The sequence below is a fragment of the Lycium barbarum genome, chromosome 1, assembly GCF_019175385.1.
Source record: "Lycium barbarum isolate Lr01 chromosome 1, ASM1917538v2, whole genome shotgun sequence".
NCBI lineage: Eukaryota > Viridiplantae > Streptophyta > Magnoliopsida > Solanales > Solanaceae > Lycium > Lycium barbarum.
In genome coordinates this window covers 135,230,444-135,302,532 of record NC_083337.1, presented here as the reverse complement: position 1 = coordinate 135,302,532, position 72,089 = coordinate 135,230,444, and the positions used below count along the sequence as shown (strand labels likewise).

Genomic DNA, 72,089 nt, shown 5'->3' with positions numbered 1-72,089 from the left:
GAATCAGTATGACCCCCTGCTGACTAGAAGCCTGATAATTTGCCCTTGATGGGCCTCAAGTAGACACCTGCATACGGACTGAACCGGACGTCCTGAATATACATGCGAACTCTGACCCCCTCGAGAAGGGGTTGCTGAAATTCCCACCCTTTCGGGCTGTCTTTTGTTGCACCCCATTTTTACCAAAGGCTAAACAAAGCACAACTTATGGAGCTCTGAAATAATTAATTATGTACAGAGTCGCCACCTAGCATTTAAGGTATACTAGGATACCTATAAATTATTAATATATGCAACTTAACATGATCTACGAAAATAAATGAGATTCTAGGTAAGGGTTCAAATTATTCCGAAGGGAAGGTGTTAGGCATCCTTCAGAATCCACAAATGTGGTTCCCGGCTGGACCAATTTAACTATACGAGGGATGTGTAAAAGGCTTGATCATTATTTACAAAAATTAATAGAATTTAGACTAAGAATAACTAACATGAATGTTTATGTAGTAAAAGGTGTAAGTATTTACATATGTATAAAAATACGCATTACGTGATAATTTACAAGTAAATAAAGTGCGCAATTACAGTGACTAAAATTTTTAGCTTTAAATGAATATATTATAAAGGTATTTACTTAACGATGAACGATTTGCTTTTGAATGAAAAAAAAAAGACAGATTTAAACATATGTGATATAAACAATTATTTTAAAAAAAGTTATCTGCAACTTAAAAGCTCGAGTATGTGAAAAGGTATAAGGAATGGACATGAAATGATTATGCACGCAAGGTGAGTTAACTAATTTAACTAGCTAAGTATGTACACCTTATCAATTAATTATGAGAGTACATTTTAAAACCTAAATATTGAGGCAAATCACCCTATTTATTTACTTAAGTGTGCTAAGCTATTGAATTAAACTCTAGCGAAACATGAAAACTATAAGAATATTAGCTACGAAAAATAATAATAACTGCTTAATATTAATTTGTCTAAAACACATAAAATTTAAATCACTTAAGCAGATCATAAATAAATATCACCAACCTGCACCCTAAAAAAAGTAAAGTTTCACTATATTTTATGCTTGTAAGAATGTAAAAAAAATATAAACAGAGGATTTAAGAAGCTATTTGAACTTCTTTTGAGTGTATCTTCAAAAGTAATTCCGGATACCTACATGAGACTTAATAAAAATGTTAGTAAGATAATAAATAATTATCGAATGAATTAAAGAAATAATGAATAAACTTAAAATAAAAACCCGTCTTTGTACATGGAAGGCCTTGGAAATCGACGGAAATTTCTTCATCGACCAAACTGTCATTTTTTTTTCTGAGTATTCAATTACAAGATTCTGTTACATAAAGCCACATAATACAAAACACTTTATCTTACAGATTGAACATTTTTCACCCAACTGAACCCAAAGTGTCACAAATCTAACTCATTGTTCCAGGAAAAAAAAAAGTAAAAAAAAAAAAGATTCAACTGGAATGGCATCTTCAAGAAAATTATCAATTGAAAAAAAAAATCCTAATTTCTGAAACAAGATCTCATAGATCCAGCCAAATGTAGCTCAGTACAAAAAGCAAAATATATAAGACCTTTACTCACATAACAAAACAACACTCAGTGGAACCCCATTCAAGATTTTGAGTGGGCAAAAAAGCAAAAACAAAAAAAAGATTCAGACCCATAACACAATATTTAATGGTAACCCCATTTCAAGAAAATGCAGAACCATAAACACCACAACATTCGCTAGAACCACATTTCAAGATTTTAGCAAAGACCAAAAAAAGATTCACAAAAAAAATGCAACATTGATGCAAACCCCATTTCAAGATTTTATCAAAGACCAAAAAAAGATTCATAAAAAAAATGCAACATTGATGCAAAACCCCATTTCAAGATTTGGAGTGATAAAGAAGGAAAAGACAAAAAAAGAAAAAAAAAAGAACTTGAGGACATGAATGTACTTACATTAAACGCAAAGAAAAGAATAGCAAAGCTGAGAGAAAATCTTCGTTGGAATGGGATGAAACGTTTTCTTGAAAAACCGGATGAAAAAAAGAGTTATCAGAGAGAGTGTAAAGAATCTGAAAAATACAATGTGTGTTGTCTGTGTAAGTGTGTGTTGGTGCGTCAAAGAAGGAGGTGTGGGGGTGATTTTGGTGCGTCGGAGATGAGATAGGCATGGTGGCGGCTGAAAATGGAGAAGGGAAGAGAAATAATTAGGTTTAGGGAAGAGAAATAATTAGGTTTAGAAGAGGAAGGTGAAATCTGTGGTGCGTGTATGCCTCCCTTTTCTTATAATGCAAAATGGCCCCTGTTTTGTCCAAAGAATAGAAGATTGCACCCTTTTGTCTCCTCAATGCTTACCTTAATCCCTTTTTGTTTTTTTAAAATGATGAAACCTCGACTTGATCGGATTTTACTCTGCGATTAAAAATTAATTACTCCGATTTTCTCTGCACTGTCAGACTGTACTAAAATATAGTTAATTAATACATGTATAAATAATAACGCAAGTATAAAATATAAACATTAATGTCTATGATATGAATATGTATTGCTATAAAATTAAGCAACAATTATTAATTGTACAAAAAATGGTAGTATTACGCTGTACATGTGCAAAATAATGATTCTTGAAAAATGACAATAAATTGAGAAAATTCCTAAAATAAGGATAATCATCAATAAATTGTTGAAAAAATGTAAAAATGTGTAAAAAAAATGTATTTCGTGCTCTTTAACGAATCAGGGGCCCCCAAAACGTTAATTTTAAGCACGTTGAGCCAAAAATAGGTGTCAACAACTTGTCCCTCTTCGACCGGAGACGATGAAAGAGTTTTCGGACAAAGACGTTGACATTTAGCCTATTTTGGCTCGACAAAGAATTGTTAAAAGGATATGTACGGAGAAAGAGGCCAGACGTTGGTAGAGACAATACTCTCAGTCTGTAGGTAGGGTTGCAATGAAAAGAAAAAATGATAAAACGGGAAGGATTGTTCAGGGCCGAAAAAAAATGTTTGCATACCCACGTCGTCTCTTCCAAAATTGCCCCAGTATCGAGCTACGAGATACTGGGAAGGTGCAAGATTGTGTACTTGCTGGGGAAAGAATGATTCTCGCCCTGATGTGACCGAACTCTGCATAGAGCTTCCTACATATCTCGTCAATCACGAGAATCAGGTCAATGTAGTTCGAAAGGTGATAACTAATGGATGTTGTGGCAAATTTTGATCGTCCAATCAAAATTTTTCCCCAGTGTTGTTAGAATGGTCCTAGCAAGTGTAGGATGAAGAACGGTCGTGCTATGTAACGCCTTTGCTTCGGCGAAGAATGCAGGTGTAGTGCAATGCGGCTGCGAGCATACGCAGGGGCATTTGAAAATAATTAAGCAATGCAGGTGCGGTGCAATGCGGCTGCGAGCATACGCAGGGGCATTAAGAAAACAATAATAAAACAAGGCAAATGCGATGCGATGTCTTATGCAGAAATTTTCAAAGGGCGGTGCGCGGCCCGTGCAACATATGAAAGGCGGTGCTCAGCCTTATGCATAAATTACAAAAGGGCGATGCGCAGCCCATGCAAAAATTACAAAAGGGCGGTGCACAGCCCATGCAACATATGAAAGGCGGTGCTCAGCCTTATGCAGAAAATTGAAAGGGCGGTGCGCAGCCCAGGCAGCATATGAAAGGCGGTCTCAGCTTTATACAGAGATTACAAAGGGCGGTGCATGGCCCATGTAATATATGAAAGGCGGTGCTCATCATTATGCAGAAACTTAAAAGGGCGGTGCATAGCCCATGCAACATGAAAGGTGGTGCTCAGCCTTATGTAGAAATCACAAAGGGCGGTGCATGGCCCATGTAACATATGAAAGGGATGCAAAGGGCGGTGCGCAGCCTTATGCAGAAATTACAAAGGGCGGTGCATGGCCCATGTAACATATGAAAGTGATGCAAAGGGCGGTGCGCAGCCCGTGCATCATATCAAAGGCGGTGCTCAGCCTTATGCAGAAATTACAAAGGGCGGTGCATGGCCCATGTAACATATGAAAGCGATGCGAAGGGCGGTGCGCAGCCCGTGCATCATATGAAAGGCAGTGCTCAGCCTTATGCATAAATTACAAAGGGCGGTGCATGGCCCATGTAACATATGAAAGCGATGCGAAGGGCGGTGCGCAACCCGTGCATCGTATGAAAGGCGGTGCTCAGCCTTATGCAAAAATTACAAAGGGCGGTGCATGGCCCATGTAACATATGAAAGCGATGCGAAGGGCGGTGCGCAGCCCGTGCATCATATGAAAGGCGGTGCTCAGCCTTATGCAGAAATTACAAAGGGCGGTGCATGGCCCATGTAACATATGAAAGCGATGCAAAGGGCGGTGCGCAGCCCGTGCATCATATGAAAGGCGGTGCTCAGCCTTATGCAGAAATTACAAAGGGCGGTGCATGGCCCATGAAACATATGAAGGCGGTGCTCAGCCTCATGCAGATGCAGTGCAATGCGGTCGCGAGCATACGCAGGGGCATTTGAAAAATAAATAAAGCAATGCAGGTGCAGTGCAATGCGGCTGCGAGCATACGCAGGGGCATTTGGAAACAATAAAGCAATGCAGGTGTGGAGGGTAACGCCTTTGCTTCAGCGCGAATGAAGTGCAGAAGGTAAGGTCCTTGGGCCATGAAATGGTGCCTTTAGGCGATGAGAATGATTCCTTTAGACTATGATGCCCTCGGTGTCCTATTGTGGGGCTGGACGAGCCAATGCAGTGTCCTACTGTGGGGCTGACCGAGCCCGTGCCTTTTCTCTCGAAATGCGCCATTGGTGGAATTTTTGAGGGCCCCCTCAAAAATTCTGTACCAGTTTAGAAAACAAACAAAGATTTGCATACTTCCCGCGAAATGCGATGTGCACTTGTGGTTTTTTTTTTTTTTTTTTTTTAGCTACTCAAAACTGTTCTCCCAATTTCATGCTTCAGCAAAAAAAAATACGAGGATCTTTCATGGTAAGACCAGATGTCGATACCTCGTAGAGTTAGTAACAACACAACAACATTGAACTGTATTTACTGTGCAACGATAAAAAACAAAATTAATCAAAATAGCAAAATCATGAGAGCAAAATCTAGCAAAAATGATTTTTTTTTTTAATAACAATGATTTATATAACATGCCTCAACTTCAATTGGTACGAACAATTAGTATTGTGCATAAGAATTCGCCATTATTTATCGTCCAACAAACCAAGATCGACTTATTGGTAATTTCTACAGCTTCAAGTGGTACCTCAGACATACCTAAGGATCGACAAGATTGGTTCATTTTGCTTCAAACAAGGATTATGAACTATACCTATTCTCATGTTTCAAGTGCTCTCACCAGAAAGAAAGTCACTTTTCACACATATTCAGTATTTTTGAACTTTGGGACATCTAGAGAAGTACACTCAAACTCAGAAAGATGTTCAATGCTTGCAATTGTAATACCATAAGCTTGGCCGTCATGTAAGTATCCACTAATGAGAGAAACCTTAGCATAGAATCACGTAGGGCTTGTTATGGTGTTGTAATGTAGGCTTGGGAAAAGGGTAGGATATTATTTGGGTAAGGAGTGACTAATCCTTCCCTAAGCGTTGCACTATGTCTGTGCTCAGTATTTGTGTGCTCTGACACTTTGTTTTATTGTCCCTTTCTTTTGTACTTGTGCGACCTCTTTTGCAAGTTAAAGCCCCCTTTTTTTTTTTTTTTTTGAGTTTAGGGTTGCATGCTCGAAACACTGTGGGGATTAAGGGAATTGACCTGGGTTGCATGCCCGAGGTCTTGATAGTAATTCCAGGTTGTATGCCTGAGCGTGAAAAAAATAAAAAGAAATAACGGGTTGTATGTCCGAGATTCTGAATGACTAAGTTTTTTTTTTTTTTGTGAGCTCTTTCTTGCTTTGGAGGTCGTTCTTAGCCTTTGTTTTTCTGGGACGGTCGAATTCCCCTTTTTTTTTTTCTTTTTTTTTTTTTGAAGCTTCAGCTCAAATCTCTATCCGCAGTTGCACGTTCTTTAGTACGCTCAAGGAGGTTGGGCCAAGAGAGAGATAGTGCATGTGAGCACTCAGAAATGGTATAGGCTTATGATGTGGAGGTAAAAGAAAAGCCTTCAGGCTCAAAGGGGGAATGCTAGGGATAATGTCATTGGTAGGCTAGAAAGGCTCAAACGGGTCAAAGAAGGCCTACGATCCTTTTCTATGCTGAGTGTTACTCATAATTTCGCCTCAACAGACATTCAGGTCAAGTTCTAGATCACAATGCAATGCAATTGAACGCTATCTAAAGCTCACCACACAATACATATGAAACAATGAGGTTGGTTTTGTTCTTGTCTCACAAGCATGCAAGAGAATTTTTCAAGTCACTTAAAGTGTGAATGAGAGGTACCAAAAGAATCTATAGTTTACCACGAAGTCAGTCCTCTCCATCATATTGATTGTTACTTGTTTCTTTCCTATGCACATTCCTAACTATGTTGGTACCAACCAAGTCAAAGATATGAATCTAAAAATATTTTTGTATTTTTTGAATAAGGGTACCGAACCCAAAAAGGGTTGCCTACGTATCTCATCTTTGATGAGAATCAGGTGCGCGTAGTTCGTTCCATATAGGATAGAAAGAAATAAAATATTTTTGTGATTTTTCAAAGTAAAGGATTTTTTTTTGTGATTTTTTGAATAATGAATAATGAATACCGAACCCAAAAGGGTTACCTACGTATCTCATCAAAGAAGAGAATCAGGTGTGCGTAGTTCTTTCAAATATGATAGAAAGAAATAAAATATTTTTGTGATTTTTTTTTTCAAAATAAAGTTTTTGTTTTTTTTATGAATATTGAATAATGAATACCGAACCCAAAAGGGCTGCCTACGTATCTCATCTTTGATGAGAATCAGGTGTGCGTAGTTCTTGCAAATATGATAGAAAGAAATAAAATATTTTTGTGATTTGTTTTTCAAAATAAAGATTTTTTTTTATGAATAATGAATGATGAATAATGAATACCGAACCCAAAAGGGCTGCCTACGTATCTCATCTTTGATGAGAATCAGGTGTGCGTAGTTCTTGCAAATAGGATGCAAAATGCATGATTGAATTTTTTTTTATTATTTTTTTTTTTTTACAAAATGCAGGGTTCAACACGAGTCAACTAAAAATAATTAGATAAAGTGCTAAGGCAGTGCAAAGCAAATAACACAATATTTATTTAAAAACAAAACATGTAACAAATAAAGAGTATGTGAAAAATGAAAAGAATGTTCGAAATAAAGGATAAAATTCAACCTAGCTAAAAACAACTGCAAAATGGAATGTACAGTAACCTAGGAATTCTAAGAGTTGGTTTTCCTATGACACAAGGCTCCCGAGCGGACTACTCGAGTGAGAAGGCTACGCGGTCCCCGTTACTCGGGCACCCCGCACATACGCCAACTCTCCTAAAATTTGGATTTTACGAAAAAAAAATCGCGGGTGCGCAAAACACACCTCGCGTGTACGTGTGATAGTGTGAGTTTTCCAGAAGTGGAGGAAATATGAACGGAATGTCAATTTATATAAACCGATAACACGTATGAATATTAATATAAAACCACAAAAAGATAGCAATTAAAGAGAAACAGTAAAAGCAATATGCATAATTTACAATAAAATAAAAAATGAGTATGGTAAATAAAACTTGCTAGTAAAAAAGGCAATAATACAGTGTATGAAATTAAACGCAGATATGTACGTAAACAAATAACGGAACAAGGGAAAGTATATACATGACGAATAAATACAAGCAAGTAAAATAAAGGAAAAATTCAAATAAAGATAACATACCTCGAATAACAAATTGAGTCCATATGGTTAGAACCTAAGTGTCCCCAGCAGAGTCGCCATGTTGTTGCACCCCATTTTTACCAAGGGCTAAACAAAGCACAACTTATGGAGCTCTGAAATAATTAACTATGTACAGAGTCGCCACCTAGCATTTAAGGTATACTAGGGTACCTATAAATTATTAATATATGCAGCTTAACATGATCTACGAAAATAAATGAGATTCTAGGTAAGGGTTCAAATTATTTCGAAGGGAAGGTGTTAGGCATCCTTCAGAATACACAAATGTGGTTCCCGGCTGGACCAATTTAACTATACGAGGGATGTGTAAAAGGCTTGATCATTATTTACAAATATTAATAGAATTTAGACTAAGAATAACTAACATGAATGTTTATGTAGTAAAAGGTGTAAGTATTTACATATGTATAAAAATACGCATTATGTGATAATTTACAAGTAAATAAAGTGCGCAATTACAGTGACTAAAATTTTTAGCTTTAAATGAATATATTATAAAGGTATTTACTTAACAATGAACGATTTCCTTTTGAATGAAAAAAAAAAAAGACAGATTTAAACATATATGATATAAACAATTATTTTAAAAAAAGTTATCTGCAACTTAAAAGCTCGAGTATGTGAAAAGGTATAAGGAATGGACATGAAATGATTATGCACGCAAGGTGAGTTAACTAATTTAACTAGCTAAGTATGTACACCTTATCAATTAATTATGAGAGTACATTTTAAAACCTAAATATTGAGGCAAATCACCCTATTTATTTACTTAAGTGTGCTAAGCTATTGAATTAAAACTCTAGCGAAACATGAAAACTATAAGAATATTAGCTACGAAAAATAATAATAACTGCTTAATATTAATTTGTCTAAAACACATAAAATTTAAATCACTTAAGCAGATCATAAATAAATATCACCAACCTGCACCCTAAAAAAAGTAAAGTTTCACTATATTTTATGCTTGTAAGAATGTAAAAAAAATATAAACAGAGGATTTAAGAAGCTATTTGAACTTCTTTTGAGTGTATCTTCAAAAGTAATTCCGGATACCTACATGAGACTTAATAAAAATGTTAGTAAGATAATAAATAACTATCGGATGAATTAAAGAAATAATGAATAAACTTAAAATAAAAACCCGTCTTTGTACATGGAAGGCCTTGGAAATCGACGGAAATTTCTTCATCGGCCAAACTGTCATTTTCTTTTCTGAGTATTCAATTACAAGATTCTGTTACATAAAGCCACATAATACAAAACACTTTATCTTACAGATTGAACATTTTTCACCCAACTGAACCCAAAGTGTCACAAATCTAACTCATTGTTCCAGGAAAAAAAAAAGTAAAAAAAAAAAAAGATTCAACTGGAATGGCATCTTCAAGAAAATTATCAATTGAAAAAAAAATCCTAATTTTTGAAACAAGATCTCATAGATCCAGCCAAATGTAGCTCAGTACAAAAAGCAAAATATATAAGACCTTTACTCACATAACAAAACAACACTCAGTGGAACCCCATTCAAGATTTTGAGTGGGCAAAAAAGCAAAAACAAAAAAAAGATTCAGACCCATAACACAATATTTAATGGTAACCCCATTTCAAGAAAATGCAGAACCATAAACACCACCACATTCGCTAGAACCACATTTCAAGATTTTAGCAAAGACCAAAAAAAGATTCACAAAAAAAATGCAACATTGATGCAAACCCCATTTCAAGATTTTATCAAAGACCAAAAAAAGATTCATAAAAAAAATCCAACATTGATACAAAACCCCATTTCAAGATTTGGAGTGATAAAGAAGGAAAAGACAAAAAAAGAAAAAAAAAGAACTTGAGGACATGAATGTACTTACATTAAATGCAAAGAAAAGAATAGCAAAGCTGAGAGAAAATCTTCGTTGGAATGGGATGAAACGTTTTCTTGAAAAACCGGATGAAAAAAAGAGTTATCAGATAGAGTGTAAAGAATCTGAAAAATTCAATGTGTGTTGTCTGTGTAAGTGTGTGTTGGTGCGTCGAAGAAGGAGGTGTGGGGGTGATTTTGGTGCGTCGGAGATGAGATAGGCGTGGTGGCGGCTGAAAATGGAGAAGGGAAGAGAAATAATTAGGTTTAGGGAAGAGAAATAATAAGGTTTAGAAGGGGAAGGTGAAATCTGTGGTGCGTGTATGCCTCCCTTTTCTTATAATGCAAAATGGCCCCTGTTTTGTCCAAAGAATAGAAGATTGCACCCTTTTGTCTCCTCAATGCTTACCTTAATCCTTTTTTTTTTTTAAATGATGAAACCTCGACTTGATCGGATTTTACTCTGCGTTTAAAAATTAATTACTCCGATTTTCTCTGCACTGTCAGACTGTACTAAAATATAGTTAATTAATACATGTATAAATAATAACGCAAGTATAAAATATAAACATTAATGTCTATGATATGAAAATGTATTGCTATAAAATTAAGAAACAATTATTAATTGTACAAAAAATGGTAGTATTACGCTGTACATGTGCAAAATAATGATTCTTGAAAAATGACAATAAATTGAGAAAATTCCTAAAATAAGGATAATCATCAATAAATTGTTGAAAAAATGTTAAAATGTGTAAAAAATGTATTTCGTGCTCTTTAACGAATCAGGGCCCCCCAAAAAGTTAATTTTAAGCACGTTGAGCCAAAATTAGGTGGCAACATCTTTTCTATCTGCTTTGCATGTCTCTCCTGTCTAATCCCTTCAACAACACAGACGTGCTCCACTACCTCCTGACATGAAGCCCAGTGGTTATAAGCTAAAGAGCTGATAGTTGAAGCCCAGTGTTTAGCCCTTTCACGAAACTCCTAATCCTCTTCCCCTCAGTAGGCAGCAATTGAAGAGCATATCACGACAAGGAATGGAAACAGGACTCGTACACAACAACATACGAGTTTCCCTGATCAATATTAGCAAACTCATCCTTCTTTATTTATCAAAAACAAAAGAGAATATGAAATAGAACGAGAACTAATTCAAGAAAACAGAAAGGAACAAATAAAGTTAGCTTACAAAATAAAGCAAGGAAGGCACAACATAAACCAGTCCCTCAAAGTATGCGGGACATACTTATCTAAGAACACTGAATGGAACTGGACCCAAGTCAACGGAGATGAACAAACTGTCCTGCACTCCACATACGCCCTCCACCATTGTAACACCTCAGACCATTAACTTAGGCCTTGACCATGATCCCAGACTTAGAAAACCAAATAAAGAATGTGAGAATTGGAAATTTCTCTTCAGGTATCAGATAGGGATTTACGCACCAGAATACGGATCGTAAACCAGTATAAGGCCCATATTTCAAGTCGTAAAGTGACACCCAAAATCATTGTGCATTCTGGAATTTTTCTGGCGAAATTTCATATTGTTAAATATGGACAGTATTTTGAAATACGGCTCGTAAAGTGTGATCGTCTTTAAGAAGGAAACGGAAACCAGTGATTCTGTTTGAAACGTTTTGAATTACGGTCCAGGTTTACGGACCGTAAATCAATTTCGGACCGTGTTTTGGCCCGTATTTCCCAACCCACACCAGAGCCTATAAATACCAGCCTTCAGTTGTTTTATTTCATGTTTCATAATTCCAAGCCCTAGAAACGAAGTGTTCTTCTCCTAACAAATCAAAACAACAAGGTAAGTCATTCCAAGCTCTTCCAAATCAATTCTATCATATATGCTCTTAACCTAATCATGAAACCATGTTCTTAACATAGGGTTTTCAAGAAAACCCAACTACAGAGCATAAAGAGCAAAACCTTGGAACTCTTTTTCTGAGACCAGATTATTGTTCAAGTTTGGAAGCAATTACAGGTATGTTAAGCATACTATCTACATGAGGAACATTGTTTAATCATCCTTATACCTCAATAATCATAATTCCCAAAAATTCAGCAAGTTCATAATTTTGCCCTAGTTCTTGATTTTCATAACCTAGGGTTAGAGCTCAGTTTTCTGATTATGTTCATACTTGTTATGCATGCTATGGACCCTAGCTTAATATAAAATACTTGTAATTCAATCTACGAGTCTCAAAATGCAGTCTAAGTCATCAGTCATGATAAAGAGCCAGTAGTCAGTTTTACACCTATTGCTTCATCTTTGATGGGGCCCAAGGCCATAGTTATGATTCATATGCATAAGCAATTAGTTTGGGCCTGAGGCTATAGCTTTGAGATCTCATTATTTATTGGGCCTGAGGCCACAGTTACATGATATTTGCACAGGTGGTTTCTATACAGATCAATTCATGATACGAGTATTCAATTTCATTATGCTTTATTGTTCATATATCCCTTATCATTGCTTCAGTTTCTTAACATACTTGTACAATTTAAATGTACTAACGTCCTTATGCATGGGCCTGCACTTCACGGTATAGAGTCTGACCTTCGGGAGGATACAGTAGTCGCTTAGCTTCCAACACCTCGAGTACATCAGCTAGTTGGTGAGCCCCTCTCATTCAGGGCTTCCCGTCTATTTCCAGCTTTCGAGTATTAGCTAGTTCATTAGTATTTGAGGCATGTCAGGGTCTTGTCCTGACCTAGTTATTCTTACAGTATTTTGATCATAGAGGTTTCATAGACACCGTCTTTTGTTAGTTATGTTAGTTTTGCCTAACAATATTTTTTTCTGCATCCTGTGTTATATTTGAGTTAGAGTATTCTCTTAGTTCATTTTATATCTTGCATGCTTTCATGATACAACTGTTAGACTCAGCATCCGTGGGTTTGCTCGATCACAAACAGTCAGGCATCGAGTGTCGTGTCACGCCGAGGCCATGATTTGGGGCGTGACAAAGCTTGGTATCAAGCAGCCAGGTTCAGTGTAGTGGGGAGTCTATGAAACCGTGTCCAGTGGGGTCTCTTTTATATGTATGAGTCCGCATGCATATAAACACCAGACCACCAGGACATATTAAGGAAGTCTCACTTCTTTGTATTCTAGATCGTGCAACTAGAGCTATAACTTCAGGATGTATTCCTAATTCTTGCGTTTGCGAAATTTCAGACGATTATGGATCCAAAGAGAATGACTACCAATAGTATAAGGGTAGCTTCCAATACTGCTCGTCGCGAGGCTATCTCAGCCAATTCTGATCAAACGCCTACGCCAGAGACTACTCCTACTGCTCCAGCTCCGACAGAGATTCCGGCTCCTCAGACTGGAATAACTAATGTGGATGTTGGGAGTGCTATTGCAATGCTCACACAGTTAGTAGCTGCTCAGGCCCAGCATCAGGAAGCGGGGTCTAATTCTGGAAATCATGGAGAATCCTCCAAGGCTAAAGAGTTCTTGAGAATGAAGCCCTCAGTCTTCTCTGGGACAAAGAAAGAAGTGGACCCTCAAGATTTCATTGATGGTCTTCAGAAGATTTATAGAATGATGACTGTGATGGAGACAGAAGCAGCTACGTTTGGAGCTCACCAGCTGCAAAGAGTAGCAAATACTTGGTACAAGACTTGGGAATTATCTCGAGGTAATAATGCTTCTAGTGCCACATAGGATGAGTTCGTAGAGGATTTTCTGGACTATTTTATGCCTATTGAGGTCTGAGAAGCCAGAGGTAAGCAGTTCTTAAAGCTCTAACGGAATGGGAGGACTGTTCAGGATAACTACTTGTACTTTATGAGTCTGGCAAAATATGCTACTGAGCTTGTTCCTAACATGAGGGTCTGGGTAAAGAGGTTTGTCACTGGTCTTGATTCTCACTTATATGATGGGGCGAATATTTCATCCCATAATGGAGATATGACTATCGCCAAGATTTTGGCATTTGTGCAAGGAAATGAAATACGGCTCAATGAAGAGGAAGTTGTGTAGAAAGAGAAAGACAAAGAGTTTAACAAGAAGGTTAAGTCAATCGGGCAGTTCAACGGGAACAGTGGAAAGAACAGAAAATTCTTCAACAATAGATCATCTGGACCTGTTCCTTCATCAGCCAGTGCTCCAGCTCCTAAGTTCAGAGAGAAGAAGAGAGTAAGCTTTCGAGTGTCAGGCTCACAATCTAAAGAAAATTTGAGCAATCATGGCTTCCACCCAGTTTGTAATACTTGTAGGAAGAGACATTCAGAGACATGTCGGTCGGGCATGGATGGTTGCTTTGGATGTGGCCAGTCAGGTCAGTTTTTGAGAGATTGTCCATTTGCTAAGCAGGGTACATATTGGACCATAACTCAGTCCACCAATTCGGTTGAAAACAAGAACAAGCAGGCTCAGTCAGGTAGAGCCCCAGCGAGATCAGGGAATGCAAGTGGAGGTCCAAACCGCTTATATGCTTTAGGTGCTCGATAGGATGCTAAGGGTTGTACCGATATTGTCACAGGTACTATCACCGTTTTCAGTTATGATGTTTTTGCACTTATGGACCCAGGATCCACCCTTTGTTATGTAACCCCTTTTATTGCTAAAAAGTTTGGAGTTAAACCAAAACCATTGTCTAACCCTGTTGGTGAGGCAATTCTAGCCAGATATGTGTATAGGGGTTGTCCGGTGAGAGTGTACCATAAGTTGACAATAGCAGACCTTCACGAGTTAAAAATGGTAGACTTTGATGTGATCATGGGGATGGATTCGCTATATTCTTGTTATGCATCAGTTTGTTGTCGAACCAAAACAGTTAAATTTAAATTCCCAAATGCGCCAGCCTTAGTTTGGTCCAGTGATTCAGTAGCACCCAGAGGTCAGTTTATGTCTTATCTGAATACCCGAAAAATGATTTCTAAGGGCCATATCTATCATCTAGTCCGGGTTAGGGATGCAGATACCCAGACCTCGACTCTTCAGTAAGTTCCAGTAGTCAGTGAGTTTTCAGAAGTCTTTCCAGAGGACCTTCCAGGAATCCCTCCTGATAGGGAAATAGAGTTCGAAATTGATCTACTCCCTGGCACTAAGCCTATCTCTATTCCCCCATATAGAATGGCTCTAGCAAAACTTAAAGAACTTAAGGCTCAGTTAAAAGACCTCCTAGATAAGGGATTCATCTGCCCCAGTGTTTTCCCATGGGGCGCACCAGTCCTGTTCATACTAAAGAAAGATAGTTCCATGCGTATGTGTATAGACTATCGCCAGCTTAATAAAGTCACTATCAAGAATAGATATCCCCTTCATATAATAAATGACTTATTTGACCAACTTTAGGATACCCGATTTTATTCTAAGATAGACCTCAGATCTGGTTACCATCAGCTTAAGGTCAAGGAAAAAGATATTCCTAAGACAGCTTTAAGGACCATATATGGGCACTATGAGTTTTGTCTCATGTTTTTCGGGTTGACGAATGCGCCAGCAGCCTTCATGGATCTTATGAACAGAGTGTTTAAGATGTATCTCGATCTCTTCATGATTGTCTTCATCGACGATGTTTTAGTATACTCCCACAGCGAGTCGGATCATGCTTAGCACCTCAGAGTAGTATTGCAAACACTTAAGGACCGTGAGTTATTCACAAAATTTTCCAAGTGTGAATTTTGTCTCAAGTCCGCGGCATTATTAGGCCATATTATTTCCAGAGAGGTATTCGAGCTGATAACACTACGATTAAGGTTGTAAAGATTTGGACCAGACCTATCTCTGTTTCAGATATTCGTAGTTTCTTGGGTCTGGCTGGTTTCTACAAGCGTTTCGTAGAGGGATTTTCCTCCATCTCAGCTCCGTTGACTAGATTGAATCAGAAGAAGTCTAAGTTTCGGTGGTCAGTTGCTTGTGAGCGCAGTTTTGAGGAGTTGAAGATAAGATTGACTTCAGCTCCGATTTTGACCTCGCCGGAAGGGACTGAGGGGTTCGTAGTTTACTGTGATGCTTCAAGAGTGGGTCTCGGATGTGTCTTAATGCAGCATGGTAAGGTTGTAGCTTATGCATCTCGTCAGCCCAAGGTTCACAAGAAGAATTATCCGACTCATGACCGAGAGTTAGTAGCTGTAGTTTTTGCACTTAAGCTATGGCGTCATCATTTGTATGAAGTGCATGTTGATATTTTCACATATCATAAAATCCTGCAGTATATTTTCAAGCAAAGAGAGTTGAATCATAGGCAGAGGAGATAGCTCGAATTACTTAAGGACTGTGACATGGATATTTTCTATCATCCAGGAAGGCGAATGTTGTAGCCGATGTTCTTAGTCGCCATTCCGTGGGAATTTTAGCTCATATTAATGCAGATAAGAAAAATTATGACAAAGGAAGTCCACCGTTTGGCCAGTCTTGGGGTTCGACTAGTGGCCTCTGACGATGGCGGTGTGGTTGTTCAGAATAGAGTCCTTTCCTCCTTAGTCGTTGAAGTTAAAGAGAAGCAATATAAAGATCCCTACTTCTTGCAGCTGAAAGAGGTGACTCACAAGCAAAAGATGACGGATTTCAAACAAGGGGCTGATGACGAAACCTTGAGATATCGAGGAAGATTATGTGTTCCAGATGTACATGGGCTCATAGAGCGAATTATGTCTGAAGCTCACCACTCCAAGTATTACATTCACCCAAGTTCCTCAAAGATGTATCACAATCCTAAGGAGATTTATTGGTGGAACGACATGAAGAAGAATGTACCATATTTTATGGCTAAGTGTCCAAATTGTCAGCAAGTAAAAGTCGAACACCAGAGGCCTGGTGGCTTGGCTCAGAACATTGATATTCCCATTTGAAAGTGGGAGATGATAAATATGGATTTCATAGCAGGTTTACCTCGTTCAGCTAGGAGGCATAATTCAATTTGGGTGATTGTGGACAGACTTACGAAGTCAGCGCACTTCTTACCAATCAAGACCACAGATACAGCGGAGGACTATGCCAAGTTGTATCTTCGCGAAATTATCAAACTTTATGGGACTCGAGTATCCATTATTTCAGATCGTGGTGCTCAGTTCACAGCAAAATTTTGAAAATCCTTTCAGAAAGGATTGGGTTCAAAGGTTAACCTCAGTATAGCTTTTCACCCTCAGACAGATGACCTGGCAGAGCGTACCATTCAGACCCTTGAGGATATGTTGAGGGCATGCGTCCTTGATTTAAAAGGTAATTGGTATGATCAGCTACCTCTTATTGAGTTTTCTTACAATAACAGTTACCATGCTAGTATTGGGATGACACCGTTTGAAGCTCTTTATGGGCAGAGGTGTAGATCACCGATTGGTTGGTTCGAAGTATGTGAAATAAAGTTGTTGGGACCAGATTTGGTCTATCAGGCTATGGAAAAGGTCAAGTTAATTCAAGAGCATTTGAAGATGGCTCAGAGTCGCCAGAAGTCTTACACAGATGTGAGACGGAGAGATTTAGAGTTTGAAGTTAATGATTGGGTATTTCTTAAAGTCTCACCGATGAAGGGTGTCATGAGGTTTGGAAAGAAAGGGTAACTTAGTCCCCGCTATATTGGACCATATAGAATTCTGCTAAAAGTTGGTCTAGTAGCTTACGAGCTTGAGTACTTGGCTGTCGTACACCCAGTATTTCATGTGTCCATGTTGAGAAAGTGTGTGGGAGACCCCTCGTTGGTTATCCCAACCGGTGGCATAGTAGTCAATGATAGTTTGACTTACGAGGAAGTCCCAGTGAAAATCCTTGATCGTCAAATTTGTAAGTTGAGAACTAAAGAGGTAGCCTCATTAAAGGTTTTATGGAGAAGTCAGAAAGTTAAAGAGGCTACATGGGAAGCCGAAGAAGACAAGAAGTCCAGATATCCTTGTCTCTTTGAAGAATCAGCAGAAACCGGTGAAGGTATCGTACTTCCCCTCTTAGATCCTTCCATCTATAGTTTCCATTATCAGTATTCAGCCTGTTAGACAGTCATTTAAATAGTTACTCAGTTCAATAGATAATTCAGTCCCGACCCTTTCAGTTCATTTTTCATGTGCTCATGTCAGTTAGTGTGCAGCTGTCTCAGCAGTCCCTTTTGACCAAAATCCATCATTCGTGGATGAATGATCCCAAGGGGGAGATATTGTAACACCTCAGACCTTTAACTAGGCCTTGACCATGATCCCAGACATAGAAAACCAGATAAAGAATGTGAGAATTGGAAAATTCTCTTCAGCTGTCAGATGGGGATTTACGCCGCAGAATACGGACCGTAAACTAGTATATGGCCCGTATTTCAAGTCGTAAAGTGACACCCAAAATCACTGTGCATTTTGAAATTTGTCTGGTGGAATTTCATATTGTTAAATACGGACCGTATTTTGAAATATTACCCGTAAAGTGTGATCGTATTTAAGGAGTAAACGGAAACCAGTGATTCTTTTTGAAATATGTTGAATTACGGTCCAGGTTTACGGAGTGTAAATCAGTTTACGAACCGTATTTTGGCCTGTATTTCAGCCTGTATTTCCTAACCTGCACCAGAACCTACAAATACCAGCCTTCAGTTGTTTTATTTCGTTTTCATAATTCCAAGCCCTAGAAACGAAGTGTTCTTCTCCCAACAAACAAAAACAACAAGGTAAGTCATTCCAAGCTCTTCCGAATCAATTCTATCATATATGCTCTTAACCTAATCATGAAACCATGTTCTTAACATACATAAAGAGCAAAACCTTGGAACTTTTTTTCCGAGACCAGATTATTGTTCAAGTTTGGGAGCAATTCCAGGTATATTAAGCATACTATCTACATGAGGAACATTATTTAATCATCCTCATACCTCAATAATCATAATTCCCAAAAATCCAGCAAGTTCATAATTTTGCCCTAGTTCTTGATTTTCATAACCTAGGGTTAGAGCAAAGTTTTCTGATTATGTTCATACTTGTTATGCATGCTATGGACCCTAGTTTAATAAAAAAGACTTGTAATTCAATCTACGAGTCTCAAAATGCAGTCTAAGTCATCAGTCATGATAAAGAGCCAGTAGTCAGTTTTACACCTGTTGCTTCATGTTTGATGGGGCCCAAGGCCATAGTTATGATTCATATGCATAAGCAATTAGTTTGGTCCTGAGGCTATAGCTTTGAGATCTCATTATTTATTGGGCCTGAGGCCATAGTTACATGATATTTGCACAGGTGGTTTCTATACAAATCAATTCATGATATGAGTATTCAGTTTCATTATGCTTTATTGTTCATATATCCCTTATCATTACTTCAGTTTCTTAACATACTTGTACAATTCAAATGTACTAACGTCCTTATGCATGGGCCTGCACTTCACGGTATAGAGTCTGACCTTCAGGAGGATACAGCAGTCGCTTAGCTTCCAGCACCTTGAGTACATCAGCTAGTTGTGAGCCCCTCTCATTCAGGGTTCCCGTCTATTTTCAACTTTCGAGTATTAGTTAATTCATTAGTATTTAAGGCATGTCAGGGTCTTGTCCTGACCTAGTTATTCTTACAGTATTTTTATCGTAGAGGTTTCATAGATACCGTCTTTAGTCAGTTATGTTGGTTTTGCCTCACAACATTTATTTCCGCATCCTCTATTATATTTGAGTTAGAGTATTCTCTTGGTTCATTTTATATCTTGCATTATTTCATTATACAGTTAGACTCAGCAGCCATGGGTTTGCTCAATCATAGACAGTCAGGCATCGAGTGCCGTGTCACGCCTAGACCATGGTTCGTGTCGTGACAACCATAACTTGGCATCACCCAAGAATTGGAAGGTCACAAACTCTACACCATACTTATCCACCGCCCCCATCTTATGGAGCCTCTCATGACAATGTATGATGAACTCGTACGCATCTTCTAACTCAGTACCATAGAAAAATAGAGGCTTCATTTTAGTGAACCTCCAAAACAAATCATGCTCCTCACCAGTCATTACCAGCCCTGCAACCGGCCTCGAAAAGCCTTAAAATCCAGATCTTTCTTCAAGTGAGGCGCCACTGCTACGGTATGCTAAACCCCCGAAGCCTATATTATGTCTGGACCTGGGGATACTATTCCTGCGCCCCTACCTGCTGGTATAGCCCCAGCCTATGCTAACCCATGCAACCAATTCAACACCTGCGCCATAGCATCTGGTATACGAGGAGCACCTGCAACTCCTGGTGGGACTGGTACTGCCGCCAACTGGGTTGGTGTGGTTGTATCTCCCATGGACTCATTAAGAGCCACTGGGGCACGGGATTAACTACTGGGACTCTGGCCCCAGCAGGTTTCGCCCCTCTACCAGCTCATCTGCCTCCTTCTCTGCCTCTGGTTGCTGCTGGCGCATTCTCACCATGTGCAAGAGAATGAAGGATAGTCAGATACCAATTTGAATTATCCAGATATCAATTGGAATCAAGTAGTACGAAAGAAAGAAAAGAGAATTTTCCTAGTGCCCAGTAGCCTCTCGAAAACAAATACAGACACCTTCATACCGATCCGCAAGACTCTACTAGACATGTCTTTGTACGACGAGATCGATGAACCTAAAGCTCTGATACCAACTTTGTCACGACCCAACCCGCCATGACTGGCACCCACACTAACTCCAAGTGGGCGAACCAACACATAAGTCATCTATTCATTCAAGTCCAGTTTTATATTAGCAAATTCAATCAGTTATTATTCATTCAAGCACAAGATAATCAGAATAAATCATGCCATAATAATAATGAAGTAAATGTGAAAGCTCTAATTATTACAAGTCACCAAAATTCGAAAGTCACCATACAAGGACTCTAATCTAAAATATGTTTAAGGAATGAAGTATGTCTAACAAATAACCACAATGTCTGAATTAGAAATAGACATCATAAAATAAGATCTTCGGGCGGCCTGGAATGGATAGAAGCTCACCCTAAATCTGTCAGTAACGGCCTCAACGCTAGATATGAGGACGGGTAGTAGTCTTTGGATCACAATCTGCACTCCAAAGAATGCAGCAAGGTAGTATCAGCACGAACACTATGTACCAATAGATATCATAGGCTGACTAAGATTAGTATCATGCATATATCATAAATTCAATAAAATAGACAAGTCAGCCAACAACACGAAATCAATAATCCACAGTAAGTCAAATAAGAATAAACAGGAATCAAATCACCCGAAAATATCACGAATCATATCAGCGGAAACTATAAATGGGAACAAATCCATCAACAATAACCTCATACTCACTGTACACACATGCTAACTGATTTCATTGCTTAGTAGTCATGACTTGCAGGGGACCCATGGTGTCTATGTATCACTTGTTTCGGTTACTCATCGGAACCTAGCCATAAATTCTCCGCTCCGGAAAGAACTTCGAACGCGGTCCACATCAAAGTATCACTCATTTTCGGAACGAACCTCGGACCACGAGCCCATAATCTAGGTCACATTGGTGGCCTTTCATGTATATATACCTTAGTATTTCTTATCATCTTGTTATCAAAGCTCAATAATCATTTTGTATCACAATTTCACCAAGAAGATCATATTAACTTCCCATCACAACTATATTAAACTGTAGGTGTAACACAATGCATAGTGGCACGAAGTCCACACAGTCACTCAATCAATTGCATATATGAGTTCAACCACACACACGTCATGCATGAAGACTAGACAAGCTTTCTCCTATTGAATTCACAATACATACAATCAACTAAGCAAATTCTAACTCAAGTAGACCATAACCTACCTCAAACATAGAGCTGGAACAACGTGAATCACTCTGCTATAGCTTTTCCCTTCCTTAAAGCCTCGGAACGCTCAAAGTCTAGACTTAGAATGTACAATGAGTTACAAGTACTCTAGTCACAAAATCAATGCAAGACACCCTTTCCCTTTAGCCCCATTACAATAGGTGACTAATTCCTAGGTGTAAACAACTTAACAATGGCCTTAGTAACCACTAATCATCAATTTACTAAGGATACTTAATCAAAACATCAATTACAAGTAGTTCCCATGGTCAAGCTACCATTTTTATAAAACCCTAAGTCTCAAACCACTTAATTTATGGCTCTAAAGGTTTAATTCATGATTAAGGGGAGTTAACCCAAGCGATTAGATGATATATAAGAGATATCAAACATAACCCATCAAGTATAGAAGGTTTACTAGGTTCTGGGATTACTATTACTAATTCACCATTGAAGACCCATAAAAGGGATGATAATCATGAAGATGATACGTATTGATTGGAAGGGATGGATGAGACTTACCTCTCAAGAATATTCTTTCCCTAGCTTGGAAATTCACCTTAGGTGCTTGTGCGGAACTGTGTTGTAGTTTTATGAATAAAGAATTAGGAACTAAGCGTTTACAACCCAAAATTGTGTCCCCGTCGACTGCTGCAGCGGTCAAACCACCGTTGCAGCTATCTCGCTAAAGCGGCCAAGTATCTGCTATAGCGGACCATAAGAAATCTGACCACCGCCTATGGCGGGCCATATCCCGCATAGCGATATCGCCATAGCGGGCCATTTCCCACCATACCGGATATACGAATAACGGCTGACCGCCTATGGCGAGGGGTTCACCGCCATAGCGGTGCCATCGCAGCGGTACCTACCTCGCCGCAACTGTACCATTTGGGCAGTAAGCTCGCAATTTTTCCCAGTTTTCCACTCTATCACCTAACATTTCATCTGAGGCCTCACAAACTCAAACAAAATATGCACATAGACATAAAAACATCATATGAATCCACTCGTGGCCTTAGAATTCCCAACGCAGTTCTAATTTCCTACGTCACCCCTGATAACTCAACATAATCAAACAAAATTCACAAACAAGTTAAGTTTTTAGCTCCTAGACTTATACAATCGGGTTTTTATTAGCTCGTTCTACCCTTGGGAAGGTTCTATATGGTGGGGTGGTCCTACCTTTTTCCATAACGACCGGAAGGGTCTTTACACCAATACTTTTCTGGTGAAGTTCTGTTTTCAAAAAGGTTTAAAGCCTAGTAAATAACCATGCTTAAAACGAAGTCCATTTTACTCTTCCTTTTATTAGGGACACTGCTTAAGGTGAGGAACTCAGGCTTAACTATTTGGTTTGTTTATTTGTTTGATCTTGTGCCTGGTTGCACTTTTTTTTGTCATAAGAGTTTAAAAACATTCTGGCATGAAAGGTGATCTGTTTGGATTTTAAAATATGCTCTTAGATTATGGGTTGCTCTTTGTGTTGAGAGTCTTTGTTTGACAAAAGTGCTCAATTTGTAGTGGGAATTATTGGATTTAAAAAACTGAAACATTTTGAGTTTGTTAGAGAACTATCAAACCTTTTTGGCAAAATTCATCTGCTGTGTGATTTTAAGGTGATCTAACTTAATGTAATTGATAAACTGTTTTGCTTGTTTAGTCACTCTGTTTTGGCTTAAATAGTTTTACCTATCCACTAAGGCAAAGAATAATTACTTGTCTTTTCCATGAAAAATTGGTTTAACCCATACTTTTCTAATTCATTACAAAAGATAATTAAGACCAAATAGCTAGGCAGTATACTTGAGTATAACAAGGTATGTTAAAAGGATGTAGTAGCCCTATTACATTCTCATGTTGACGGGTGATAGTTGACTTAAAACTTGGCTTCTTTGGGGAGATGAACTAGTTCTGGGAACTATTACTTACTTGATGATATGTGTGTGACACCTAATGGCTGTTAATTGTTTCTCTTTCGAGGCTAGTCACTCATCACTTAAGTTCATATCTTGTGTTACTTGTTTAGAGAATATCTACTTGAATTGGTTAAGTGTTGATGCTATTAGATATACTGGTTCTGTAACTGTGGTTTGTCTCTTGCTTTTGTCATGACTGTGTGATAGAAGTACTTATACCTTTCATCAATCCTGCTTGAATTTGATAAGATATTAAGGTCTGATAAGATAAACAAGTCTGTTAAAATGCACACCTAGACATATTGATTAGAAAGTTGTTTTTTGACACCATTCATGTACACTTCATCCCCCATAATACTGTAAGCCTAACACATAAGTGGACAGGCAAAACAACACTTGGGGATGAAGCTCAAACCTTCCCTGGTGTCTACCATGCCTAGGGTTCCTGGAAACCCCTTGGATCTTGTGTGGCATCAGGAACTAGGGCTGGGCATAAATACCGAAAATCGAAAAACCGAACCGAACCGAACCGAAACTTCAACAAACCGAACCGAACCGAACTAGTTTGGTTCGGTGTTTGGTGTCCATCATCAAAAAACCGAAACCGAAATAGCCGAACTGAAGTTTGATAAAACCGAACGCGCACCGAAATTTAATACATTACCCAAAAATATTAATATAGTCCAGGCCCATTAAGTTTAAAGCAAAAAAAATTCAATTGTAATAAGTCCTCTTTGGCATTTGTATCCCTAATTTTTCACTTCAATTGAAAAAATCAAATATCCTTAACAAAGAAAGGTAACTAGGATGTCTCTTTAGGATTAATGTATGTCCTTTATGTGTTTTCTTAATTATTCTTACGGTATGTATATAACATCTAATAATCCTATGTCATGATTATAGTTTTTTGTTCTTGTGTATCCTGTTTGTTTGATTTTGATTTCAATTTATCAGTTTTATGTTTTATTGCTTTTGAGAATATGAATTAGTGTCAATGGAATCGCTTCTAATATTATATTAAAAAAACCGAATTGAAAAAACCGAAACCGAACCGAACTTTAAAAAACCGAAACCGAAAGAACCGAACCGAACCGAACTAGTTTGGTTCAGTTTTTGGTGTCCACTTTCAAAAACCGAACCCGAAATAGCCAAACCGAAGTTTGATAAAACCGAACGCCCACCCCTATCAAGAACAAGAGGGTAAGAGCTTTCCCTTTTGGGCTGTTTTAATATCTTTATGGGTGTGTAAATCAATGGTGCATTGGCTAGTGATGGTGTATGATTACTTAATTAGCATTGCTCATTTCTTTTACTTACGGGAGTTATCTTATGTGTCTGTTATATATATCCTTTATTCCTGGGCTTTGAATCTGTTATTGTTGGCTTATATAAGTTAAAAAGGAACCATATTATATTTCTCCTCATCTCCTTTCAATACATTAATTTTCTTCCATGTATACTGGGTGATATACCAAAGTATACGGAGTATATTCACTCTATACCCTCACAGGTGTATAGGATTGGATATATTCATGTATACTTAAGGTATATCACTCGTGCACTTGTGAATATGAGCCCATATTTGTGTCAACTTAGTCTCTTGGGCCAACTGTTTGAATTAATATTTGGGCCTCCTCTAGTATTTTAAATAAATTCTACATTTGTTGAGAATGTTTAGTTTTCCTTTTCTTCCTGAATCTGAGTAAATAGTCCATGTGGGCTTTGGGATTTCTTTAACATTATGGCCTTATACTGTTTATTCCAAAAATTATATTGCCATTATGACCTACTTGTTTAGTTTATGCACTGATTTGGCTTGAATGTAGTTGTTTTGTGATTTAGTATTCTACATGAACAAGTACTAATCCTAGTCTTCTTGTATGTTTCATGAGAACCAATCTTGGGCCCTTCTGGCTGTTTCTTGCATCAATACTTGTTGGCCCAACCTCATTCTCTTTGCTCGAGTCCGCCAAAGAAATGGAAAGGGAAGCAAATATTCATGTTGAAAGGCCCAGCCAATGGGTGAAAATGGCACTGATGGGCTTGGGTAGGCCCATCAATTTGAAAGTCTATTCTCCTTCTCCTCTATATTTTTTGACATGCATATATGTTGTATATGTACCCAAGCATGTGAATAATGAAACCCTATGCATGTGTAGAATTTAGGAAATCAACGATTAGTATGTTAGGAAGTCACTAAAAGCATTTTCAAACTCGGTCAATTCTGATTTTTACACGACTAAAATTGACATTTAATCTGATTTTACTAATCAACTCACATTTTTTGGAAAAAGTAAATGGTTCTTTTTTTTTTCTCAAATGGCTAATCGGCAAGTTCCCAACTTTTGGCAATGAAAATCTGGAAACAATTTATTTTAAAAGGGGGTAAAAATGATTTTGGGCCTTCAACCCATTGGCTTGGATTATTCGTGAATTTATATTGAGCTAAGAAATGAATTGGGAAGGAAAATGGGAAATGTCGTCTATTTTTTATGGCAAATGGGCCTCAAGGCATTTTAATAATGAGCACAATCTGGAAATGGCTTGAAAACTAGAAATTTGAGGCTTGTTAAAATTGGTGGAAATGGTCGTTTGAACTCAAACATTTTTTGACTGTTGGGCTAAAACTTTGTTAGACTGAAATATATTCTGGACCAAGTATAAGGATAAAGATGGATTTGGACGTAGAGTATTATTGACCTATTGGCTTCAACAATAAAAATAGAACTGAATTTCCATAAATAACTTATGTTTTTATATATAGATATGTATATATAGAAGTACAAAAACAGAGATATACTCCATATTTTCATATATACAAAACCCGTAGGTACCAAACCCATTTTGTTAGGACTAGAATAGTGGTGACTCTACTCGGGAGAAATCCTGAGTGTGTCCTAGTCTGGCAACAAAATGAGTTGAACACTTACGAAGATTTTAACCCTTTTTAAGGGGATTTTTTACAAATTTTCCTTGAAATTATGATATGATATGAAAATGACATCTCTTTGCGGAAAATTAAATATTTGTAAATCACACATTGAAGCTCGTAGGTCAACCGTATTCTACGGATCTTTAATAATAGGGTGCATAAAACCTTCCCTATGGGATCACCAGAACTCTTACCTCGAATTTTGGTCGAAAAGATTTTTACTTATTTTGAAAAAATCTTTAAACCCGGTTTTTCTAGTTTTCCATAATAAATTAGGTGGCGACTCTAAATACTAAAATCCAATCAGAGCACCAACAACCTTGTAGTATTTTTTATGCCTCACCCGCGTAAAAGCGAACCATAATAAAAGGGAGATTATTTTATCTGGATATTATAAATCCAAATCTATGTACCCTATATATAAAGGGAACGTATTCAAATTCTTTTCTCAAAATGACATGCAAAATGACAAGATTTTTGCGAGACTAAACTCTAAATAGACAGTTCATGCAGATACTTAATTATTCTTTTCCGCTCACTTGATTTATTTATTCATGTCTTTTATTTATTCATGTCTTTACTTATCGTTCGGTTGAGGGTCCGCTTACCGAGGTGAGAAAGGTAAGTGCCCGTACAACTTAGTCAAAATGGGTCATGACAGGAATAGTATAATTAGGACTTTGGATGTTAATTCCATCACCCTGGTCTAAAGCATGCATACATATATATATATATATATATATTCGGTACGGTTCGGTATTTTTCGGTTTATTGTTATAATATTAAAAACCTTCCAAATTATTCGGTATGAGTTTAAATTTATATCAAACCATCATTTTTATTATGTCACTACCCAATTTGACAAAAGTAGTGTGAGCACTTACTTTTCCACCTCGGTAAGCGAACCCTCAACCCAACAATAAGCAAAGACATGAATACATAATCGAGCAAGCGGAAAAGAATAAATACGTAAGTCTCACAATATTATATGATACAAATAGTGCGGAATAAGGAAAATACCCCTAAGGTCTAGTCTAAGTCATACAAGAGCATCTAATGAAAATATACAAATCTAGAGTAATAATACATAAATTTGTCTATATCTCCTAATAGGAATAGTAAGACATAAAATAGGAAGAGTCTTCAAGGCAGCGAACGCTCGTGCTCACCCTCGAAACTCGCAACAATGCTGATGACGACAATCAGCATCATGAGATGGAAGCAGTCCCAACCTGATACTCTGCATTCATAAAAGAATGCAGCAAGTGTCGTTCAGTACAATACAACGCTACTGGTAGGCATCATCAGCCGAATAAGCATAGCTAACACAATTCAGACAATAAAGCAAGATAGACAGATAGCCAACAATTGTAAGTCAAATATAATCGAAGCCAAGTATACATCATTGCCTAAATAGAGCATCTAATCCAAATGTGCCAAGTCTCAATATATCAAGTCCGAATCCAACATTACAAGTGCAACAACAAAACATCTCAATGTAAGCCATAATGCAATGTAATGTAATAATGTATGAATGCAATTCAACGCCAGGCAAATGATGTGTACACATGTACTCTGAACAGAAATATCGACATCTCCGTAGCACAACACAAGGTGATTCGCGGAGTCTAAGTGTCACTCGTCTCGAATCTTTGCCCAACAGACAGACGAGACCCCGGATCTTTACCCGGGGGGGGGGGGGGGGGGGGTTTCACCGACACCACCCTGGAGGACCCGAGGAGTCCATGCACTCACTCAATCCACGATTCTGGAACTAACATCGAATATCGGACTCTCACGTCACTTTCATTTAAAAATCAAGCCCAACTCATTACAGTGTTTCATCAAGTACCAATAGTGTCTCAATAGTATATCATGAAGAATGAGAGTGCATGCAATGCGTATATCAACATCAATAATCATGCTCAATATCATAAGTACCAACAATGGGTACGCCAACAAAATATCAACGTCACAAGTACCAACAGTGGGTACGCCAACAATATCATAATCAAGATGGAACAATAGATTCCAATATCTACTAACAACACGTGGCATTAAGCCAACACAATAGAACAATCAAATCACAACACAACGGGGTAGCTAGCCCCAATCACGCAACAGGGCCCAACCTAAGACAATATCCAACCCAACTTCATACCCCGAAGGTTTACATGTTTTCTCTGATAATATAATCAAAATATATGTTTCACTATACGAAGTCTCGCCAACGGTAAGCCATAACCTACCTAGATGGCCGAACAGCAAACACTGACAACTCATTCCTTTGCCTTGCCTTTCCGCTGAGCCTCACTATCAAAGAAGTCTAGGCATATTCGAAATCTAGATTAGAAATCATGAACAACGATACCAATATTGCTATCATTCGATTTTGGTCAAATCCAACCGTAGAATTTTGGAAAATGGGGCCCACAAATTCAAAATGGGAAATTCGGGAGTAAAATATTAAATTAAGCACTAGGTGATCATAACCCAACAACTAATTGCTAATTTAACTCATGGAATCCCCCAATTACGAAATTGAAGCAAAACTCCAATTTTGGGTATAAACCCTAACTCTTTGATTTAAGAATTCAACACTAATAATGGAATATAAATGATTAACAACCTTAGATTCATCAAACTCTAGCATAAACTCCATCAATTTTATTATTAATAAGCCTAGATAGAACATTCATCAAAATCCACTTTCATCTTCCATAACTAAGGAATTGATAAGGGAAGATGAATTCTAAGATGATTAGATTTAATGAAAAAGCAAAAGGATAAGAAGAACTTACCACCAAGAATCTTCACTACTAATCTCCAAGAACAGATCCCAAGAGCTTTATTTCCTAATGGTATTAAATGAGGGACTAAAGACTTTTAACACTTCATTAACTATATTCACTGCCCGTCACCCGCTTTGGCGACGCTGGGACTGCTCCAGCGGAGCCGCTCCAGAGGTCGCTTGATAGCTTCAGCGGTCAAGCCCAATTGGCTTGGACCGCTCTAGCGGTAGGGTGACCACTCTAGCGGTACCGCAGCCGCAGTGCTCGTGCCGCCAAAGTGCGCACCAGACACCAGAAATCCACACAAGTTTCGCAATTCAATTCGAGTTTTTGACTAATTCCCGAGGCCATCTGCTTACATACCACACACATAGACACACATAAAAACACGCTACGAACGCGCTCGTGGCTTCGGAATTCCCAAAGGAGGTTTCATTGACCGAGTCAACCCCCGATATCTTAATTCCAATTTCCTAACTCAAGTTCCAAAATGCATCTGAGTGCATTGGGAACCGAACCAGATATACACACGAATTCTAAACGGCCATCCAGACCTCTCGAAATCGACGGATTTTCGAAAAAGGTCCATTTACCCAAAAGTCAACTTTGGGTCAACTCTTTTTCACTTAAAGCCCATATTTCACAAAAAGTTGCCTGAATCTTATCTAGACACCTCGAGAAGCGTGCCAACAATCCCCTCGGGTCAAAAGTGAGCGAATCAATGCTCGAGAAAGGGCGAAAGAGCCGGAAAGACTGTAACGACCAAACGAATCGTCACATATTAAAAGAAACCTAAATATCAATTCGTTATGGTTCGATTCGGTCGATTAAGTCGGATTTTAAAAAATCACTGACACCCCTAGAGAGTATGACCCAAAAAAAAAAGATAAGAGTTAGAGAGTGCAGATTTTAATTTATATCAAACCATCGTTTTTATTAAAAGAAACCTAAAAATCAATTTGGTATTATTTGGTTCGGTCGATTAAGTCGGTTTTTAAAAACCACTGACACCCCTAGAGAGTGTGACCGAAAAAAGAAAAAAAATGAGTTGAGAGTGAAGATTGATTGGAAAATGGGGTCCACGGAAAGAGTTTCAGTGGCTTAATTTTTTTATACCTTTGAAATTACTATTATACCTTTGGTCGTCCTCTTCATGCTTGTATATAGTAGTAACTAGTTTAACCAGGCCCGGGCTTAGCTCGATATAAAAGTAGCGATTTTAACTAAATAAGTGTAATTTGTATCACATTTTTTATTTTATAATTAATATAATTTAATGACACGTTAAACATGACTTGTTGATAAGTCTTCTAAAATATTAAAGTTCTTAATCACAAAATTGGAAAAGTTTAAATAAAAATTTATGAGGAAGAAATTTTGGCTGGAGAATTAAAAAAAGGCCAAAAGAACACAAGTTATGCGATATTTTATAAAATAACACGAATTACAATATGTAGATAACTACATTTTGACAAAGATCGTGTATCGAAAAACATTTGCACTTCTATGAATTTTTGAGCAAGTAATTTCTTAGTTATAAATAGAAATAGATTTATTTCGGTATTTATTAATTTTAAATTTCACCCATAATTTCACGCACAAAGACTTTGTAAAACAATTTTTTTTTGGTCTTACATAATCATCTAATACAACAAAAAAATCAATAACATTGAGTTTATACTATAATCACTACTAAAAAACTGCTGAAAACCGACCAAAAATATTTGCTATTTCCGACATCACGAGGTCGGTTTCTAAAAAAAAAAAGCGACCTCAAAACCGACCTCAAAAGTAGGTCTGGTATGGGCTGGTCGCAAATAATTAGTGACCTCATGAGGTCGGAAAAAAGCGACCACACGTGGTCGGTACATGATGATTTGTCCCAAAAAAAAAAGGAAAATTAACATACCGACCTCATGTGATCGATATATTAAATTATTACTTTTTTCATTAAAAGCATTAACGACCTCATGGGTCAGTAAATTATATTAGTTTTTGTTTATTTTTTCAAGTTACCGACCTCATGTATTTGGTATATTGAAAATTTTATTTATTTATTTTTGTGATACCATATACCGACCACATGAGGTCGGAAACTATAAATTTATGAATAATGACAACCATGAACCGACCTCATGTAGTCGGGTTTTTTAAAATCTGGATATTGATATGAACATAACCGACCTCATGTGGTCGGTTTCTTTAAAATGTGGAATATGATACGAACACAACCGACCACCTAAGGTCGGTTTCTTTAAAATCTGGAAAATGAAATTAAAATAACTAACCTCATGAGGTCAGTTTTCTACAGAAAAATTGGCATCATTCTACTACTTTTGCAGCTGCCCACCTGTCAGCAATGAAAACCAGTTCTATGTTTAGCTAAAACCAGCTCAAATAGCTGCTAACAATCCAACAAGCACATATAATAACATGCTACAACCCGCACTACATCAAATTCAACTCGAAACTACTTCAAAGTTGAATCAAAATGTAATTCAACATTTACAAAAAAACATTAAATTACTTCAACCTTTGCAAACATCCACAAAACATTATACTAGTTTACAAATCCACCAAAAAATTCATAAGTTAGTAAGATACTTAAAATTCAACCATGTCGTTCTGTGTTTGACATGTGCTCCCCATCATCATCACCACTACTTGGCTCATCTACAAGTGCGTGTTCTTGACCAACCTCTCGATGTCGTGACCTAGATTGAGAATGGGGAGGTCGACGCTTGGAGCTACGAGCGTCATCCGGACAAGGGTGAATCCCCCTCGAAGAAAATAATAAGTCTAATTGAGCTTTCATACCCGCAAATTGCTCGTCCCTCCGTCTCTCCCTCCCCTCCGCAGCCTGTAGCTGCTCGTCCCTCCGCCTATCCCTAGCCTCCGAGGCCTGTAACTGGATAGATAGCTTAACAATCTTCTGCTCCATTGCCATAACACTCGCTCTATCTGACGACCCGGCATCATTGGAAGAACCTATGCCTTGCAAGGGCGACGGAAATTTACGAAACGTTATATTTGTCATTCCATAAGTTGTGCCAAACCTAGTGGGGCCACCAACCGTCGCAATCCACAATTCATTCAATTGTTCATCTGTAGGCTCTGTGCCAAGTGGAAAACTACTGCATAACTCTGCCCGTGATTATTGAAATTGAATCTGAAATTGAACAAGGAAAATCAACTGTTTGAATGGTAAAACCAATATAAGACACTATTTTATCGAAGCATATCTAATTACAATTTCAAACTTGCACCCCATTCTCAAAATCTGAAAATGGAAGGGAAAGCAATATAGAAATTACTACAATGATACTACATCGCTGCTAAAGAATCAAACAGAGCACACAAAGGCCAATCATCTGCCCATAAAGAAAAAGGAAAAAAGAAAATTAAAGCAAGTACCTTAATGTAAGGTTGGTGGTTTCTGGTGAAGTTGTTAGCTTTTAAACAAAATCCAAACTCTTGTCTATTTCTTCACTTCGAATGAATAATACATATTTTGATCCTCACATTGAGCTACTAATACCAAATACCTTATACTATCTGTTAATTCACACAGAACTAAAACAATCAAATGGCCTCTACCTCCATCAATTTAACAAGAATATGCAAACAAAGCTTATCAGTACGTACTACTATCCATTATCAGTAGGTATTACTATCTATTAAAAAAAACGCTGTTTAGATGTATCTGCTGTTCCCCGAGTCATTAAATATTGATGAAGTCTTAGAGTGAGCTGGGCGTCTTCCTACAAGCATTAACTGTCCATTCATACTTCTAGCTGATATCCTATTCCTTAACAAGCATTAAATGTCCATTCACACTTCTAGCTGATATCATATTCCTTACGTGTCTGATGCTTATATCAGCTTCAAGCCCTTCATAATATGGATATAAGAAACATGCTTTTTTCATTTTCTCCCGCATCCATCATCGTGAATATGCACCAAGGTTTAATTACTTTATGTGGGTGGAATTAAAAGGTCAAGTTTCATACTTTAACTACTATCTTGATAGTTGTTAAAATGAGGAAGAAGAGGACTTATTGATACCTCTCTTCAGCTTAACAAAACTAAATGAGCTTCCTCTGTTAGAGCTAAGTGATACCAAAGACTACCTCTCTGGTCCAATGTCATTGCAAAGATTTTCCTTGCTAGTTGCCTCCATTACTGTGATGGCTGGTAGAAACTCGGTTTATTTTTTCAACTTAGACTCATGTATGTATACGGTGAAAACCGGGTCAATGTAAGACCGGTGAGACTGGGAGCCGAGGGTAGATCCAAATGATCACGAGTATGTTCGGTCTTTTCTTCAGACCGGGGGGATTGCACCGAATGCGGCTGACCCGAGATAAGAAAAGTGTATCCGTTGATCCGGTGTCTCCGAACCAAACTCAACGTGGCCGTTAGTCCGGTTTCTCCAAGTCAAACTCACGTGGCCGTTAGTTCGGTTACTCCATGTCCGAGCTGAACGTGGTCGTTGGTCCGGTTAACCAGTTGCGGTGCTGCTACGCGTCAAGACCGTTCTGTCATTTTGTACTGACGACCGTACGGGTATCAGACCGTACGGTCCTATCTTATCCTTTTAGGATTTCTTTATTCTAAAAAGCTTTGTATGGTATTCAAGGCCCATGAGGCAAACCTATAAATAGAGGACATTTTCCTACTTTTAGGGGTTGGCTTTTTCAGATCTAGAACATTGTAATAGAAAAATAAATTGAAGCTCTCTCTCCCTTTCTCTAATTTTAGTCCGGATTTGTAGTATTCTTTGTCTTTGTTCATCCATTCAACACTATATATGTATTCTTTGTCCGGATATATATATATATAGCTTAATCACCAATATCAATAAACTTATTCAAGGCATTAGCACATATATCTATACATATTATAGCAAACAAATCCGTATATATTTCGTATCAACCAAAAATAGATTAAAATTCATCCACATATCCTATACCTCACGTACAAAATCAATTGTTACCGAAATTTGGGGTAAACAGTTTGGCGCCCACCGTGGGGTTAGGATAATAGTGGTTTTTAAGTCTTTGCCTCTACCTCTTTCTACCCGTTTGATAAAGGAATCTTCTGCTAATTTCTACAAAAAACGGACCAAATGGCAAGCAGCGGACAGTCTGGTTATGTCAACAACAGCGAGATTGTGGCCGAAAATGAAAACAGTGGGTTACGAAACCTACCAGCAAATCCAATCAATCCAAACTCTGTTGATTCGAGGGAAGGCCTCAACCGGCAGAACACCGTGAAATAGAAGAATGCCGCCTTACCGGCCACTGATCCCTTGAATACTCATAACTGAATTACTTTATCTCGGGCCCAAGGCCGGAAAGCACCGGATACTCCGAATGAGATTAACTTATGTATAATTTTTGAAATGTTGCAGGAACAGGGAACCGCCATAGCCGAACAGGGAATTGCAATAGCTCAGCTGCAAAGCAAAAATGATAAGGCAGCTCCGCAAAGGTCGAAGGGTGTCACCGAACCGAGGAGGGATGAAACACGGATAGTCGAGAGTAATGGATCGGGAGCCGGTTCATCCACCGAAGTTTTGAAGATGCTCGAAACCTTGACAAAGCGGGTAGATTCAACTGAGAAGAGGGTGAAAACATATGACTCTCGGGTGGATCAGCTCCCGGGGGCTCCGCTGATTCTAAAAGGGTCGGATTCAAAGAGGTACATTCAAGGGCCTTTCCCACCAAGTGCGGCTCCGAAGCTGATCCCGAAAAGGTTTAAGATGCCGGATATCCAGAAATACGACGGTACAAACAGACCCACAGGAGCGCGTGACTTCGTACACCTGTGCCATAAAAGGCAATGATGTCGAAGAGGATGAAATTGAGTCCATTTTGTTGAAAAAACTTGGAGAAACACTATCGAAAGGGGCGCTGACCAGGTATGACCATCTGCCTGAGCATTCAATCACTTCCTTCGTAATGCTCGCAGATGCGTCCATAAAAGCCGATGTCGGGGCTAAAAAGGTGCAGGCACGGAAGGCGGACATCTTCCGCATAGCCCAAAGGGATGATGAGTTGTTACGAGAATTTATGAACCGTTTCCAAAGGGAACGGACGGAGCTCCCTTCGGTCCCGGAGGAATAGGCTGCACAAGCTTTTGGCTTAACCCTCAAAGCTCGACGGCCTCATTCAAACTGAAAGAAAACTTGTTGGAATATGAGGCTATAACCTGGGCAGATGTTCATAACAGGTACGAATCAAAGATTCGGGTAGAGGATAACCAACTCGAGCTTCCCCTGGGACCCATAAATATGAGCAAAAGCTCTAAAAGGCCGAGGAAAGTTTACGAGCCGGAGACGCGATCATCGAGGGAAAGATACCGGCCATACTCTCATTCAGAAAAACCAAACTTCAGATCGAAAAGATCAAGGGTTGGCCCCAGTCACTTCTCTGGTCAGGGTGATAAACGGGTCGAGCGCTCGTCAAACAGTCGAGGTATATTATTTAGAAGCGATGCCGGGAGTTCGTCTAGCAACAAAGACCTGCCAAGAATATCGGAGTACAACTTCAACATCAATACTTCAGATCTCGTCTCGACTATCGGCCGTATCACGGAAGCAAGATGGCCAAGGCTATTGAGGTCAGACCCCGGTCAACGGGACCCGAGTGTGGTGTATAAATATCGTGAAACCCGAACTGAGGATTGTCGCCAACTAAGGGAGGAGGTGGCTCGCTTATTGAAGAATGGCCGACTTCGAGAATTCCTGAGTGAACGAGCTAAAGGCCACTATAAGAAAAGGGAATCACACAAACGGGCCGAACCGGTGGAACCTCAGCATGTAATCAATATGATAATTGGGGGAACATATGCTTCTCAAGGGTCGGTGATGAAACGAACAAAGGTTTCCGTTGTGCATGGGAAGCGCAACCGGGATTACGTACCCGAGGGTTCCATCTCCTTCAGCAATGAGGATGCAGAAGGCATTATCCAACCGCACAATGATGCATTGGTAATTTCTATTCTCATTTTCAAATCACAAGTTAAACATATTTTGATTGACCCAGGTAGCTCGTCCAACATCATCCGGTGGAGAGTGGTTGAACAACTAAGGCTACTCGACCAGATTGTGCCGGTAGCCTGAGTACTCAGTGGGTTCAATATGGCAAGTGAAACCACGAAGCAAGAAATTTCTCTACCGGTCAACATTAACGGCATCATACAACAGACGGTATTCTATGTCATCGAGGGAGATATGAAGTATAATGCTTTGCTCGGTAAACCGTGGATTCATAGCATGAGAGCAATGTCGTCGACACTACATCAGTTGCTGAAGTTCCCGACCCCGAAGGGGATAAAAACCACCCGAGGTGAACAGCCCGCTGCAAGGGAGATATTCGCGGTCGAGGAAGCGCCGCTTTTTCCAAAAAAGCCGAATCCAAGAGATGATGAATCGATTGGAGGCAAGGATGCCAATAGCAACTAAAGGGTACGGGTTCGAAAGCAGAGCAGAAGGGGTTGGACTCGGTGGATGAAGAGGATGATTTCGGCGTACCCAGATCGTTCGTATTACCAGATGATTCGGATGCAACCAAATCTACCGTGGAGGAACTGGAACAAGTCATCTTGTTCGAACATTTACCGAACGGAAAGGTATACCTGGGCACGGGGTTAACCTCGGAGCTCAGGAACAAGTTAATTAAATTTCTTCAAGCTAATGCCGATTGTTGTGTGGTCCCATATAGGCATGACAAGTGTGCCATCGGAAGTGACGACTCATAAGCTCAGCCTTGATGGGAGATTTCCCCCGGTGAAACAGAAAAGGAGGCCCATGGCAGAGCCGAAACACGCCTTCGTAAAAGATGAGGTAACAAAGCTTTTAAAAATAGGCTCTATCCGGGAGATAAAAATACCCGGACTGGCTAGCTAATGTAGTGGTGGTGCCGAAGAAAGGTAATAAATTTAGAATGTGTGTTGACTATAAGGATTTGAACAAAGCATGAGCGAAGGATTCATTTTCGATGCCTCAAATCGATCGAATGATCGATGCGACGGCCGGGCATGAGATGTTATGTTTTCTCGACGCTTACTCCGGGTACAACCAAATCCGGATGCACCCGGAGGATCAAGAGAAAACATCTTTTATTACCCGATACGGGACTTACGGTTACAATGTCATGCCTTTCGGGTTAAAAAATGTCGGAGCAACTTACTAACGCCTAGTTAATGGAATGTTCGAAGAACAGATAGGGAAAACAATGGAAGTTTATATTGATGACATGGTAGTCAAGTCCCTGGAAATAGAGGACCATTTAAAGCATTTGCAGGAAACCTTTGATGTACTTCGCAAATACAACATGAAGCTCAACCAGGAGAAATGTGCCTTCGGTGTCCGATCTGGCAAATTTTTGGGTTTCATGGTGTCGAACCGGGGAATTGAAATTAACCCGAACAAGATCAAAGTCATCGAGGATATAGAGGTGATTAATAACGTCAAAGGATTGCAGAGGCTCACCGGAAAGATAGCAGCACTGAGTCGTTTCATTTCGAGGTCTCTGGATAAAAGTCACCGTTTCTTCTCATTACTGAGGAAGAAGAATGACTTCACCTGGACATCGGAATGCCAAAAATCCTTGCAGGAATTGAAAAGATACTAGTCCAGTCCACCTCTGCTGCATACACCGAAGGCGGGCGAGCAGTTGTTCCTCTACCTTGTCGTATCCGAGGTAGCGGTAAGTGATGTTTTGGTCCGAGAAGAAGCAGGTACGCAATTTCCAATATATTATGTGAGTAGGACTTTAGGGGATGCGGAGACTCATTATCCCCACCTCGAAAAGTTGGCTTAGGCATTGGTAAGTGCTTCGAGAAAGCTGAAACCTTATTTTCAATGTCATCCGATATGCGTAGTAACTACTTACCCGCTAAAGAATGTCATGCATAAACCAGAATTATCGGGTAGACTGACCAAATGGGCCATAGAGATTAGCGGGTATGATATCGAATATAAGCCTAGGACAGCCATTAAGTCTCAAATCTTGGCCGATTTTGTAGCAGATTTTACCCCCGCCATAATTCCCGAGGTCGAAAGGGAATTATTGCTAACCTCGGGAAAGGCTTCGGGTATCTGGTCTCTATACACGGATAGGGCCTCGAACCTAAAAGGTTCCGGGTTGGGCATCGTTCTTAAAACCCCCGCCGGTGATGTCATTAGGCAATCGGTTAGAACTATTAAATTGACTAACAATGAAGCCGAGTATGAGGCTATGATTGCAGGTTTGGAATTGGCTCTGAGTCTGGGGGCCGAAGTAATCGAAGCAAAATGTGACTCCCTCTTAATCGTTAACCAAGTGGATGGGGTCGAGGTTAAAGATGAACGTATGCAAACATATTTGGAGAAAACTCAGGTGATACTGCACCGGTTTAAAGAGTGGACCACGCAGCACGTACACAGGGAGCAGAATAACGAAGTCGACGCATTGGCCAATTTGGGCTCTTCAGTCGAAGGGGAGGAAATCAACCCCGGTACCATAGTGCAGTTGATGAATTCGGCGGTAGAAAACGGGCATGACGAGATAAACACGATGGGTTTAACTTGGGATTGGCGCAACAAATACATCGACTACTAGCAAGATGGAAGGCTCCCGAGTGACCCAAAAGAATCACGGTCACTAAGGACCAAAGCAGCACGGTTCTGCTTAATAGACGGTCAATTGTATCGACGGTCCTTCTTCGGCCCCCTGGCCAAGTGTTTGGGTCCCGGAGAAAACGATTATGCGATGAGAGAAGTCCACGAGGTACCTACGGTAATCACTCCGGTGCAGAAACCTTGGTTCGAAAAATTATCAGAGCCGGTTATTACTGGAACCGGATGGAGGATGACGCAAAGAATTTTGTCCGAAAATGCGATGGATGTCAAAGGCATGCCCCGATGATCCATCAGCCCAGGGAGTTGTTACACCCGGTAATATCACCTTGGCCCTTCATGAAGTAGGGAATGGACATTGTTGGTCCTTTGCCATGGGCACCAGGTAAGGCTCGTTTCATTTTATTTATGACGGACTATTTTTCAAAATGGGTAGAAGCACAGGCCTTCGAAAAGATTAGAGAAAAGGAGGCTATTGACTTTATATGGGACCATATTATATGTCGTTTCAACATCCCGGCCAAAATAACTTGTGATAACGGCCCTCAGTTCGTTGGCAGCAAGGTCAATAATTTCCTCGAAGGGTTGAAGATCAAGAAGATTGTATCCACTCCGTATCACCCGAGTACAAACGGACAGGCGGAATCCACGAACAAAACTATAATTCAAAATCTAAGGAAAAGACTTGAAACATCAAAGCATCAATGGAGGGAGGTGCTATCGGAGGTATTATGGGCTTACAGAACTACATCAAAATCAAGCACGGAAGAAACACCTTTCTCGTTGGTTTACGGGGCTGAAGCTCTGATCCCAATAGAAGTTGGCGAACCGAGCCTCCGATTCAAATACGCCACCGATGGGTCAAACGAGGAGGCCATGGCCATAAAACTCGACCTCGCGGACGAACTACGTGAAAATGTGTTGGTCCGTATAGCAGCTCAGAAACAAAGAATGGAGAGGTACTACAACCAGAGGGCCAATTTTCGGCATTTCCAAGTTAGGGACTTGGTGCTTCGGAACGTTACTCTGAACACCAAGAATCCCAATGACAGGAAGTTGGGTCCGAACTGGGAAGGGTCGTACAAGATAACAGGAATAATGGGCAAAGGGTCGTACCAGCTGGAATCCATGGACGGATAACGATTGCGCAATAATTGGAATGTGGCCCATTTGAAGAGATACTACTGCTAAGGTATGGATACCAACCCTTGTGATCATTTTTCATTGTTAACCTCTATTTTATTTTATTTTTGCGGAAAGTGGAGTACCGGACGAAGTTAGGTCTGCACTCGTTTCCTTAGTACGATTTTGTCCCGAAGTGGGTTTTCCGACAAGGTTTTTAATGAGGCAACGAGTACAACGTGTTACTTTATGAAAACGAGGCAAAGTATCCGAAAACTCAAGATCCACCCCTCAAGTGGGGACTTGATAGTGCTTACCCGATCATGTAGCTCGGATAAACACTAGGGTACTATCATACCCACATCAAGGTCTACCCCGGTAAGTTAAAGTGAATTCAACCCAACAAGGCAGACTAAGGAACACTGTTAAGTGTTACCCCGAAAACGTCCTCGAAATTTTATATTTCTTATCCTTGTTTAATCCCGGACCTTCTGTGTTAGGTTTCGATGTAAGGACCAAACGATCAAAAACGAATCATGTCCACTTAGTATTTGCTACGACAAAAACAAAAGGAAACGGATGAAGTCTTCATACTATGTACGTGCAAATACTTGCAATATAAAGAACAACAACAACAGCCCAGTGAAATCCCACATCTTGGGGTCTGGGGAGGGTATAATGTACGCAGACCTTACTCCTACCAAGGTAGGATGGCTGTTTCCGAGAGACCCTCGGCTCAATAGAAGCATAAAAAGGGGGTCAGATAAGGTTAAAAGATTTAAAACGATATTGCAATGAAATAATGCAAGCGACACAGTAAAACAGGATAATCAAGGAATTCAAAGCGATATGGAAATGCAAATCACGAAAGCGGCACAGATAAAATAGAGTAATCAAAGTACAGAAAGTAGCAAATAATAACATAAATCAAAGCACAAGAAATTATAATGCGCTAATGCGCCTACTAATAAGGAAAGACAACGAGACTTATATACTAGCCTTCTACCCTAATGTGGGTCCTCCACACCTTCCTATCTAAGGTCATGTCCTCGGTAAGCTGTAACTGCGTCATGTCCTGTCTAATCACCTCTCCCCAATATTTCTTTGGCCTACCCCTACCTCTTCTGAAACCATCCATGGCTAACCTCTCACACCTCCGCACTGGGGCATCTATGTCTCTCCTCTTCACATGCCCAAACCATCTCAGTCGCATTTCCGCATCTTGTCTTCCACCGAGGCCACTCCCACCTTATCCCGAATAGCCTCATTTCTAATCCTATCGCTCCTAGTGTGCCCACACATCCATCTCAACATTCTCATCTCGGCAACTTGCAATATAAAGAAAATTATGAAAAATCCATCTCGGATATGTCTTCTTATTAAAAACCCCATACCGGGAATTACCGTCTAAATTCGACAAGGGCAACAAGGTCGCGTTGAACCAAGCCAAAATCTTTTAACACCCTCGAATGGGGACTGCCGTATCAAAATTTGACAAGGCAGGGATCCAGGTGTCCGAACCTAATCTATGATAAAGGATTCAGGTGTCCGAACCAAGCGATCGGAAAACCTCGGCCCTAAAATGCCTAACGTGATTCGGAGACGTCTGAATTCACAAAGCATAAATAAGTCCCGCGGGCAAATCACTCGATCAAATCCTCGAACAAAAATGTACCGAACGAAAAAAAAAGCCAACACTTAGGCACATTCGGAACCTTTGACGGTTCCTAACGGGATAAGTGATTAAGGAAAATATCATAACAAGCATTCGGATAAAATAATGAAGAGGCAATCAAAAGGGAAATGCTCATTTCATATACGAAGGGTTTTTACATTTGAACTTTTCACAAGTTAAAAAGCAAAAACAAAATAAAGGCTAGTGCAGGCCCTGATCTACTCGGTGCGACTGAAGCCGGAGTCCTCAGAAACTGTTTGCTCAGAATCCTCAGACTCAGCATCAAGGGCTTTCTTAGCCTCCTCCTCGATTGCTTTGGCCTCGAGTATCTGAGCCTGGAGGTCCCCCAATCCTTGTTGAGCCTGTTCAAGGGTAACCCTCCGGGATTTCCACCGCTCATACTCGACCACAATCGTAGTACGAGTCTCGGCAGCCTCCACATCCTTAAGAGACTCTTCTAAGTCGGCCTCAGTTTTTGCCAATTTAGCTGGTAGTTCGAATCTCTCTTCGAGAAGAGTTCTTTGAATTTGGTGAGCCGACTCAAGCTCGGCCTGAAGCACGTCATTGGCCTCGGCTGCCTCTTCAAACTTGCTCTTGAGCTCGTCACTAATCCGGGCTCGAGCCTTGGCCTTCTGTTCGACCACCCTCAACTTCTCCTTGTCTTTAGCATTTTCGGATTCAAGCAGCCGATGCCTCTCTGCCATCTTCACGACATCGACCTTAACCGAATCAAGTTCACTTCAAAGTTGGGAGATAGTGGCCTCGAGTTCCCCGAGCCTCGAAGTAAAACGGTTGTTGTCTTAGCTAAGGCCGGCCTTATCCGTTTCCAGGAGCCGGTTCTTTTCAACCATTCCGACTAACTCGGCCTTCAAACGAAGATTTTCGGCCTTCGCCGCTTCGAGCTCGGGTTGAAGGTTGGAAAGGGCAGTGGTCCGGCTCAATTGATCTTCTTTTTCTCGCAGAAGGTGCTGGAACTTCTCCGTTTCACGACCCTAGGCATCCACTGGCCCTTTAAGTCGTCAACCTCGTGTTGAGCACGGATAAAGCCCTCATTGACGAGCACAACACTACAGAAGAAACAAACAAAGTTAATTTGGATAAATCTAGAGCTAAGGATCACATTGAATTATGGAAAGATTAGATGATAAGCTTACCCGGTTGCCTACGTGCATGCCCTCATTAATGAGGCACTGCCAGGGGACTCCGGCTATCTTTCTCTTATCCGAGTCCGAAATGAGAGGTCTCAGATAGCTTGCTACTCCCACAAGACAGGACAAAAAGCTGCAATCCTCGGGGACGGTGATCACGGCCGACCTTGTCCTTCTCGGTTCCACGCTAAGGGCTGAAAAAATACCTACTAGACTATCCCTTACACCCGTTTCGGTGGCCCGGCTAGCTGCCCTCGTGGCCCGAGGGATAGGGAGATGTCCGAAACCAGAAGCTTCCCCGGTTGCAGGTGGGATATCCAAGAATATGTCGTCCAGATTATCGCGCCTTGGCGTAGGAGTAAGAGAAGCTGGAACAGCCCCAGTAGCCTCGGGAGAAACAGGTGCCTCGGATGTTGCAGCTTGGTCAGCACCGGGCAGTGGGCTGGTATCCATTGGAGCCTCGGTATTGGGGGCCGACTCTGCTCTTTGTTCGGCCTCAATATTCGAAGATGGCCCGAATCTTCTAGGCCTTTGCAGCGGAATCTCTTCGGGTGAAGCGTCACCTGAAATGTCAATGAATTCAATTGACCTTAGAGGAGTTGGAAAAAGAACTTCTTCCCCACCTGTGTGCGGAGTCGGAATGGAAGGTCCTTCCTCAGTTGTAGGAAAGGACGGAGTGGCAGCTTCCTTCTCCGAAACAGAGGCGATGGAGGGGCCCTCACCAACCCTTCGAATAAGAAAGTCGAACTCTGATTCATCCCTCAGAGTCCGAACAACGCTTCTTGCCCTTTTCTTTAGTTTCTGTCCTTTGTCCGAGGGCTTTCTCCGTTTCTTACAGGCAGCAGCAATGAGCCGAGATGCCCCTGGCGTATCAAATTCAAAAACCGGTGCAACAGGCTTGGCTATTGGTTTCGATCTTCGGTCCACCGAGCCATTGGGTAAAACTGAATACCGAAGGGGTTATAGGAAGAAAAGGAAAAGGGAGAGGATGCAATATATACCAAATCAAGGAGAAGATTACCGTGATTTTAGGCAACCTATCGGCCACGCGACAGGTCCCCCCATGTCCGTTGTTCATAAGTGTGTTGACTGATGATTGCTCCAACCCATTCGGTAAGGTTCCGGATGGCCGGAGGTATCCATGCCTCGGCTGGTAAAAAAAAAGAAGGGGGGTGGGGAGAATCACATATATGCAAGGGAGCAAGTGTTGACAAAGTATGGAGGAAGAATAATTACAGAAGGGAGAACTGAGCAACTTACGCCTATCGTTCCACCTCTCCGGAAAGGGCAAGTACTCAGCCAGAATAATGTCCACGGTCCTTACCCGGACATAACGTTTCAACCACCCTAGATCTCTATCCTCGTCAAGTTTGGAAAAGATCGGGTTCTGACCTCGCTTGGCGAGCTTTACCACGCCCCCTCGGAAGAGTCTCGGGGAATACAACCGAATGAAGTGCGCCATTGTGAATTCCCTGTTGACGTTATTGGCCAATAACCGGAGGCAGGCCACGGTCCTCCAGATAATCGGACCAATTTGGGCCAAGGTCACGTTGTACGTCCAGCACATCTCCAAAATAACCAGGTCAATTGGAGAGTTGAGTGTGAGCGTAAATGTGTAGGTGTAAACGTATAGGAAACCTTCTCTATGATCGATAATAGAGTCGTCGGGCCCGGGGGCAAACACTTGCACCGGACGATTATCGCATTCGCAGTCGGCACGAACCTGGGGAAGGAGATCCTCCGTAATAGACGAAGGGTATCGCCTTACGACGAAACCCCTATCCGCGATCGGAGAAGGCTTCTCGACGTCAAATTCGTAGCTGTAGTTGGGTCTGGACGGCACTATGTCCAAAGCAATCGGTTCAACAAATGTTTTTCCCTTGGGTTTTGAGGCTGGCTTGGCTCCCTGAAAAGAAACCGAGGGAACGTCCTAGGAAGTAGTTTCACTGTTGGCAAACATTTGGAAGGTGTGAAAGAGAAGATTCAAGAATTTGAAATGGGAGAGGTAAAATTCAGAAAACGAAACAATAGAGGAAAACGTAAGAAGGATGGAAGAAGCAGTTGAAGGATGCAAAGTGACAAATGAAAGAGGTAGCAAAGGTGCACTTTCAATCAAAATAGCAAATGGAGAAATTGGCAAGTTGGCTTCTTACGATCAAATGAGCAAGAAATGAAGAAGTGAAACGATTAAATGAGCAAGGAATGAAGAAGTGAAAATGGAAAAGTGAAATGGCTCAGGGCCTTATATAGGCGTGGACCTGTAGCGGTTACAGAAAGCAACCAATCAGGCGGCAACACGTGTCCCACAATTAATGAGACGTGATATGAAGTGACGTGCGTTACGGCGGTTCCCGAGATCGGCCATTCGGGACGAGACACGTGGCCGATGTCAAAAGGACGTGACATAACTGTTCCCGCCAAATTGCAAGATAAGAACGAGCTAATGGAACACCGATTTTGTGACTTATCCACTTCCCGTTACTCCGGTAAAACTACGGTCCGAAAAGTGTGGGGACTATCTGTATACGGCGAAAACAGGGTCAATGTAAGACCGGGGGTTGAGGGTAGGTCCAAATGACCACGAGTATGTTCGGTCTTTTCTTCAGACCGGGGATTGCACCGAATGCAGCTGACCCGAGATAAGAGAAGTGTATTCGTTGATCCGGTGTCTCCGAACCAAACTCAACGTGGCCGTTAGTCCGGTTTCTCCAAGTCAAACTCACGTGGTCGTTAGTTCTGTTACTCCATGTCCGAGCTGAACATGGCTGTTTGTTCGGTTAACCAGTTGTGGTGCTGCCACAAGTCAAGACCGTTCTATCATTTTGTACTGATGACCGTACGGGTGTCAGACCATACGGTCCTATCTTATCTTTTTAGGGTTTCTTTATTCTAAAAGGCTTTGTATGGTATTCAAGGCCCATAAGGCAAACCTATAAATAGAGGACATTTTCCTACTTTTAGGGGTTGGCTTTTTCAGATCTAGAACATTGTAATAGAAAAATATATTAAATCTCTCTCTCTCTCTTTCTCTGATTTTAGTCCGGATCTGTAGTATTCTTTGGATTTGTTCATCCATTCAGCACTATATATATATATATATATATATATATATATATATATATATATATATATATATATATATATATATTGCCACACACACACACATATATAGCTTAATCACCAATATCAATAAACTTATTCAAGGCATTAGCACATATATCTATACATATTATAGCAAACAAATCCGTATATATTTCGTATCAACCAAAAATAGAATAAAATTCATCCACATATCCTATACCTCACTTACAAATTCAATTGTTACCGAAATTCGGGGTAAACAATGTAATTTACAAAAAACAATTGTATGGACAAAAAAGGAAAAGTTGTCTTCAACTTCCAGATATGTCAACATCTGACCCATATTACTCTTAAACCCCAGCCCCCTCATCCCCCCCCCCCCCGGACCCCTTTAATATTGTCGACCTCTCCCACTTGCCACTTTCCTCCTTGCTCCCTCTCACTTTTGCCCCCCTACCCTGCAATCTCTCTATCACACAATTATGTCCAGCATGCTCGTATATTTCATAAAAGAATATATGGTTACTGACATAGCTAAAAAAATTACAAAAATGTATCTACCACTGACAATTGCATACTACAGAGTGGGAGCCATGTTAGTTTACGACATAATAACAAAAAGACAGCTTCAGTCACACAACTAAAAGGTTGAGGAACTCAGAGCTCATGCCGAGCCAACCCCTTAAATTTTTTATCTTTCTCTTAATTTATCTCTCTTGCTTAACTTAACCCCAAAAGCCTGCAAATTTCAACAGCTTCTCATGCGGTTTTTACTCTTTTTGGGCATTTGTTAGCTTTCATTAACTTTAGAAAGAATAGTTGCTAATAACCAAAAATAACGATATAGTAAATTGAAAGAATTAAGTTTCAGATTTTTTCAATCCACGAAATTCAGTTCTGCAATAGGAAAGTACCAAAAAAACGTGAAAAATGAGAAATAGTTTCAAGCAATATTTTTCAACAAGCAAATATAGAAACCAAAAAGACTTATAAATGAGCTGAAAAATTATTTTAAAAAATTCATGAAAGAATGTTCTCAAACTTACCCTGAAAACATACACAAAGCCATTAGAGTAAGTAGAAGAATGACCCCATCTCTCAGAAGGATGAAATATGAAAACCCATCATTCTTGGATAACACTACCTTCTTATTCTGTGTTGAGAATTCACCACCTAAAGATCCTATTTTTATGTTCCTTCTGTATTTTCTCTCTTCCCAAAGTTCAAGAACTAAACTACAACTCAAAATGGAGGAAAGCTGATGAAAGGAAAAAGAAAATGAAGAGACCTTCTTATGCCTGGTATTTAGAAACCTAGAAGAAGTCTCCTCCCCTCATGGCTTTCTTCTGCTCCTTTGATTCAATTAAATCCAATGACATGACTAATAATTAAAGAAATGTCTGTTCAACCAAAAAAAAAAAACTTTCGACCGTTACAATTCTAAGGAATAGGCTGGAGAGCACTAAAGCCTTTTCATATTTCATGTTCCTAGGAATCTTCTTCGTTCAATTAAGTAACGCATTTAACCATTTTTTAGATTTTAAAAAATAAGTTTAAACGTAAATATTAGGAGAAAAAAGTCTAATCCACAAAAAATCAGGGGGAAAAGACAAATATAGATCAATAAGAAGGTATGTGTTGAGTAAGAAGCCGGGGTTATAGTAGGATATGTATGATAGACACTGGACTAAAAATGAGAGCACAGAGTGTAAGTTTAGAGCATTAGATTTCCTTAACTAATTTTTCCTTCAGAAACTACTACAGTTTAAAGAGAAACGACGGGCCAAACTATTACAATTTATAAGTGCTGCAACGAATCTAAATTCCTGGCAGAATTTGAGAACAATGGATACATAGAAACAGGAAATACTAACCAAACAAATCTGAAAAAGCCCTTCGCAAGTAGCTTTCACCGGGGATCTGTTTGTGGACAGGTTTCACAAAAAAAAAGTAAGGTTAATGTATATGAACTCTATATTTGAAATGGATAAAAGGATTGTTGAGTGTTGTACTCACTTGATCATGTCCAAGGATATCTGCTAGCAGACCCTGTAATAACACATAACTGATTAATAACATGAACAGCAAATCTAAGGTTTCAAGTAATTGTCCCCAATATTTTAACTTACCAATGTTCCTGAGACCATGACATACAAATCTGTTGGAGCCTCATTCTGGAGAATCGCATTTTCCTTGGGTGGGTAGTATTCAACTTCCATTAACCTTAATCAGGAACAACACCATACTTTTTGAATGAATAATAGTATGCCACAGTGGTATAGTACAAAACGGTAAAAACGATGGCCATGGTCGGGAAACGAAAAGCATTGAAGAATAATTGGAGGATTTAATCCTAAATCCCAAATTGACGTGGAAAGAAAAATGGGTAAGAGAGGAAGGCCTAAATCCTAAATTAAGAGGATGAAGCGGCAACCGGGGAGAAAAGGAATTGGAAGCGACGATCGAACCAAATCAAGGGAATTTGGGGATTTAAGAAGTGACTATTGGGCTCTTCTCTGTAGAGACGCTTTGTTTTGTTTTTTTTTTTTAAAAAAAAAAAAATTAGGCTGGAAATTAGGGAAAGTTGCCAAAAATTGTGGAAAAAGATAAATGCAAGTCCTGATTTTTTAGAGCGCCACGTGATTGTATATATATGATATTTAGTATTTTTAAGATACATATTGATTCTTGAAAATCTATTACTATCATATATTTGTAACTAATATTGTAAAAGTAATTGATATCCATATTTTAAATTAATAATATCTTAATTTATACTCATTAATTATAAAAATTAAGAACGCACATTTTGTAATTCAAATGTTTGACAAACAAAATAATGTATCAATTCTAACTGAAAAATGAACGGTATGCAATGTAAAATAACAAGTCAATACATGAAGAGCATACTCAAGGTCTAAATCTCACATTTTTACACTATCAAGTTAAAGGAAAAGGTATGATTTGGTTGGAGCAAAAAACAATATTAACCCTCAGTTTTACTTGTAACAATATTTTGGAAACAATATTTAACTCTTAGTTTTACTTGCAACCTCAATGAGTGTGGAAGCAACAACAAAATATGGAGATGATGCGGTGGCATTGGGGGTATAAAAGACGGAGGCAGAAGTGACCAACTTCTTAGTAAACGCCAAGCATAAAGATTGGTAAGCGCATTCAGAGATTCCAATATTCTTATTAAGAACTTAGACCTCAGATATTTGAGTATTTTCAATTTTTGTCGTTCTTGATTCTAAGCATCTTCATTTTTGCTGTTCATGATTCTATATATGTGTACATCATGATTTGCAACATTTTGTCTTCAATCTGTTTTTTTTTTTTTTTTTTTGGTTCTTGAAGTAAGATCTACCTGACTGGGTTGTAAGTGAATGTTACCAATAATACATTAGTTGTTTTGTTTTCTTTCAGTAGTTTCTTTCATGTTTCTTTTTTATAATAAGGAAAATTTATAAAATAAAAAGTTTTACCATCAGACAAGAAGAATCAAATACCTACATACATGCCTGTAATAGATTTATTCTTGGAACCCCACATACAAGTTCATACAAGAAATTTTTTAAGGAAAATCTTATGATGAAAATGCAGATCATTGAAACTCTAATTCTAAACAATATAGAATTATATTTTGTGATTTCATCAATATAATAAAATATAAATTTTATCTGAATATATATGAATTCTTAATCAATTTTATCTTCATAAAAGAATTATTTATTTGATCTAGGTATATCTTATAACCGCGTAAAGCGCAAACACATTCACTTTTCTTCCATTAAGACGGAAGCTCATGGTAATTATCTTCTTATTAACAACTATCAATGGGGAAAAACTCCCATATTATGCCAATATAAAAAGCATTATGGAACGTAGATTTTAGTTCTAAGAAAGCATTAGTCACTGGTGAACTTTCCTAAATGTTCCTAGGTGCTTCATGTCACTTTATGTGAGACGATTTAAAGTACTAGGTAAAACTATTTAATTTTTTTATAACAATTGGAACTATTTAAAAGGAATATGAAATGGGTGAGTCCTACCTAATGAGTACAATGGGCGGAAAGAATACATTTTTTTGCACGGATTGCCCTTCGTTTGGGGTGGTCTTTAAATTTTGCCCTTCAAATTTGTGGTATTTATATTTGCCCTTCATATTTGTGGTCTTTAAATTTTGCCCTTTGCTTGGAAAGATGAGCGAATACATGAAGTTCTGGGTTCGAACCCCCGCTCAGGCATAAAATAAAAAAATAATTTCGCAAGGCAGGACTGGGGGAGTGTATGCCGGATCCAGCATACAATCTTTAAGAAAAAGTTAAAGTTATGCCGGATCCGGCATAACTAAAAGTCTGCCCCTCAAGCCAAAGTCTGCCCCCTCCAGCAGACTTTTAGTTAAACATAACTAAAAGTCTGCCGGAGGAGGCATACAAAATTTAAACTTTGCCTTATAAGGGAAACTTTTAGTTATGCCTTAAGGAAAACTTACGCCTTATGGGGCATACTTTTAGTTATGTTTTATGGGCACACTTTTAATTAAGGCATTACTAAAGGTTTACCTTGAAAAGTTAAAAAAAAAATACATATATATGCTTCAAGGTAAAGTTTGCCCATAAGGCATAAGTATGCCCCCATCGGCATAAGTTTGGTAATTCCTGAACAAGTTTATGCCGATGGGGGCATACTTTTAATGGGCAAACTTTTATGCCGGATCCGGCATAAACTTGTGAAGGAATTATTAAAGTTATGCCGGAACCGGCATACTTATGCCAAGTCTGCCCATAAGGCATAAGTATGCCGGGTCCGGCATAACTTTGCTAATTCCTTCACAAGTGTATGCCGATGGGAGTATAGCGAAATTTAAACTTTGCCTTGCGATTTTTTTTTAAAATTTTGACTGTGTGGGGGTTCGAACCTGAAACCCATGGGATTTAACGTAAGGCAAAACTTAAAGATTTCAAATATGAGGGGCAAAATTTAAAGACCACCCCGAAAGAATACCCAAACAAATGAACAATTTAATACACAAGGTTTCTGTATGTAGGGCCCCTACAATGTAGGGATAGTTGGGCCTTGGACATAGGCAAGAGCAAGACCAGGAGCCCGTTTGGATTGGCTTATAAGTTAGCTTATAAGCTGTTTTCAGCTTTTTTGAGTGTTTGGCTGGCCAGCTTAAAGTCATTTTATGCTTAAAATAAGCTCAAAAAAATAATTGGACTCATTTGACTTAGTTTATCTAAAGCAGCTTATAAGCTGAAAACAACTTATAAACCAAAAAAAATAAGTTGGACTACCCCAACTTATTTTTTTCAGCTTATAAGCTGCAAACAGCTTTAAGCTGTAAGCCAATCCAAACGGGCTCCAGTGTTCACATATCCACTTGATTCCAATATCTTACCATCTAATGCTCGACTTTGTAAAGATCTTACCATCTATGTATAAAACAAATAGTGAGGTTTTAAGCGGCTGTAACACTAGTTCTAGTGCATCTATATTTTATAGAAAAGTCGTTTGAAGTGATAAATATTCTATTGCGGAACCCCCACTAAAACAATTAGTTGGCTCTGTGGCAAAGAGGAATCCACTTAAGGTTATGCTCCCGTGATGGGCGAGGGTTCAGATCCCATTGGCCTCAATTGAGTTCTTCACTTTTTTGGTTTTCTACAAAACACCACACGCTACACTAGACCAACCAAGCTAAAAAACCATACCAGCCAAAAGAAAACCCCACACCCATCCTGCTTTCCGGTGAATTGTATTTCAAGGTTTTGAAGACAAGACGGTCTATGATTAAAAGAACCAAGCATAAAAAATAAGAAATCAACCAAGGTAAATATGTTCACGAGAATAATTGATGTGCCCGAATCTATTGTTCTTGAGAAAAAAAGTAAGGGATAAGTTACAAGGGATGAGATGGGAGTGCCTTAGCTTATGTTACACCTCGGAAAATTCCATGTCGTTGTGCAGTGAATAGACGAAAGGCGAGGTATACGTTGTGTATCGGAAAGGATTTACAAGGTACCAAAGTAATGATGGCTTAATGATGTCTTAGAGAAGAGTTATAATGCCTCTTAGGTTGATTGGAGATCAAACGAGTTGACGAGGGCAAGTTTCGAAGAACTGAGCATTGTACGGTCCTTTATACGGACCGTATCTTTGATACGGTCCGTATATTAGACTGTATAAACTGCCCAGAACTGGAGCCTTCACTGGAACAAATATACGGTCATACATACGACCCATATAAATTATACGGACCGTATGTGTGTCCGTATAATTGTGTCGGGACAGATCTTAAGTTGATATAAGGGACCCAAGTTCATTTATTTTCATTTTATTTTCTCTCCCCTTCTCTCAAGAACTCTCTAGAGCCCTCTCCACACTTCTCCTACAAGAATCCAAGAGAAACTAAGGATCAACTTCATCAAACCGAGGCAATCAAGTGCAAGAAACTCACTAGGGTTCATCCAAGACAAGAAATCTCTTTAGAAGTAGAACTAGGGTTTTGCTCAAGTGAAGTGTTTCCACCCAAAGCTCATTCCCACACTATCAAAGTTAAGTTTTATGATCCATCCATGTTATTTAAAGTATTGAGAGGTTGAAAGACTTGGATTACGGAAGGAAATAGAAAATGGGTTATAAATATAAGAATAATGACATTGTTGAGTAGTAGCTTAATATGAATCATGATTCTTGATATGTTGTGATTATAATTATGCTATAAATGATATTAAGAACATGGGAGAAACATTATATAATGATGAATGTAATGTCACATTACGACCATGGTTATGGGTGATTTGAAATGGAATTGGGAGACTTGAATAAGGTAGGGTGAATGAAGATTGTTGCTTATGATATGATGAATATTATTATTGACGTTTGGGAGTTGATATATGATACGGAGAAAGTTTCATAAACAAAGGAAATGCTACCTAATTTTCTCTAGCTTTAGTTCAAGCATGCTTATGTTACCGATTAGCTAATATTAGTACGAACTTTCTTGAAGGTAGAAACGTGAATTGGAGGGGAACGTTCAAGTGATAGAGTAGCTAAACGAAAAGGTATGTAAGACTAGTCCCTTCTCTTCTAAGGCATGATTCCTATGACATGACTCTCTTTATCTTTTCATGACATTCTTACACTCTGGAAAAATATGAGTCAACGTTATATAGAGCTTCTTATAACGTAAAAGAATAAGAGATATGTTATGAATACGATAATGATAATGACGAGCCTAAGTCTAGAGATTCTAAAGCCTATGAATAAGATGTGACATTTTACGAAGTTAATGATCCTTCTACGACTCCTTGATGTTATTCATTATTGCTAGACCCACCTTATGATGCTAGTTCTTTCAAGGTGAGGTATGACGATCATGATCACTCCATAATGGAATCGGGGGTTCCCGACCTTACGTCACCCCGATATAGTTATAGATTATCTCTGAGTTCTAATGTATGTTTCATGACGAATGTATGATGATGATAAGTTTATGGTAAGGGTATGATAAGCCTATGAGATGTATGTGATGATACGATTCCACCGTACCTAGATGGCCGGACATGTCACCGCAAAGCCGGGCTGCTTACGATTACACCGTGCCTAGATGGCCGGACATGTCACCGCTAATGCGGGCTGCTTATAATTACATCGTGCCTAGAGGGCCGGACATGACACCACTAGTGGGAGGCATATGATGGTTACCCGAACGCGGGTTAATGACGATGGTACATGTGATATGTTTATATATGTATGATGTGTAACACGTGTTTACTCTTAAAGGTCAAGCAGTTTATATCTTCATCTCATGTCTTATGATTTCCTGTTATGTTAGCGTTATTCATGTCTTGCATACTCAGTACAATACTCGTACTGACACCCTTTCTTTTTGGACGTTGTGTTCATGCCCACAGGTAGACAGGGAGGCGACTCATATTCATAGGTGTTGATCAGCAGACTCACAGGAGCACTCCATTATTCCGGAGGTGCTATTTTGTTATATTATTTTGTGTATATGTTTTGGGCATGACGGGGTCTTATCCCGTCCTTATGTCTAGTACTCTAGTAGAGGCTCGTAGATACGTATGTGTGTGGGTAGTATGGTTTCATGATCTCCTCATTGTATATATATATATATATATATATATATATCATTTTGATAGCCGAAGGGCTTATGTATATAAATGTAGGTATGTTCTTAGAAGTGATAATGGTTTCCCCTATGATTAGAAGCATGAGAATAATAAATGAATGCAGGATAAGTATGATGAGTAATAGAAAGAGTGGTGCTTGGTAGCTATCCCTTATGGTTGGTTTTGTGCATTTCTACAATAAAGGCAGAGATAATTCAAGGGTGTTGGAAAAAGTTAATTTCTTCTTTGTACCAATTTGATAGACCTGTTTTCATTTTCAATCCATTACAAATGGATTTCCCAACAAATAAATCCTTCTTTTCTATACTTGATCAAATTATTTCTGCATATGGTTCATTTCTCTAGACACAGTAAATTTGATGTCTTTTTTTCTATTATATCTCAGAAAAATTAATGTTGTCAACAATGAAGTTATAATAACTCTTGGAGCTACGGCGGATCCATAAAACATCTTTCCTTATATGTTCACATATATCCACCACCAGAAGCTGCAAATTGCAGTTTGCAGTAGTACTACTACTATGTATAAATATTTTTCTTCTCTTTTTCATATATTCATATAGAACCAATTATAGAAAGTGAAGAGATAAAAGCAATAGATATATTCCTATCCATAGGGTAAAATCTTGACTTGATAAAAGCACATAAAATGTAGAAGCTTCTGTTTTAGAAAAATAAATTCAATTAAACTTACGTAGGACTGCTTAGCCCGTTCCTCAACCCATCCGTCTGGTTCTTCATTGTTTTTCTTCTTCTTCTTCATGTGAGTGATTTTGAATGCCTCATCCTCAGGCAAGATCCTCTTTTCTTTGAGTCCTGCAAAAATAATAATTGAGTAATTAATAAAGAAAACGAAATAAATCGATTATCCTACAATTGGACTAAAGGAAAAATACCAGCTCCTTCCTTACGGTCGCTTGACTCTTACCCCCACTAGTGTGTAGGGAGCCACCATTCGTAGAATTTCTAGCCTTCTTCCCTGTTTCACTTTGTTTCTTAAATTCATCAGACGCCCAATATTGCAATAGCTTGTTATAGGCCTCAGGACGGATCCAATCAAGCTTCGCTTGCTCTTCACAAACCCTTCCTAATGCACCCTTTAGCAGTTGCCCTGCTTTCTTCTGGAAGTTTTGGGCGACATGAGCTTCATGTTCCGGGAGCCAGAAACACTTTCTCTGCAATGAATAGTAATGAGTTCATTAATAAGGAATCAATCAATATTAGTAAATTATTAGAATAAAAATAATCTTGCCATGACACCACTAGTGGGCGGCGTATGATGGTTACCCGGACGCGGGTTAATGACAATGGTACATGTGATATGTTTATATATGTATGATGTGTAACACGTGTTTACTCTTAAAGGTCAAGCAGTTTATATCTTCATCTCATGTCTCATGATTTCTTGTTATGTTAGCGTTATTCATGCCTTGCATACTCAGTACAATACTCGTACTGACACCCTTTCTTTTTTAACGTTGTGTTCATGCCCACAGGTAGACAGGGAGGCGACCCGTATTCATAGGTGTTGATCAGCAGACTCACAGGAGCACTCCATTATTCCGGAGGTGCTATTTTATTATATTATTTTGTGTATATGTTTTGGGCACGACGGGGTCCTGTCCCGTCCTTATGTCTAGTACTCTAGTAGAGGCTCGTAGAAACGTATGTGTGTGGGTAGTATGGTCTCATGATCTCCTCATTGTATATATGTATATATATCATTTTGATAGTCGAAGGGCTTATGTATATAAATGTAGGTATGTTCTTAGAAGTGATAATGGTTTCCCTATGATTAGAAGCATAAGAATAATAAATGAATGCAGGATAAGTATGATGAGTAATAGAAAGAGTGGTGCTTGGTAGTTAGCTCCGAGTACCCATCATGGCCCCTAGTCGGGTCGTGACAGCTTACATGATAAGCTAGCCATGTAGAAATCAAAACAAGACTTTTGAACCATCAATGTCGGTTGATGTGACCTATCTATACCCCCACCTGCTTTTTTGTCACAGCGTACTGATCGAGATTTGTTGATATGACCCGAATAGGTGAAAGTGGGTCCTAGCTGTAGAGATCCTCTCGGTCTCTTGGAGCTCCCGGTTGCTAAAACCAGTCCGGGTACGGATTTGACCCAATACAGATAGTCCTTCACTTTTCGGCCTCTCTATGAACATGAGACTGGAAGTGGAAGAGCCCAACCTTTTCAAATTTCACGCTGGAGATTAGAGAAATATCGCGACTCCCTCCACTATTGGACACTTTGTCAGGGCTACATTTAATGTGCCCCTGCCCTCATTCGGCGACTTCGCTTCAGAGGCAAAGACCTGACGTTTCGTAGAGACATGCCATTTCGCAAATTGAGGCGAATGATTACATTCTTCTTATTTAAACCACCGCTGTGGGATTCAAGAGAAGTATCTCAGGCTCTACCGCCGCTGAAATCATCCCTCCAATCCTTAATTTCTCTAGGGATTTTCGTATTAGTCACCGAATAAAATCTGTTATGAGGATTCACTCCCTGGTTAGCAGTTTTTGTCTTGATCAGATACGTCTGGATTGTAATTGGGGGCCCGGCGTAGAGATACACTTGGCTCTCACGAATGCCAACATCTCCTACCATTCCGCTGGCATGTCTACCGCTTACATGTATCATTTCACAATTGGCTTCACTCTCTCGGTCCACCACGTAATCGAAACATTCTGCCGCCGCTACCAACTCTGCGTAGGGCAATTGGCCCCTCCAATTTGGAGAATGGTGCAGTGCATTCAATACTTGGCCGACAGGGCCAATCTCCTCTTGACTTTCGACCACCTAATCCAACTGTACTCTCCTCGCGTATTCCGGAGGGATGGTGCTTCTGGCTTCCCGAGGTGTCCGGAGTCTTATCACCAATGCCGAGGACGACTACAATCATGAGTGGCACGATAGGTTTGTTATGATACCAACTGACCTTTTGTATAACACATCTTTAGAACCATTCTCGAAGTTGTGGAACCACGCTCGTGAGTATTTTAGCCTCCTTTTTTGTTTTGATCGAAGAATCCCTTCCTTGACTTGTGCTTTTCTTTTTTTACAGCGGTCCTTGAGGAGCTAGATCACATGCCCGGTCTCTTCAGCTGGGTGATGAGTATCTTAGGCTTCTCTATTGAGATTGAGAGGACATGGAGGAGTATATCCGCTGACCGCTAGCGAGGTAAGATTCATGGTGAGTTTTGAGAAAAGCCTTCTCTTTGTACCACTATTCACTGCTTATCCCGATATTCGGGGATGCTTTTCTTATATGTTTTTTAACGTTGGCCTTAATGCTCGAGAATCGCCGTCTCGAAGGGCCCCCTCTAAAGAAGAAGCCCGAACCAAGCTTGAGCTGGCTGCGGCCGCTGCCAGCCGAAAACGAAGGCTTTCCGAGGATGCTAGCGCATTTTTTTTAGGAGGAATTGGTCACCGGTTGCAATCTTTCCGCCGATTACTACAACATTGGAAGGAAACTATATCAGGTGTGGTGAATTTGGAGAAGGGCGAGGAAAGCGAAGCCGCTGAGAGGAAAGGAGAGGGGCCACCCGAGCCAGTTATTTATAACACCGGAGAGGCTGTAGACGATGCAGGCGCCAGCCCTTCTACCTCGCCTCCTCCGGCGGAGAAAGACGAGTTCGACTTGGAAGCTCATCTCTCCTACCTTGCGGGACTGCTCCTCCAGGTATGTTACTTATTTAAGTTTATCACCACCTTTCTTCAAAATTTCTCATTCTTCCGCCTGTTTTTTTTTTGTTTCTCAGAGGGCCATGTTTCCATCACTTCTGTGCTTGAGATGATCAAGATCTCGCCTTCTTTATCCAAAGAGGTGAGGAGACTACAATCCGATAACTCCCGTCTAAGGATTGATCTGTTCGAGCTAGTGACCGGTAGGTCATTTTTGGACTCTAAATGGACAGAAGCGAGAGAGGCTAGCTGCCCACTAAGAAATTTAGGAGAGAGTGGCTCGGGCGGAGGCAGAGGGGTTGGCTGCCCAAGGGCAAGTGTAAGCACTAGAGGCTTCCGAGACGCGGCTCAGGGCCCATAATGCCCAGCTGCAGCAGCTTGGGGCTGCCGATCAGCACTTTTCTAATCTTATAAAGGACTATGCCGTATTAAAGACCCGGGCTGATGTTCTCCTGGATATCAAAGAGGGCCGCATCCGAGACATTAACTCTACTATGATAGATGCAGAGGTGGATGTGGAGGCCGCCGACATCGCTATAGATGACCTCCATGACCGGACCCCTTCCACCTCTAATGCTTCTTCTAGTTCTTCGAACGATAAAGATGCCGCTCCCCCCGCTTAGCTAATGTTTTATATTCTACAGGCCTTCGTGCCCTGTTAAAACTGCTCAGGCTGTTGTGCCTTTGATTGTTTTTTGTGTTTTGTTGAAGGTTGGGTCTGTCTATCCTGAATCTGCTTTTTGTCTGAGCCTACGTGCTCATAGTTATGTTCTTTATTGTTTTTCTTGCCGGATATCGCGCCTGTGTGTCCTTAATATGTTTGTCTGAGCCCGAGTCCTCAAAGAAAAATGTTTCTCGTGGTGTTTATATATATGTATGCGATTGCGTTTACTTGATTTCTGATTCCGCATCTATTCCCTTTTTACGCTTTGATATGTGCTTTTCTGGCAACAGTAGTGATAACAAGTAATCTTATTGGCTTTTATTTTTAACCCTTAACCGTCGGGGTGTGACCACTATGCCCGTCTACCAGAACTATGTTTATATTCGAGTGTTGGTGTTTAAGTTAAAAAATCGATGACCGGTGCACCCGTTTTTTCACTTTAGCATTTTGTGTTTGAGGCCATCATTTTTAACTCAATTCGGGTATGTCACTTCTAGAAACACTTTTTGCGATCAGGAATTACTCATCTAATTCACAATAAGAGAGGGGAGGCCCCTGGATTTCTGTGATGATGAGGAAGACGTTTCAACCTTATTTAATGGCACAAAGGTTCATAGAACCTACACACTCAGACGCTCTAAAGGCCGTGTCGTGTGTTTGAAGCAGTTTTTACGGGGCCGTATAGCTTCCGAGTTCGGTTTTTCCCCAAACATTTTTGTTCTTTCAAGAGATACCTTATTGGCAAGTGCTCTGAAAAAATAAGTGAAGATTCTTATTTCGATTTCCCTGAAGTTTACTTGAACAAACTGCTTGATTGAAGTATAACATTTCTTACATAAAATCTTAGAAAGATATACACGGGCGGACAGAGCTATGCAAAGACTAGTGTGTCTTTTCTCCTGGCAGTCCCAGTCCTTGTGCATCTGTTCGGCTTGCTTGATACCCTTTCTCTCCCCCTGATACTTGTTTGTGAGGTACTGAGGATTCTAGTATCGTGTTTAAAAATATTTGGTAGAGCTCTCTCCAAGTTTTTCGACTTCTGATCGAATGCGACACGTTTATGTGTTATTGCCTCGTTAAAAACCTTGCCAGTAAAACCCATTTGGGACAAAACCTAGGCTAAGAAAAATAGTGCAACACGTGTCTTCAGTCCTCCTTCCAACAGTCAGCAAAGAGGGGAAACAGGTGGTTCTTCCCGGAGTGATTCCTATCATGGAGAGGAAGCAAGTTAGGGTAGAGTAAGTAATGTATTTATACAATCATACATGTCACCCTTACCAAAGGTAGAATCTCTTGAGATGGCTGACGTTCCAGCTATTCTTTAACTCTTTTCCGTGCTCATCCTTGATCTAGCAAGACTCTTTGCCCGCGATCCCCACTATTTGGTATGTGCCTCCTATTTAGGACCTATTTTGCCTGCATTGACGTCCGACATTGCAAGGGTGACCTTTCGGAAGACGTAATCCTAATTTTGAAATACCTCAAGTTTGTTTTTCTGTTGAAATATCTTTCAACCCTCTGCTTCTGTGCTACCATACGTACAAAAGCCATTTCCCTTCGCTATTCGAGCAGTTCCAACCGAAGAGTCATCACCTCATTGTTAGATTCTTCCGTGGTTTGAGTATATTGGACGCTTGGTTCCCTGATCTCCACAAGTATCAGGGCCTCGGCCCTGTACACCAGGGAGAATAGGGTTTCTCCCATTCTTATTTTCGGAGTAGTTCTATATGCCCACAACACCCTAGGTAATCTTTCCGCCAATTTCCCCGTAGCGTCTTCTAGCTTTTCTTGATATTCTGAATCAAGATCTTGTTGGTTGATTCTGCCTGCCCATTTGCACATGGATGGTATGGAGAAGACGCTAGTAGTTTGATTTTCAACCCTTCCAGGAATTCGGTGACCTTTGCCCCCACAAATTGAGGACCATTGTCACAAGCTATCTCTTTCGGCACCCCAAACCTACATATGATGTGATCCTAGATGAAGTCGATCACTTCTTTCTCCCGGATTTTTATGAAAGCCTTTCCCTATATCTACTTCGTGAAATAATCTGTCTGCACTAGCAAGAACCTTACATTTCCCACGGCTCCTGTTAATGGGCCTCCGATGTCCATTCCTCATTTTAAGAAGGGCCACGAGGCCACCACCGAATGAAGTAGTTCGGCGGGTTGATGAATCATTGGAGGTTGTTGCTGGCATTGTCACATTTTTGAACGAAGGCTTTAGCATCTCCCTCCATCCGGGACTAATAATATCCGGCCCTCATTATTTTTCTGTTCAGCAACTTGTAACCAGCATGGTCCCGCAACTGCCTTCATGTATTCCTCTCATAACGTACTCTGCTTCTGCAGGCCTTAGACAATTAGTCAAGAGGGCCAGGTATGACCTGCGGTATAGTTCCCCTTCATGCATGCAATATCGTGCTTCCTTGACTCTTAGAGCTCTTGCTGCTTTGGCGTCTTCCGGGAGATAATTCGTTATTTCGCTCTACCAGTCCCATGTCAGGCTAGTGGCGTTTACCTCATGTACGACGGGACTCAAGGCGGAGTGTATGAGGTGCACCACGAAGTTCGATTCTGCTTCCACTACTAAAAAAAACAATGTTTAGCGACATAATTTCAGCGACAGACCACATTCCGTCGCTAACTAACGACAGATTAGCTACGGAATAATCATGTTGTTGCGAAAACAATAATTAAAATTTAAGTTCATTATATAGTGACGGATTAGCAACGAAAATAATAGTCCGTCGCCTTAAATTTTACTATGGATTCAGCAATAAAAGGGGCACGACAAATTTTATTAATACCTAGTGACAGATTTAGCAACGAAATATCCGTAGCTAGGTCTTTTGATTTTTCTCTAAAAAACTTATACTTGCAGCGACGGAAAATTCCATCTTTAGTTTTTTTTAATTAAAAAATTGAGGTACTACGTTGCGACGCAATAGAAATTCCGTAGTTAATTCTGTCGTTAGGTGTAAATTACGTGATAGAGCCTGTTTTGGTCAAACCAGCTTATAAGTCATTTTTTAACTTATTTGAATGTTTGGTAAAATAGAAAATAACTTAAATTAAGTTAAAAAGTGCTTAAAATAAGCTAAACCAAGATGTTTATCAACCCCACTTATTTTTTTGGCTTAAAAGCCATTTTGATTTGACCAACTTTACCCTTTTATCACTTATATTTTCTGTTAATTTCAATACTACCATTACTTCTAAAAACCCTTTAAGCACTTTCATCTAAACACGTAACTTCTTATTTATAAAATAACTTTCAGCACTAAAAAGATACTTTAAGCACTTATGTTTAAAAGCCAACTTTTTTTCAACTAAGCCAAACGGGCTTTATATAGTGTAAATATTTTCTCTTAGTCTAATGTTCGCTTTTCTTCAAAGGCATATTTGGGAATAAAAAATTTGCGCAGTCCAAGGCAAACTCGTCCCTACTAGTTTTCTTGCAAATCCGTGGCATCACTTGGCGCAAATCAAGAAGAGAGTGATGGGGATAATAAGAAGCAGTTTTTCATTCATATCAGGAACTGTGTGCGGTATATATATAGCACAGAACTACAACGTTCCCAACATTCAGAAGCTTATAGAGAAGGCCTTATTTAAGGCTAAAGATGTTGAAGAGAAATACCGCAAGCCCCCCAAGCCTGGGGATCGCCTTTAGATTCAGTCTCTTTCATTTCAGGTTTAAGCAATCCCCAATTGTTCGAATAATTCTTGCTAATGACAAGTACAGTTTGACCCATACAATCATTAGTGTTGTCACCTAAATTTGACTTGTTAATGATGATTTTTGTTCTCCTTTTTCTTTGATTTTCGCTTTTATACGTTTAGGAATGATTTTTCTAGACCACTTGAACTGTACTCAATATTCATCTAATAGTTGCTTAATTTGTGTAATTACGTTTTAGTTGTCAAGTTAGGTGTCAAGCTTTAGCAGGATTTAGAACAATTCGAATGGTAGACCAGTTTTCTCTTTATGCTAGAGACATAGGTCAACCATAATACAATGCATTAACAATATTTTTCGTATTAAATTAGAAAAAAAAAAAAAACAGTATAATATATTTCCTGAGAAATTGTTGTTGCTATGCATCCATCCTGGTGGAGATTGTTTACCTGGAATCAGAATTTTGTTAAGGCAGAAATCTAGTCAAAATCTGAGAATTATTATGGTTATATCAGCTAGAAGTTTTGTTTGTAATGGTGAATAGTTGCATATTTTTCTGATAGGTAAAGATTTATCTACCTTTAGGCCTTTCACATTGAAATTTGCAGTAGAGGAACAATTGTGATACGCTGACGATGGAACAGTGAAAAGCTGTTTGGCTGCGGATGCCACTTAGCCATCTAGCTTTTGGTTGATTTTTTCCGGAACATACTAAACGTGATCACTTCTGGAAAGTCTTTTCTGTCATTTCTGGCACTGCTCGACAGCTATACCTCTTTGGTGATGTTTTTTTTTTCTTTTTTCCCCAATTGTTTGACCGTCAGATATGTGTTCTTTGTGTGCCGTCAATGTTCTGAAGATATTGCATTTTCTGGGAGGTAAAAATCGTCAAATGTGCCTTTGAATGATCCTAAGGAGAAGTTTCTGAAATCTAGTTTTTGTGGGATTTTAGTGTCTGAATACAAAATCTATCTTCTAAAACAGTTGTATGGTGGATATTTTCTGGAAACAGAACTAAATTGCAAGCCATGATTTTGCAAAAGTGTCACCTAGACCCATGTCATTCATTCCAACTCCATTATGATGTAAACATTGTATCCAAAGAAACATGTACTTCCTAGCGTAGTATAGAAATATAAAATAAAGGATTAGTAAGGGATTTGTGACTTTGGTCATAGGCTCGGGACTTCCAACGTGCAAACTAATCCTAGTATTTAAGTAAAGGGTAGAGGGGCGAGTCCATGGGGGGGGGGGGGGGGGGGGGCTGTGGTTGGTCTTAAGGATTTGCCCCAACGGAGTTCTCGTTCATCTGAAAGAAAGAAAAAGATTGGTTCAAGAGAAATAATTGTTTTACATTTTGGAAAGATGCATAAGATGAGAGGAGCTTATGAAAATACTTTACACAATAAAAAAGAAAAGATAAAACAGTTGTTAAAAAAAAAAAAAAAGAGGATTGGGTCAAAATGACAACATTTAAAAGTTTGTCTGTAAAAAAGAGTTTAGTTTATGGTGGAGAACCATGATTATTTGTTTTTGGTTTTACGAAATGATTCGTAATAGGCGATACAAATTAGTTGGAATTAAGTTGAGTCATGTTAGTATGTTATAGGTCAAATGTTTTCTAGGAGTCTTTACTCCTGTCAGAGATTTATATGCTGTAGAAAATATAGAGAGCATCTAGTGCTTTTTTGTTTTTATTTTCATTTTATTTTATATAATATTGGAATAGGATGAACTTAAATGAAGCCACATGGACATTGATGATTCATACAGCCGATCTCCACTTGCATGGGATTGAGGTATATTTCTGGTTGTTGTTTGAAATTAATTGGTTTTGGTCTTTGAAAGCAAATTTATCATGTCAAAAACCTTTAGTTTTTTAAAACCAAAAACTTTTGGGAGCATACATAATTACCGGCTACTTCCTTTTTCCCCCCAACTTGTCCCATTTTGCTTACTACACATCTAAAGTTTGTGGCTGTCCTATTTTAATGTCAGTTTTCTTTTACAAAATGTGATTTTTTTTTTTCCACCTGTTTTTCTCACCATCTTCTCCTTATCGTTTTCTCATATCTCAATCATACCCGCTTAAGATTTGTTTTATCTCAATCACGATCTTCTTCTCCAACCACAAACTTGTCCTGAGACATGCCAATTGCCCACAAATTGTTTTCGACAACAATTATAATACGACAGGAGTAAATTTGGTAATGGGAAGTTGAAGAAGTGTCCATGGGTGTATATGAATGGTTAGATTGTAAGAGGTCTTGGATTTTTGTTCAATGGTGTGAAGAAGTTTGTTAAAAAGTAAGTATGAGAAGGAGAAGCTAGTTTAATAGAGAATGGTGTTTGCCCAACTCTTGTTCAGAAATTATGGCTTTTGATTGGAAATTATGGTGTTTGCTCTTATTTTTTGCTCCTGACACGCCTCAACGCCTCAACTTGAGTTAATACTATTTGTACCACATTAGCAAATAAGGGGATAACAATTCCACTTCACACAAGTCTAGAGGGGTTGTAAGACGCTTAAAAGATTTAGGTGTGTAGTTAGCTAAAGGGAATAAGTTGTGGGAGAGGGTAACTATGTATTCTCCCATAACTTTTCTTAGAATTATTTGAACTGAAGACAACCGAGGAGTTTTACATTCATCTAGGAGAAGATAAGGATGTCAAAGAAGACGATAAAAACCACTGCACTTCAATCCCAGATTGGGATTGGCGATATCAATCATCAACAACCATTCCTGACATAGATAAATAAGTCATCTCGATCTAGTAGAAATTTACAATGCAAAAGCATTTTCCAACCTGCACCTCGCATTGGATGCACACAGTGTTCTTTCATTTGGGTCTCGCACAAATACCTTGATGCTTGCTTATGAACCATATCAACATTTACTAGCCACATTTTATTTGCAGCAATGAATCTTTGATGGTATTCTCTGCAAAGTAAGACTACTATAATCGTGTTAATTTGATATTTGTTGAGGGCTGAATAGAATCTAGGGTTCATCTCTGTTTCAAATCAGTTGCATTCTCGGCGTATGATTAATGGTTCACTACCTTAGGTAGTCTTTAACGATGGAAAAATGCAACACAATTCATCTCCTAAATGTTATGGCAGTGTAATGGGCTAATGGTGTTTGATTTCAACTGATGTTTGTTCGATGGGACTACAAAGACAAAAACTGACAAGATGCAAAATATTGAACTCTTGCAAAGTTCATACTTTTCTCTCTGTCATTGATGTACTTAAGGGTTGTGAGTATTGCAGTGGGAACCTGTAATAAGTGCACACTGTGCAACATTAGCTAGTTTGTTTTGCTGATATTGCTATTGTTCCCCTCTCTGCTAGGGTTCTGACTTCAGAGTGTCATGAGGTGAAAGTGCTTTCTTATAATGTGTTTTTAGCCCCTGGTATACTTGGTAAAGTATCAACGCAATGAAACCTAGCAGAGGATAGTTTTGTAAATATACAAGCTCATATATTTTTTATAATCCAACAGTATGTCCATGCAAGGGTTATTTATTTCCCATCAGCAATTGCCACTCTTTACTGTTGAGACAGGAATATGACTTTGCGAAACATTTCCTTGGTATATTTGTTTTTAAAAAAAAAGTTTCCTCGGAATGTAGTCTTCACAAAGTTTCTTCCCCAGAAATCATGATTAAAGTTGTCCTCATTTTTGTATTAGTGATTTTTCACAAGTTAAGCTCTTCTTTTATGTGCCCATCTAAGTATTCTTGTAATATTCTACTTACTGCAGGATAGCGAGCCATAAGAAAGCCCGTCTGTTTGGCATACTTGTGAAAGGAGAAATCTTGATTCTTTAGAAAATGACATACTTAGAAGTAAGGGAGTAACTGTAATTTCTATAGTCTAGATATTGGGGACAACCAATGATAAAAGTGTACTTCTGCATGCTTTCTTACTCTACTGTACGGTATTGTGGTTATATCTGGTGCATTGTCTACTTCCTGCTGAGTTGGTGTTCTTTCTCTGCTGCACTTCTTCAAGACGGAAGGGGCCAGGCCAGATGTGAAGCTTGTGCATTTTTTTCGTGGTGTATGTGATTAAAAGATTTAAGAATGGCCTTGTAGATCGTTTTCTTTAAATACAGAGATGTTAATATAGCTCTGCGGCACCTCATTTCTTGTGAGAGTGGGACAATCATGTGTGTTGGTCTTTGTAAACCAATCTCTTAAAATTGTTTTATTTCATGTCTTTGGTACTCTACTGCACTTTCTAGTTTGTTCCGTTTCATGAGATTACTGGGTCAAAGGTTGCAAATAAAATGCATTTGATGCGTATATCATTTGTTTTTCATATCGACTTGTCAGATATAAGTGTATGATTTTCATGGATTAATCTCCACAACAGTTGATGGAACGGAGGAGAGCTTGTCTTAAAATTTGGTCGTACATTATAGTATTTTTCAAGATCAAATGGGTTTTAGCATGTTCAGTTATCTCAGGTTAGCTCCAAAGAAAGGTTTGTTTACCTTCATGACGCTTCGATTGTTAACTGTGAGAAGTATTGTCCTTACTTTCTGACATAGACTTGACATATTTGGCTAGTTTAAGATCTTTTCCCTCAACATATCAAAATGTAATAAGACAAAAATAATTGATCTTCTTCACTGGGATTATTCAATTAAATTTGTCAAAAGCTAGTGCCATAAGTAGGAGAGTTTTGTGAGAAGTAGTAGTGATTATTTCAGAAAGTTATGACTCTCAAACGTCTTTGGACACTCCTTTATTCAAATTGATGTCTGGTTTAAATGGTAGTACACCATTGTTTGATTTTTATATCTAGCTGATCCCTCTTCTGAAATGTAAGAGCAAACGAAGAAAAAGTTCCATCCTCGGAGGTATTAAAAAAACAACTTGAACGATGCTTCAATCAAGAATTGGAAATTATCAACAAAATTCAATTAGTAGTTGTCCCATCCAATTAAGTTGTACAAGGCTTTTTGGCCAGGGCTTCGATACATGACCACAGTGTCACTATCAACATATACAGTGGTATGGAAAAAAAAAACTTTTATTTTGGAGGATGTATTGGCATTTGGCAAGAATCAAACGAAAAATGCGTACAAACTCCCAACCACACTAATACTATTTTACATCTAGGTGTTTGATCCTTTATGGCACACAAAATGTACATGTGAATACGTATATACGATGACCAGAGGAGTCATCTCCAGTTTTCTCCCTTTCAGAGTCAGTCTCACAAAATCAAGAAGAATTCATATCCCCATCTTAAGTTGTACTCCATACAAAATCCTAGGCCATTTTGATTTGAGCATTTCTACCTTTTCATCCCTTTGACCAAAGTCTAATATCCAAACTGCGTCTGAAAATGCATTTGGATTTATCACACAATTGTATGGCAGTCACACTTCAAGATCGATAGACATTGGTCTGGATGATCCTTGAGACCTCGATTCTTGAATCTTTCCATTCACCTCGGTTACAACTAGCCTAGTCAAAAATAAACCAGCAATTAAAGCTGCTCCCATCAACATTACAAAAACTGCATTCCAGCTCTTCGCTGAAATGTAACCCGTTATAAATGGTCCAACCGCAGCACCAATTGAGCCAGTTCCATCAATAATAGCAGTGACAGTTGCAAGTGCTCGTGAATTACCCTTCAAAGAGCTATGTGTTCCTAAGTCAGCTGAAACGGCAGTTGTTATCAATGCATAAGGGCCATTCACAAACATTCCAGTAATCACCATGAGGATGATGTTTATAGTCATGGAGATGTGTCCATAGCTGCGATATAGGTATAGAGCTGGGATAACACAGTACATGAAGCTAGCAGCTGTTATGGCTCTAGCATCCAACTGATCAGAGATGTAACCTGCTAGGATTCCACCTACTACCCCTCCAACATCAAACAATGTTGATAAGTTTCCAGATTCCTCGTTAGACAAATATCGTCCATCTATAGCTGCAATAACATTAAACATACAGAAGGGTTGAGATTCACTTTACATAATTGAGTAGAAAAAAACATGTCTAACATGACAAATATAGAACAGTTAGCATGCCTGTGTGGCTAATGTAGTAAGGCAGCCAATAGAGAAATGTGTAAGCCACCAACTTGGCGAAAAAAAGGCAAAGAGCAAATGGCGCAACCCCCGGGATCCTCCATGCTTCTATAAAACCCACAGCTGATTCCTCTTCTCTGTCTGATCTCAAGAGAGGTTCATTAACTACCTCGTCTTCTTTTCCGGGAGATAACACTTCGTCTTCATCTTTACTACCTCCAACAGATTCAGGATGAACGGGTAACAAAAGGAATACTATCATGCCACTAAAAGCAATAAGTATACCGGGAACAACCATCGACCAACCCCATCCATATTTCAATAAGATTGAGGCGACCAATGACCCCGTAATGTTCCCAACAGAGGTGTGAGCATTCCATATGCCCATTATAAGTCCCCTCTTCTTCTTTCCGAACCAATTCCCCACCACTGCAACTACTGAAGGCCATCCAGTGGATTGGAACAATCCAGCTATCATTTGAACGATCAGATAGTAATAGAAACTATGGATGTTTGCCCAATACCCAACTCCAAAAAGAGCTGTGAATAAACCGGTTCCCAACATTCCCGCTGTCAAAAAAACTCTCAAATCCATCCTATCGCCCACGTGCCCTGAGAAATACATTCCAATGGCATACACAAATAGGAAAGCCACATCAAGATCACCGAGCATTGCTGTTCCATCAGGGCCATCAAATGGAAACCAGCCATCTCTAAACGTACTATTTCGTTGCCATGGTAAATTCGGACCAACACCTAGTGATTGGGGATCGAGTGCTTGTTTCACGATGCTTGTAGTTTTTCTATTAGCATGGTAACTTGTATATGCAAAAAATGTCACAAGTAGAACAATGACTTGATATGTCTTGAAAGACAGGCTTGACTTCTGTATGCTCTCTATATATCGAATTCCCAAGGGCTTGTTGTTATTCTTCTTCGTGGTTGGCTCTGTAGGTGACTCCATTAATAGCCACTGAAGGAACTTGGTTGATCAAGATAAAATGATAACCTTTCCTTCTTTTACATATCGAGTAAAAAACAACCTGGAAAAAGATGCATAAGACTTAAGACTAAATCATTTAGATGTAACCATTCATAAATAAGGAAATTGTCATTTATGATTTATATCTAAGTTGAGATACTCATTTACATGGGAATATGCCTTACTTTGGCATGTAAACTGAATTAATTCAAAAACAAAAAAGGTTGGATGCACATGTTACTGGAGTCAAGGTTGGTCAAGTTTTGATTAAAAATTTTTTTTACAAGTAAAGTATTTTACTATTCTTGACTTCTCATCTCTCAAATTACTATCAATGAAATTTTTCATTATTGCTCTTTACGTCATAACGGATGATCAGGGTCGAAAACTGATACACAGATAATAAGAAGGAAGTACAAGAAAACGAAAAAAATATTTAAATATTAGGTCTCTTGAAATCAAAGGTAAATAAATATTCACATGAACCATGGCTTACTAGTCTAGAAAATGTAATTCATGTGTGACATTAAATAATACTATTGGAACTCGTAAATATTTTCTAAATCGCCAAAGAACAAAACTTAAGTTGATGCTGAAGCAAATTAAAAATTGTATAAAATCATGAGTGTTTGTGACAAAGGGAAGAAACTGGCAGAGAAAAACAGCCCATTGGAACTGCAGTAGCAAAGCAGAGGTTTCCATGTCTGCTTTCCTTAAATATCTCCAACAAGATAATATCTTCCTTAATCCTTTCTAGTTTCTACTACTCCCTCCGTTACAATTTACGTGATATGATTCGACTCAATACGCAATTTAAGAAAGAAATGAAAAGTTCTAAAATTTGTGATCTTAAACGTGTTGTATAGTTATAAAAGAATATCATTAAGTGTAAAGTTAATTATTTTCAGTGTGTCAGGTGAGTTGGAACGGGCAGAATACTTCTTTTCTCCTGATCTTACAACCACAATACAATAGAGCCTTTCTTACACTCTGTCCGTCTCAATACTAGAAATGAACAGAGCAAGAAGATCAACATAAAAATGGAAAACCAAAGCAAAACCACATCAAAGAACTCACTTGGAAGCTCAAAATATGAATAATACAGTAACAATTTGAAAACGAAAAACATAATTCAAATATGAAGAATGTAAAGAAATTACGCATATATGAATAAATTTTAGAGCTAACCTTATCTTTCTGAAATTAACTATTATGTCTTCCTCTACAAAATAAGGCACTCTCACTGAGTCTATGTGAATAACTATTCACAAACTTTCAGTTGCTTAACCCACAAAAAAAAAAAAAAAAAAAGGAAGGTTTAAGTTATCGAAGCTTTTAGTAAAGCAGAGTGTGGGAAAGAGTGGTTATAACCTATTGAAAAAGGCTCATAAATATCCTCCTTCCACCTTTTGATCTAAAAATACTTTTAAAGGTTTATTTTTGGCTCAAATATACCCCTCAAACTAACAACTTAAAATTAACTCTTTTAAAAAGCCAAATGGCATTTTGTAATTGGTCAATAATAAAATTCTGTAATTTAAAAAAAAAAAAATCCAGATTTAAAAAAAAAAAAATTGCCAGTAATTTAAAATTCCAAATTTTAAAAAAAATTGTCAATAATAAAATTTCGTAATTTACATTTTTTTTTTAAAATTGTGTGGAAACTTTAGGTTTAAGTGTTTTATTTTTTAAGGTTTTGATTCAAGCGTGTTATTTTTTTAATCAAGACATAACTTTATTTTGAACATAAATCTAATTCAATTATTCTACTATTTTTTGAAAAGAAATGGGTTTTACTTATTCTAAAATTAAAATGTATGACCAATTACATTTTTAAGACACAAACCCACCCATTTCTTTTCAAAAAATAGTAGAATAATTGAATTAGATTTATGTTCAAAATAAAGTTATGTCTTGATTAAAAAAATAACACGCTTGAATCAAAACCTTAAAAAATAAAACACTTAAACCTAAAGTTTCCACACAATTTTTTTTAAAAAAAAGATATTTAAATTACGGAATTTTATTATTGGCAATTTTTTTTAAAATCTGGAATTTTAAATTACTGGCAATTTTTTTTTTAAAATCTGGATTTTTTTTTTAAATTACGGAATTTTATTATTGACCAATTACAAAATGCCATTTGGCTTTTTAAAAGAGTTAATTTTAAGTTGTTAGTTTAAGGGGTATATTTGAGCCAAAAACAAACCTTAAGGGTATTTTTAGACCTAAAAGGTGGATGGAAGGATAATTTTAGACCAAAAGGTGGAAGGAGGGTATTTATGAGCCTTTTTCAATAGGTTAGGGATATTTATGAGCCTTTTCCGTACTTATAAAGCCAGCGGTGACTCGCTTGAATCCCTATAATTCCTTACTCTTTGCTCTCTCCTGTCCCGCTTCATGCGACACACTTTTATTTTTAGTTTATCTCAAAAAAATGTCACTTTTTTATATTTGAAAATAATTTATGATTTACGATCGGACATTTATATAAGGTTTTTTTTTAGACCACAACTTTTTTTTTTTTAAACTTCGTGCTTAGTCAAATGACATCACATAAATTGGAATAGAGGGAGTATTATTTATCATCACTCTTTTCATTTGAATACTTCAGCCGCACGATAGTGCAAAATGGTACACAAAATTTTTAAGACTTATGAGGTGACAAATAATTGACGCTTTTCTAAATTTACTAGATGGCGTGAGCCCATGCTGCGCACGGGCCCAACACTTTGGATTATATAGTGTATCTATATGTACGTAGTTGGGTACAATTGTAAGGATTTATGTATTGGATAGTGATAGTATATATATATTTTATATTGCTAATAAACATACCTAAATTTGCACTGTCGATGCATATATAGATGAACATTAATACATATACACAAATATTATTTGTCTATTAAGTGAAATTATGTGAGCATGATAAAATAGTGAAAAGTAAAAGGAGTGTAAAAGTGACACGTGGCCAAAAACGTAATTAATACATGCCATTTGAAATGACATCATCTGTTATGATGCAATTTTTATGAGCAGGTGCAAAATAGGGAAAGTATGAATATATTTAAT

At 38.9% G+C, this 72,089-nt stretch overlaps 2 protein-coding genes and 1 long non-coding RNA gene across 4 annotated transcripts; 1 reads left to right on the top strand and 2 right to left on the bottom strand.

Annotated features, from left to right (window-relative positions):
- Positions 1-31,496: 31,496 nt before the first annotated feature.
- On the bottom strand, positions 31,497-48,322 carry LOC132638777 (uncharacterized). Its single transcript, XR_009581884.1, has 4 exons — positions 47,901-48,322; positions 47,788-47,820; positions 47,646-47,691; positions 31,497-32,289 (listed from the first exon to the last, which is right to left on the bottom strand). It is a non-coding gene; the product is annotated as an uncharacterized LOC132638777 (long non-coding RNA).
- Positions 48,323-61,670: 13,348 nt separating this feature from the next.
- Positions 61,671-66,216, top strand: LOC132638761 (uncharacterized). Of its 2 annotated transcripts, XR_009581883.1 has the most exons (3): positions 61,671-61,994; positions 63,709-63,778; positions 65,747-66,216. XR_009581883.1 is itself a non-coding variant. In XM_060355540.1 (2 exons), the coding sequence occupies exon 1, from the start codon at positions 61,800-61,802 to the stop codon at positions 61,971-61,973; it is 174 nt and encodes a 57-aa protein (XP_060211523.1). In that variant the 5' UTR covers positions 61,675-61,799; the 3' UTR covers positions 61,974-61,994; positions 65,747-66,216. The 2 variants fall into 2 exon arrangements, 1 of the variants encoding a protein (XP_060211523.1); XM_060355540.1 differs by lacking the exon at positions 63,709-63,778 and having other exon boundaries at positions 61,675-61,994.
- Positions 66,217-66,894: 678 nt separating this feature from the next.
- On the bottom strand, positions 66,895-70,382 carry LOC132638752 (putative glycerol-3-phosphate transporter 1). The gene is made up of 3 exons (XM_060355530.1): positions 70,206-70,382; positions 68,036-69,078; positions 66,895-67,935 (listed from the first exon to the last, which is right to left on the bottom strand). Exons 2-3 carry the CDS (start codon positions 68,997-68,999, stop codon positions 67,376-67,378), a joined length of 1,524 nt encoding a protein of 507 aa, XP_060211513.1. The 5' UTR covers positions 69,000-69,078; positions 70,206-70,382; the 3' UTR covers positions 66,895-67,375.
- Positions 70,383-72,089: the final 1,707 nt, after the last annotated feature.

Excerpts from the sequence above, each read along its gene's own strand:
- LOC132638752 (XM_060355530.1), bottom strand. The coding sequence starts at position 68,999 with ATGGAGTCACCTACAGAGCCAACCACGAAGAAGAATAACAACAAGCCC. Across the intron at positions 67,936-68,035 it reads TTACTACATTAGCCACACAG|CTATAGATGGACGATATTTG; the intron begins GCATGCTAACTG and ends ATGTTATTGCAG.
- LOC132638761 (XM_060355540.1), top strand. The coding sequence starts at position 61,800 with ATGGGGATAATAAGAAGCAGTTTTTCATTCATATCAGGAACTGTGTGC.